This window comes from Lolium rigidum, chromosome 5, assembly GCF_022539505.1.
Source record: "Lolium rigidum isolate FL_2022 chromosome 5, APGP_CSIRO_Lrig_0.1, whole genome shotgun sequence".
NCBI lineage: Eukaryota > Viridiplantae > Streptophyta > Magnoliopsida > Poales > Poaceae > Lolium > Lolium rigidum.
Genome location: NC_061512.1, coordinates 230,907,643 through 230,979,731, shown reverse-complemented (window position 1 = coordinate 230,979,731; position 72,089 = coordinate 230,907,643). Strand labels below are relative to the sequence as shown.

General features: G+C 46.0%; 3 protein-coding genes across 3 annotated transcripts in view; all 3 read right to left on the bottom strand.

Moving 5' to 3' along the window:
* Window positions 1-21,155: 21,155 nt before the first annotated feature.
* LOC124657212 lies at window positions 21,156-21,785 on the bottom strand. The gene has a single exon (XM_047195797.1). It carries the CDS (start codon window positions 21,783-21,785, stop codon window positions 21,156-21,158), a length of 630 nt encoding a protein of 209 aa, XP_047051753.1.
* A 31,615-nt stretch (window positions 21,786-53,400) lies between these two features.
* On the bottom strand, window positions 53,401-54,148 carry LOC124657211. The gene has a single exon (XM_047195796.1). The coding sequence runs from the start codon at window positions 54,061-54,063 to the stop codon at window positions 53,401-53,403; it is 663 nt and encodes a 220-aa protein (XP_047051752.1). The 5' UTR covers window positions 54,064-54,148.
* Window positions 54,149-71,476: 17,328 nt separating this feature from the next.
* Window positions 71,477-72,089, bottom strand: part of LOC124657209 — a 704-nt gene continuing 91 nt past the window's right edge. Inside the window, exon 1 of the mRNA XM_047195795.1 lies at window positions 71,477-72,089. This exon is cut by the window's right edge and continues 91 nt beyond it. Within this exon, the coding sequence (XP_047051751.1) occupies window positions 71,477-72,089 (613 nt within the window).

Below are 72,089 nucleotides of genomic sequence, written 5' to 3'. Positions count from 1 at the left end.
CGATGCGCCGAGATTGATTTGGTTGGTTGAACGTTGGTTGTTGTTTATTCCATAAACCCTAGATACATATTTATAGTCCGGGGACTTTCTAACGTGGGAATAATCCCCACCGTGCACGATACAAACTCTAACTTTTAATCTAAGATACAATCTACCATAATTAAAGATACACGGGCAATCTAGCCCAAACTCTTCGTGCGAGGCCGCCTCGGAGATCTTCCACGTGTAATCTTCCAAGCCCATCTCCCTTACGGCCCACCTCCTGATTTGGTCAAAATCTGGTGATAACAGACTCACAATTGGTGGCTCAGCAAGTTATGAACCAATGTGACGCAGTCAATGATAGCATGGTGGCCCCAGTGGGTTTGTAATAAGACTTAAATTCTTAAGTAGCTAGGGACGAAACAATTATGCGTGGGCGGAAAACTTATCCTGCTATCCGTTTGAATTATTTGCATGTTTCGTTTGTAAAAAAGCAAGTGCTGGTTTGTTAATTTTCCGGCTTAGTCATTTGACATTCCACGAGCCGGAAAACCTTTGGCCGAGAACGCGTCGCCTAGCGACGAAGCCCAATGGCGTCCGTCAAGCCGCGAAACAAGCTCCCAGCCTAGGTGCCAAAAATCGCTACCCAGGAATCACAGCGAGTTCAGCAACCAAAAAAATTTCCACCAGGAAAACTTAAGCTTACGTCCTAAAGACGATTTTGAAAATCACAACTTTCATACACGCCTAGGCGGAAACATCCAGCTACTGCGGTTTTAGTCGGAAAAAACATACACGATCTAAAATGAACAAGTAAAGGAGGTAAAAGACTCAAAGAGTGAACCATAAGCTTTATTTCATTGATCATGTATAACTATTACAGAAGTTTGTAACTCGGAAAAAATATGCTGAGTGTAGAAAGGACGTAGCACGTGCGATGTTCCAAGGGCGATCTGTCTCGTCGTAGATGTCATCCGAATCCTCACGCTTGCATTTCCGATGCCAGTTAGCAGGTCTATCCTTCAGCTCACGGAAATCAACAAGGTAGTACGACCCGTTATGAAGCACTTTGCTAACGACGAAGGGTCCCTCCCATGGAGATTGCAGCTTATGGTCTTTCACCTGTCGAAGGCGGAGGACCAGGTCTCCTGCCATGAAGGAGCGATTCCGAACTCGACGACTGTGATAGCGTCGGAGCTTCTGCTAGTAGATGGCGGAGCGCTGGTCAGCTAAATTCCGAGCTTCCTCGATCAGGTCCACTGATAGCTCGTCCGGCCTCGTCAGTCTGTTTCTTCATTGTAGGCGGAAACTCGCGGTGAATCGTGGATGATGTCGGAGGGAAGCACGGCTTCGGATCCGTATACCGGGAAAAATGGGGTAAACCCCGTTGATTCGGTAGGGGTAGTTCGTAAACTCCACAGAACAGCCTTCAACTCATCAGCCCAAGCTCCAGCTGCTCGTCGCAGCGGTTCTTCAAGGCGTGGTTTAATTCCTGATAATATTAGGCCGTTAGCCCTTTCAACCTGATCATTGGATTGTGGGTGAGCCACAGAAGCAAGGTCCAGTCTAATCCCTACTGTCTCACAGTAATCCTTCAATTCCCCTTGAGCGAAGTTTGTGCCATTATCTGTGATTATGCTGTGTGGGATGCCGAATCTCATCACGAGGCTGCAGACAAATTTTAGTGCCGTAGCACCATCGGCTTTTCTCACTGGCTTAGCCTCGATCCATTTGCTGAACTTGTCCAACGGCGACTAGGAGGTATTCAAAACCGCCGAGGAGATGATCTTTTAACTTACCAACCATATCGAGCCCCCGGACCGCAAGCGGCCGGGTGATAGGTATGGTCTTCAGCTCTTGGGCTGGAGCATTTGGTTGAGTAGCGTGAATGTCGACAACCTCGGCAGGTTTTTACCAACTTGTCGGCATCTTCTTTAGCCGTGAGCCGGTAAAATCCTAGCCGGAAAGCTTTGGCAACGAGGGACCCGGGAGACGGCGTGATGCCCGCAATCCCTGCGTGGATCTCTCCGAGGATTTCAATGTCATCTTGATTGGAGACGCATTTGAGAAATACCCCTGCTGCACTTCGTTTGTAGAGCCGTCCCATCAACAATTGTGTAGGATCTCGCTCGTCGACGATCCGTCGCGCAAGGACCTCGTCCTCCGGCAACTTCGATCGATGAGGTAGTCCGGAGAAAGGTTGTGTCCAAGCCGGAATGATAGCCATCACTTCCCTAGCCGGAGACACCGCCACTTCTGGGTTTTCCGGGTTAGCGCCCTTCACCGAGGGTATCCGGAGATGCTCCAGAAAATGCCCGGCGGAATTTGCTTCTGCCGGATCCGAGCTTGGATAGCATGTCCGCCGTCGTGTTATCATCTCTCCCGACGTACTTGACTTCGTATCCGAGGAAGCACTTGGCGATCTCATCAACTTCGTCTCCGTAGGGCCGCCATGATGGAGTTTCTGGCGTTCCAGGTTCCGGCTACTTGTTGTGCCACCGTGTCGGAATCTCCACAGCATATGATGTGCTTGATCCCAATTTCCTTAGCGATGCGCAGACCGTGTAGTAGAGCCTCGTATTCCGCCATGTTGTTTGTAGCTTCGAAGTGGATCCGCGAACGTGCCGCAGCTTCTTCTCCGGTAGGGGACTTCAGGGTGACTCCGGCTCCTGAGCCTTGATGTTGCTTGGATCCATCGAAGTGCATGACCCATGTTTCTGGTTCCGGCTCCAGACTTGCGTCCGGAGCTTCTGTCCAATCTGCGACGAAATCTGCCAAGACTTGGGATTTAACCGCGGTCCTAGGCTTGTAAGCGATGTCGAAGGCGGATAATTCGATGCCCCATTTAGCCGTACGTCCTGTTGCGTCGGCGTTGTTGAGAATTGTTGACGACGGAGCCTTGCTCACAACTCGTTCATCGGGTGCTCTTGGAAGTAGTATCTCAGCTTCCGGCTGCCTAGGAACACTCCATAAGCTAGCTTCTGAAAGTGAGGATATCTTTGCTTTGACTCCGTCAGCACCTCGCTAATGTAGTAGACAGGTCTTTGAACGTCATATTCATGACCTTCTTCCTTTCGCTCCACCACGATGACGAGGCTGATGACTTTGTTGGTAGCTGCCAGATAAAGGAGCATTGGCTCCAACTCTGCTGGAGCTGCCAAGATAGGTGGGGAGGTGAGTATTTCCTTCAACCCCCGAAGAGCTGCATCGGCTACATCGTCCCAGACAAATTTGTCTATTTTCTTCAGCAACTTATACAGAGGTAGCGCCTTCTCGCCAAGACGGCTAACAAACCTACTGATTGCTGCGACGCAACCAGTTAGTCGTTGCACATCTTTGAGACAAGTTGGCCGTTTGATACACAGGATTGCCTTGATCTTTTCCGGGTTAACCTCAATGCCTCCGTGAGAGACTATGAAGCCAAGGAGTTTTCCGGCTGGCACGCCAAAGACGCACTTCAGCGGATTCAACATCATCTTGTACCTGCGAGAGGTTGTCGAAGGTTTCACGTGAGGTCGCTGATCAGGTCGGATCCTTTCCGGGTCATGACCGCGATGTCGTCGACGTAAGCGTGCACGTTCCGGCCAATTTGGTCCTTCAGGCACCGCTGCATCGTACGTTGGTAGGTGGCACCTGCATTTTTTAAACCAAAAGGCATAGTAACATAGCAGTAAGTACCAAACGGGGTAATGAATGAAGTCGCCTTTTGGTCGGATTCCTTCATCCGGATCTGATGATACCCGGAATACGCATCAAGAAAACACAGAAGTTCCGCCCCCGCCGTCGAATCAATGACTTGGTCAATGCGCGGCCGGGGAACGGATCCTTCGGGCAATGCTTGTTCAAGCCGGAGTAATCGATGCACATTCTTAGTATTTCAGTGTTCTTTTTGGGTACAAGGACGGGATTTGCGACCCAATCGGTGTGGATAACTTCTATTACAAAACCTGCTTCTAGTAACTTTGCTAGTTCCATTCCTATGGTGCGGCGCTTCTTATCTCCAAAATGTCGCATAGCTTGCTTCACCGGTTTAGCCCCCGGATTTATGTTGAGGTAGTGCTCGGCGAGTTCCCTAGGTACTCCGGACATGTCAGAAGGTTGCCATGCGAAGATATCCATGTTAGCGCGGAGGAACTCGACGAGCGCGTCTTCCTATTTGGGGTCCATGTTGGCTCCGACTGAAACCTGTTTGGAAGAGTCGCCTTTGATGAGGTCGTGCTTCTTGGTTTCTATCGCGGCCTTGAAGGAGGTCTTTTGCTCGGAGATCTGCTTCTTGGTGGTCTGCATCTCAGTCGGATCCACCGCGGCTCTGTAGCCTTTTAGCTCTTCTCCGGATATCACGAGACTGCTGCGAGGCGGCTTCGCCTAACTCGCACTCATGAGCCTTTTTGTAGTCTCCGGATACGGTAATCATACCCTTAGGACCCGGAATCTTGAGCTTGTTGTAGATGTAGCACGCTCTTGCGTGGAACTTGTGGTAGGTGGGCCTGCCGAAGATGACGTGGTAGGAGCTCTTGAAGGGCACAACTTCAAATGTGATCTTCTCTTCGCGGAAATTATGAACATCGCCAAAAGCCACGGGAAGTGTGATGCTGCCGAGGGAATTTGCCTTCTTACCCGGAACCATGCCATGAAACTCAGTGTTGCTGTGTTTGAGCTGTTCCTTGGCGAGGTTCATCCGCTCTAGAGTCTCCAAGTACATGATGTTCAGGCTGGCTCCGCCATCCATGAGGCACTTGGAGAAGTCATACCCATCTATGCGGGGACTTACAACCAAGGCGTAGCATTCCTTTGGCACAATTGCGGGGTGATCCTTCCTATCAAATGTGCACGGGATTTCCGACCACCTGACGTACTGTGGCACAGCCGGAACTATGGCATTCAGGATCCGGGTAGCTGTAACACCCCGGCCACCCCCCGACCGGGCATGTCACCCCTGGCAGCTCTCTAGGATATCTAGACTAGCCCCACAGACCAACACATGTCTTTCCTGCGTACTTTGTCCTCACTCGTGCGCACCCGGGAACTACTTCCCGGTCGGTCACCCATCCTCAAATTACTCTGGGCCAAGCACGCTTAACCTCGGAGTTCTTTGCTGATGAGCTTCCGGAAAAGAAGTTGCAACTTGTTGGTATGAGTATTCTATCAATCCTATTAAGCCCTGGGCTAGGATATCACAGTAGCTGACTTGGAGGCGCGTACTGTTGGGGTCCCGAGGAAAGTGTGGTAAGCCCCCACGCTCTTTTTATCGAATGGGTTGGATTTACCTGCGGATCCTGCCTTGGGATCCGGCGAGTTATCATCCTCATCCATCGCCTCGGAACTATCTTCCTCTTTGTCTTTGTTCTTGCCCTTGCCTCCCTTGCCGCGTGGGCGGTGCTTCCGGGCTCGCTTGTATCCTCGCTCTCCGGGTCGTTCTTTAGATCATTGACCCACTTGCGGTTGCGGTTGGTGTGAGTGGACTTCCCCGTAACCGGATCCAGGTGGGCCGGGCGGGCATGTCTCGTACTCCTCGTAGGTTTGCGGGCGCGGGATCCGCCAGCTGTGACCTCAGTGGCATGCTGCGGACCCCTGCCGGCTCCGCCTCCACGTCCGCGTCCTCTTCTGCCTCCTGAACCTCCGCGTTGAAACGCCATGGCGACCATCTCGGATCCGCCACTCTTCTGGTCATCAGGGTTCTTGCGCTTATGGCTGCTGCTGCTGCCGTTATCACGGTTCTTCTTTTGTTGATGCAGGGGGATTGCTGTAGCTGCGACATCACCACCTGCGTCATCATCGGCGGCAGTATGATCACTGGCAATGGAGATCATCTCATCCAAAGTCAGTTTGCTTGAGTTAGCCAAACAAGTGAGCGTATGCCTCAGCAATCCTCCCCTCTGCAGTCCACCAATGAAAGCGTACATGGCGGTGGTGTGGTCGATGTTTTCGCACTCGTTCTCGCATGCCAACCATCGTGTGAGGTAGTTTCTTGAGGTTTCTCCCTTCTTACGGATGCGAGGCTTGCGGGTCGCTTGCCGTGGCAGGTCTTTTGTAGGTGCCTCCGAAGTGTTTCTCGAAAGCGGTCTTCGTGTCGAACCAGACAAAGATGGAGTTCTTCTCGAGGTCACCGAGCCGGATCCGGGCTGGACCTACAAGGTACAAGCTGGAGCATGCGGCGAGGCGATGTTAGGGGTTCCTCCCGGCAAAGGTTACTTGCATTATAGTAATCCTCAATCCAGGTATCCGGCCTTTCGGTGCCATCATAATGCTTCAGATTTCCGGGTAGCTTGAGGTTCATCCTTGGCTTTGGTTCCTCTCGAATCATCCTGCCAAAACACTTCGGACCAATGTAGTCAGTTATGTATTCGTTAAGGCGATCCCGCGCATCGCGTGGGCCGAGGCGAGGAGATTGTGAGCGAGAGCGAGATCTCCGGCCGTCGCCTCCGCCTCCACCTCCGCCGCCACCGCTAGGTGGTGGTGAGGGAGACCTGCGAGGTGGTCGGTCCGATTTCTTGCTTCCGCCATCCGATTCTCCTCGGCCTTCCCGGTGCTGGCTCCGGCTCCTGTGGCTGCCTTCGCCATGGCGCTGGCTGCCCTGGTCGTTCCGGCGAGGCTCCGGGTCGCGGCTCCGGCGAGGCTCTGGGCCGCGCTCCTCATTCCGACTCCTCCTGGGCTCGGGCTCACGATCATTATTCTGGTTCCGGCGTGGTTCCGGCGAGCGCTCCCTGTTTCTGTTTCTTGGCAGCACGTTGTCGCGGATAACAATCCCACCATGCCCTGGGGGCCTGGTGTTTCCGGCTGGACTACGGCGGCGAGGGGGTCGCGGGTAACCATTAGGCGGAGGGGAAGGAGTGCGATATTTATCTCGCCCAGAGTACATTGGATCCTTTCCCTTTCTTGGATCTGACGAAGGCGTCTTTGACGGAACAGGGATCAGATTTGGGTGTTCCCTGGTTCTTCTTCTGCGCTCCGAGGATCCGTGTGTGATTCATCATCGGGATGCCGATCGGCGCGGGCGTCCTTCTGCGCGGTGGATACACAGTTATCCGGATTGGATTCCAACCTGCGCGAAGTATCCGCCTTGCTTTTGTCGTCGCATTGCTGAAGCGACAAGTTTGCGGACGTAGTTGATGTCAACTTCTTCGTCCTTCTTCTTCAACAGCTCCGCAGCTTTTAGCATGTTTTCCTTTGGGGTTTCCAGCGGCTGCTGATCTGCGGGCGTGGCGAAGTTGATTCTGCGAGGCGGAATTGCTTCTCTAACAATTCGATCGGCCTCCGCCTGCGCATAGGTCATCTTTACTTCCCACTCTTGCGCCATGCTCTTGACCTGCTCGAGTGTGGCAGCAATTTCGCGATCCTGTCTGTCGAATTGGTCCGCCAAACCTGCAGCTTCTTCCCTTTCTTCCCTTAATGCGGCTGCGGCATCGGCGAGCTTCTTGGCTGTGGCCAGCATTTCCTTTCTAGTGGCCTCTAGGGCCTCCGGATCTGCGACATCGCCGGGGGTTATAGGTTTGTTAAGAACTGCTCGTGCAACCATCTCTTCAGCTGACATGAGTTCCTCCGAGGAAGAATCCCTGCGGGGTCGCTCCCGTGACATTGGAGATCCTTGGCGGGATGGCTGAGGGTCGGATTGGCTCGTTGCCTCTTCAGATCCAGTTTGTCCCAGCGCTGCTACCTTTGCGAGAACCTGCTTAGGCTGGGCGGAGTCGACTTCAGGTTGATCACCGAAACCGTACTCCCCTAGCTTGCGGTTAAACTCGTCGGTATCCATGGAGGGAGTATCTCCGGAGATTGGGCTCAGATTGCCTAAAATCGACTCTTCAACCGGAGTTTCGTTTTTTCCGACAGGCTCAGCCTGATCCGGATCTGCGCCGTTATCCGGTGCCTCTACCTGCTTAGGACCAGATCCTTCTTCTTGAGGGGCGGTTCCGGCGGTGTGGGCCAAGAAGTGTACGAAGTGGCACCTCTGCTTTTCTAACACCTGGGAGACCCAGGCGGATCTACATTGGTCTTCCACCGTTGTTTCCTGCTCAGGGGCGGATTGGGTGGGCTTTGAAATTTCCAGATCCGAGGCGGAATTTTCCTTGGGAAGCTCCTGCATCTCAGATCGGATCTTCGCGACAGGGTCCAGCTCTGCGGCGGTCGCGTCTGCGTTACTTACCAGTGGGTTTTCGTCGGAATCGACGGTTTCCCCGATGAAGATGTGTATGCCGCCAATTGGGACGATGGAGAGCTTGACGGGGTTTGTCCTAGCCGGAATCCAACACTCATCCGGAGGGACGATCGGCAGATTTCCGGCGTAGAGGACGCGCCCCACAGCGATGGTGTCGTCGTAGCTTCCCACGGCGGAACCCTCCCGGTTCCGGCCTCCAGACGCCACAGGCCCCACGGTGGGCGCCAACTGTCGTTGCCTAATCGACGGTACCTCGGAGGAGGGATCCTCACGAGGGGAGAAGAAGTAGGGGCCATAGGGCGGAGTGCACACGGGACGGTGGTACGCGATTTACCCAGCTTCGGAACACCTGCACGATGACGGGGGCCTACTGCTGCTTGTCTGGAATTATCTGGGCGCTTTCGCGTTGTTACAATGAGTTGTTGTTCTGCCTCTAGGGCTCCCAGGATCCGGCTTATAAAGGCGCACGGATCTAGGGTTTACATGGAGAGTCCTAGCCGGATTACAGATAGCCTAACTACGGTACAATATCTTGCCGTGCATGTCACGGATCCGCCTTCCATATACGTCGTACTGGATCCGGGTTCCTCACGGTCCTCCGCGGATCCGAGTTCCTCCTAATGTCGGTACGGATCCGGCTTACTGATCCTGGGCCGGACTTCTTCCTTCATGATCAACGACGAATCGGGCCGCCCGATGGGCCACATGCCTCATCACCATCTGTGGGCCACCCGGGCTTGCCGGATCTAGGCACTGTCGATGGTACACCCATGAAGTATACCCACAACAACTAACATGTGAAACTCGAACATACTAGATGTAGTGATCAACATGAACAGTAGCAGAGCAAACAGTACAACATCCATCGGTAAACAGATCGAGATACGTCGCACGTACCGATCTGGTGAAGGTGGCGGTGAAGGTGTAGCAGACGATGTTGCAGCAGTAACGTTGTTGATGACAACGTTGTTGATGACGGGGATGACGGGTCGGAGTAGACGGCGTTGAAGACGACGGTAGGCAGCACCGCCCGACTTGAACGGAAGGCGACCCGTGATGAAGAGCTTGAGCAGTCGCACAGAGCGCTTCCCAAAAACCTAATTCACCCTCTCCCGTACAGGATCGCAAGGACGACCGGTTCCGGAGACCTGCTCTCCCGTTCGCCGATGCACGTCGGCGCGCGGGATGGAGTAGGCTAAGATGGCGGCCAAGCAGAGAGAGGTGGAAACCCTAACTCGTGTATTTGATATATTTCTGCGGTAGCCGGGCAGGAGATTATATAGGCTCGGTAAACCCTAGGCAACGTGGGCCACACCCACGTCGCACGAACGTTCCGACTAACTGCGACGTGTCCGTCTAGGACTCTGTTCGTTTTCCTGAGCTGCAAAAAGTAAGAAAAGTCTCGGCTCGAGGCTCAATCCACTCACCACGAGCGCGGCGCGCGCGTCGTGTCGAGTCGAGTCGAGTCGAGACGAGCGAGGAGGAGGAGGAGCGCGCGCATGTAGCACTTCTATTCTCACTCACTTACTAGTAGTGGAACAGCCCACCTTATAAGGTGGTCTAACTTCCTCCCAACTTTCCATGTGGGACTAAACTTCCCACCTCTTGCCACTCCCTAGTGAGCTGCCACCAACTTGGGCTCAAACTCACAAGGTCGCCACTATGTGGGCTTTGAGATTTATAGGGAAATCTGAAATCTAGTATGGGCCACTTAAAGTGGGCCCAATATTTCAACAATCCCCCACCAGATCTCAAATCCCATTTAGAGATTTTTCAATACTCACTGCTTGTTTATATACCAGTGTTTCAGCGGAGACTGTTAAGTTGAACTTCCGCCTAGAACCTTAAGCTACATCCATTCATACTTGAACAATGGACTAAGCCTTGAATTGCAAGTTTTGCGTGAACAGGGTTTCACTCAAAGTCATGACCGGTACATGGCTGCCAGTAGCCTACCCGGCGGGTGAAGCATATGCGTCATACTTCGTGGTCTCTTCATGAGTTTACTAGAGATCACCCAAATCTCATAGATTGCGACGTTTAACAATCGGACTCATATAGGTGTGTTATTTCAAGAATGCTCTATAGGACATCATCTTTGCTATAATAGCCAACATAAACACATTAAGGCATGTTGCCAACTCTGCCTTACTGACAATTGAGAGTTGTGCATCTTCACATAGAGAGGGTTACATAATACTCTCCTCAATTAAACCACTAGTTTGTTCTTCCCAGGTCCTAATTCACGGGATCTCCGATCACAAAGGTTGGGTTACCACTATGGTGTAACATCAACGGGTCTCAAACCCATCTCCCTCGATGCACTTTCTATCACATTACGTGATAGTCCCTTTGTAAAGGCATCTGCCAGGTTTTTGTTTGTTTGAATATATGTAACAGTTATTACTCCGGAGTTTCGCAATTTCCTGACAGACTTCAAACGTCTCTTGACGTGTCTTGATGACTTCGCGTTGTCCTTAGAATTGTTCACTTTGACAATTACAGTTTGATTGTCACAATTCAAAAGGATTGCCGGAACAGGTTTTTCAACCACAGGCAAGTCCATCAAGAGCTCACGCAACCATTCTGATTCAACAGTGGTTGTGTCTAAAACCGTAAGTTCTGCTTCCATAGTTGACCTCGTCAATATGGTTTGCTTGCAAGATCTCCATGATACTGCGCCACCTCCAAAGGTAAATACATACCCACTTGTGGCGTACAGATCAGCTACATCTGAGATCCAATTCGAATCACTATATCCTTCAAGCACGACTGGGTGCCACTGAATAGTGAATCCCATAACTCATTGTACCACATAGGTAGCGCATGACCCTATCAAGTGCATGCCAATGATCGAGCACTCGGGTTTGACATGAACCTACTCAACTTGCTAACAGCAAAAGAGATGTCGGGTCTAGTCGCGCTCGCTAAGTACATGAGTGAGCCAACGATCTGAGAATAATACAATTGATCTATGGCAATCCTCCGGTTCTTGCGTAGTGTCACACTGGGATCATAAGGTGTTGGAGAAGACTTGCTATCAATATAGCCGAACCGGCTCAAGATCTTCTCAACATAATGAGATTGCGTTAGAGTAATCCCACTCTCATTCTTAATCAGCTTGATGTTCAGAATCACATCAGCTTCTCCCAGATCTTTCATATCAAAGCTCTTTGACAAGAAAGACTTGACCTCGTTTATTACTCTCATGTTTGTACCAAAGATCAAAATATCATCCACATACAAACATAGTATAAAACCTTCGCCCCCACCATAGCGATAGTAAACACACTTGTCAGCCTCATTGACAACAAAGCCTACAGAACTTGAAGTTCTGTCAAACTTCTCATGCCATTGCTTAGGTGCTTGTTTCAGGCCATATAAAGATTTCAGCAACTTGCACACCTTTCTTTCTTCACCTTTTACTACAAACCCATCAGGCTGATCCATATAGATTTCCTCTTCCAACTCTCCATTAAGGAAAGCTGTCTTTACATCCATTTGATGAACGATAAGACCATAGGAGGCAGCCATGGATAGTAGTACTCGAATGGTGGTAAGTCTAGCGACAGGTGAATAGGTGTCGAAGTAATCTTCGCCTTCTCTCTGTGTGTAGCCTTTCACTATAAGCCGCGCCTTGTACTTTTCAATAGTACCATCAGGTCTTAGCTTCTTCTTGAACACCCATTTGCAGCCCACTGGCTTGCATCCATGGGGTCGTTCTGATAGCTCCCAAGTTCCATTAGAAAGAATCGAGTCCATCTCGTTATGGACAGCTTCTTTCCGGTCATCCGCATCCGGAGATGCATATGCCTCTGCAATGGACGTGGGAGTATCATCCACAAGGTACACAATGAAATCATCACCAAAGGATTTTTCAATCCTTCGTCTCTTGCTCCGTTTAGGAGCTTCATTGTCATCCTTCTCAGTAACATTCTCATGTGATTGTTCAAAATACTCATCAGATGTACTGGACTCAGGAATTATCTCAGTAGAAATTCTAGCAATGCTATGCATATCTTTCATAGGAAACATATTCTCAAAAAATGTTGCATCATGAGATTCCATAATAGTATCAACATGCATATCAGGTACCTCGGATTGAACTACTAAAAATCTATATCCTACACTCCGAGGAGCATAACCTAGAAAGATACAATCCATTGTCTTTGGTCCAAGTTTGCGCTTCTTAGTAATTGGAATATTGACTTTCGCCAAACATCCCCATGTGCGCAAATACGAAAGTGATGGTTTTCTCCCAGCCCACTCCTCGTAAGGGGTTTTATCTTTATTCTTGTTAGGAACTCTATTCAGGACATGACATGAAGTCAACAAAGCCTCCCCCACCATGCCTTTGATAAACCAGCGGTGGCTAACATGGAATTCACCAAGTCGGTCGGCGTGCGGTTTTTCCTCTCGGCAACCCCGTTTGATTGGGGTGAATAGGGAGCGTCCTCTCATGAATAATACCATGTTCCTCACAGAATTCATCAAAGATTTTAGGAAAATATTCGCCACCACGATCCGACTCGAGACGCTTGATCTTTCTCTCTAGTTGATTTTCAACTTCGGCCTTATAAATTTTAAAGTAGTCTAAAGCTTCATCTTTAGTTCGCAACAAATAAACATAGCAAAATCTAGTCGCATCATCAATCAATGTCATGAGATATCTCTTTCCACCTTTTGTCAACACACCATTCATCTCGCATAGATCAGAATGTATGAGTTCTAGAGGTGCCAAGTTTCTCTCCTCGGCCGCCTTGTGAGGCTTCCGAGGTTGCTTCGATTGCACACAACTATGGCACTTAGAACCTTTGGCAATCGTGAAATTCGGAATTAAACTTAAACTGGATAGCCGAGACATTAAACCAAAATTAATGTGACATAAAAGAGAATGCCAAACACTGGTATCATCACTAACATTGCCACAGATATGGTTCACAGACTTATTATTGAAATCAGAAAGCGAAAAGCGGAACAAGCCTCCGCACTCATAGCCATTACCAATAAATTGTCCAAACTTGGAAACAACTACTTTATTCGACTCTAAAACAACCTTAAACCCATCTCTGCATAGAAGGGAGCCGCTAACGAGATTCTTGTTCATAGTAGGGACATGCTGCACGTTCCTCAGCTGCACGATCTTTCCCGAAGTGAACTTCAGATCTACCGTGCCAACACCATGAACAGAAGCATGTGACCCATTCCCCATCAAGACGGAAGAATCCCGAGCGACCTGGTAAGAAGTGAACATGGATATGTCAGCACACACATGAACATTAGCACCTGTATCAATCCACCAACATGGAGATTGAAATACCGAAAGAACAGTAGAGAGATTACCGTACCCATCGAGCATTGCTAGCGGTCACCGTGTTGACTTGCCTCGCCTTTTTCTTGCGGTCCGCCCTCTCGGACAATCCTTAGAAAAGTGGCCAGTCTCTCCACATGTAAAGCAGCTCGGATCCGCTTTGTTTATCATCTTCTTCTTCTTGAAGGTTGTAATCTTCATAGGCTTATTGAAGGAGGGCTTGTTATTCCCTTTGTTCTTGTTGTAGGGTTTCTTCTGCACCATGTTGGCGCTAGACTGACCCTCACCTTTCTCAGTATTATCCTTAGCCCGAGCTTTCTCCTCAACATCAAGAGATGCTATCAGATTTTCAAGCGATATCTTCGTCTCTTGTGTTTGAGAGTTGTGGCAAAGTTCCTCCATGAAGGGGGCAACTTAGCGATGATGCATCCAGCCACAAACTTGTCGGGTAAGGCACACTTAAAGAGTTCAAGCTCTTTCGCAATGCACTTGTATCTCATGAGCTTGTTCGACTACAGAACGGTTGTTAACCATCCTGATGTCATGGAAGCTCTCCATGATGTACAGTTCACTGCCTGCATCGGTTGCACCGAACTTAGCATTCAGTGCATCCCAGAGCTCTTTACCATCTGTTATGTGCATGTACACATCACACAGACGATCAGCAAGAATACTTAGAACGCATCCGACGAAGAGAGTATTGTTTTCCTTGAACTTGTTCCGATCTTGGTCGAGATATAGTTCCTTCGGGTAAACCATCGGTAACTCGAACACTTTCGGATGAGTAAGCCGGAGCATGGCCTTAACATCGCCACCTCTTAAAGTGCACACCGGTAAACTTATCCGGCCTCAGTGCATCAGAAAAACCAGCCATTGTTAACTCAGGAAATTGCCTACATTTAGGTTTTTGGATTGTTGGATAATTAGGCACAATTTCCATGATTAATTTCAGAATATTAAGCATGACGACAGTAACTACTAACATGTGAAACTCGAACATACTAGATGCAGTGATCAACATGAACAGTACCAGAGCAAACCGTACAACATCCATCGGTAAACAGATCGAGATATGTCGCACGTACCGATCTGGTGAAGGTGGCGGTGAAGGTGTAGCAGACGATGTTGCAGCAGTAACGTTGTTGATGACAACGTTGTTGATGACGGGGACAACGGGTCGGAGTAGACGGCGTTGAAGACGACGGTAGGCAGCACCGCCCGACTTGGACGGAAGGCGACCCGTGATGAAGAGCTTGAGCGATCGCGCGGCGCTTCCCAAAAACCTAATTCGCCCTCTCCCGTACAGGATCGCAAGGACGACCGGTTCCGGAGACCTGCTCTCCCGTTCGCCGATGCACGTCGGCGCGCGGGATGGAGTAGGCTACGATGGCGGCGCAAGCAGAGAGAGATGGAAACCCTAACTCGTGTATTTTATATATTTCTGCGGTAGCCGGGCAGGAGATTATATAGGCTCGGGAAACCCTAGGCAACGTGGGCCACACCCACGTCGCACGAACGTTTCGAGTCGGTTACAGATAGCCCACGATCCGGAAGCGACCCGAACCGACTAACTGCGACGCGTCCGTCTAGGACTCTGTTCGTTTTCCTGAGCTGCAAAAAGTAAGAAAAGTCCCGGCTCGAGGCTCAATCCACTCACCACGGGCGCGGCGCGGCGCGGCGCGTCGTGACGTGTCGAGACGAGCGAGCGAGGAGGAGGAGGAGCGCGCGCGTGTAGCACTCCTATTCTCACTCACTTACTAGTGGTGGAACAACCCACCTTATAAGGTGGTCTAACTTCCTCCCAACTTTCCATGTGGGACTAAACTTCCCACCTCTTGACACTCCCTAGTGAGCTGCCACCAACTTGGGCTCAAACTCACAAGGCTGCCACTATGTGGGCTTTGAGATTTATAGGGAAATCTGAAATCTAGTATGGGCCACTTAAAGTGGGCCCAATATTTCAACAGTACGTGCCCCTCGAGTGGGATAAAAAGTTGTACTGTTCGCTTCTAGAAACGGACAGTTGTATGCAAGTGGTAACACAGATCTAAGCTATAGCCTTAATTAATTGGTTTTGCCTAGCATTATCCTTGTTAAAATCATTATTTTGAGAATGAGAACTATTTTTGGAGTGAAAATCTAAAATATTTTGATCGGGCGACAACGACATTTGTGCACTATTCCTTTGAAGGCGTTGCTTTTAAAAACAGATCTTGTCTTGATGGTGGATGTATTGATGATGTTAGAGCAGAACACCGTAGCAGGACTTTTTGTTCTTGGTTTTCTTTTTTATTTTTTTGTTTTATGTATCCGTACTGCCATTAGAATATTACGGTTACATAGGCTAGATGTAATTAATATTCTTCTAATATTAATATACTCACTTTATCAACAAAAAAAAAAAAAACAGCCCGGGTGTGCGTACTAGTGGGACAAGAAGTACCGGCATGTTCGGAACAAAATACTGGCAGTGACAGCGGCATGTTACTGTCATGGCTAAGGCACGGGCCCCATCCCGTCGTCCAATCTTACATCAGCTGATTACCACATTTAATTTGGTCCCAGCAACTTAGGTAAAGTAAATAGTTTTGCTAGTTCCCAGTTTACTTGAATTTACTTAATTTTCATTCGACTTTTGTACTGCTTATTGCAGCCTACACACGATTCCCAATATGAGTTGTAGCTTATAATTTTATTTTATTTGTACATGGGGTTGTAATTGGAAAAATTAGATGATTTCCCGCGCGTTGCAGCAGGACCATTAGAAACAAACAATCGGACACTTGAGATGTTAAAAGTACTCAATTACTTCACCCTAAAAGATGTAGCATAACTTGAAAGGTAATACAAATATTGCACAACTTGGATAGTATGGTAAAATAACACTGTGAGATAAATGGAAATAAGAGCTGGACATAAATCAGTATAACCTGATAGATTTAGAGCAATATATTTGATTATTACATTGTCCTGAAAATGCTAAAAATCATTAGAAGCAACATGAGAACATATATTTCGTGTACCAAATCTGCTTCGCTGAATTATTTTTCTACGCGAAGTCATGTGTTCTTATTTACACTGCCTATAATCCATCAGACGACCTTGTAGTTCCTTTGAGCAGTAGCTGGAGAATGAACCATTGGATGGTACGTGTGCTTATATCAGATCACCGCATGCTTCATGCATAAACCAATAAGAGAATAAGAGAATGAACTAATGGCAGATTGCTTGGATTCCATAAAGAATGATACAGCCGCAATGGATCGAGTTGAGATCTTATCCAAGAGACCCTGTAAAATGTAAACACAAGCTTAGAAAATAACTCAAGTCCGCATCAGATCTGTAACCATTTACAGCACAAAAGATGAGGTAAATCCAGAGTTGCATACACCAGCATCAAGAGATGTGCTAGCGAGAAGAGATTCCGCGCTGTGCTGGGCGGACAACAATAGTGACCTCCCACCGGCGCCGCCGACCCAAACTGATGACGACCATCTCCTCCATGCGATCTCACCACCGAGAGCAGCAGGCAACGACTGCCACCAAGTGGAGGAGAACGCCATCTCTTGATGATGGCGGCCTCGTCTTTGCTCTTGCTTTGCTTTGAGAGGTGAGGAAGTTGGAAGCATAAAACCACACATATGTTGCCCATGTCAGGCTGCCACGATGACCGGGCACCATGCGGCGGGGCTGTTGCTGGTTTCCCGATCGATGATGGTGGGGTTGACACAGCATGTATTACTGGATGACGCCATGGTGGTGTAGCTTGGAGAGCTCGATGGAATGGAAGCAAGGGATTGCTTGGGCAAACAACTGGACATGGTTCGGGGTGGTGGTTTATAGAGTGTTGGGAGGATAGTGGAGAAGACGGCAAGCTGAGAACCGAGAGGGCAACCGATGGTTTTAAGGCGACTGTTGGACTGCATAAAAATTGCAGTTTCTTTCCGGGAAGTTCATAGAGATTGGATGGTCGGTAAATGGATGCATTTAAAAGCTGGACAGGAGGAGTTTGCTTGGTTTTTTTTTTTACGATAATTCTTGGAAGTTGAGCAGATGAGAATTGGATACATCCAACCTAATTTTGGTCTGCAGTTTTCTTTTTTGGGCTGACGTGGCAGTTATGATTATGTGGCACGGTAGGATTGCTCAAGGACGCTCGATGAGGTGGATGTCTTGCATGTTGAGAGAAATCACTTAGTGGGTTGCTCCTATTTAGTTATTATAGATGTGCCGGATCATCCAATTGCTTCATGATCCCTTCTAGTCTTGAGTTGCAATATGTGTTGCAACCGAGAAAATTACCCTAGGATTCTGTTACAATATTTTTTAACGTAGACCATTACATTACTTTATAGTTTGTGCTATTCATGAATTGCAACTAAAATATAATAAAATCACTTGCTAATATTAAAGTCAATTGCACATCCTGAAGCCTAAATTCTTGGACTCAGGTGGTGGAAAAAGCTACATTATTGAGTTGACAATTAGATGACAACCCGAAAATTTAAAGATGGATACTCAAAATACGCTTTGTGTTGCGCACATCCTAAAATTATTGTGGGTTTAGAAAACGCCTCCTCATGTGCACCTCGCCGTGAGAGCATGCACGGTCCTTTGTCGGAAGTTTTTGCCAGCTGTGACCAACACTCAGCAGTGTGGCACAATTTTTGGGTGAGTGGATGGCACAAGGACGATAATACACTATACCATTTGTGTTATATTGTGATCCAAATTCATTCTAAAGGAGTCTAACTTCTGATGAGCAAAGCGAGGCCCGTTGCTGGTAGGTTTGGGCAGAAGCGTATATACCTCTAGGTACGGATCGATGTCATCGTCTATATTATATACCTCTTGTAAGCCGCCGGCTAGGATTTATCAGATTATATGATAACCCACGGTGTTTGTAAACACTTCCAATATAGTGAGTTTTGCTGGCTAGCGCTCGTAGTTTTTACCTCTCTGTGTTGGAGAGGGTTTTCCACGTTAAAATCTTTTGTCCCCTAAGTGTGTTCATTTATCGTTCTTCGTTATTTGCTTGTCGCTTTGATAACAATTTGGAAGATTTGGCTTCCTTGAAATGCCATCCATGTGTTATAATCCTAGACAATATAGCTTAAACAAGAATGGCAATTTTACCTGTAGATACCGGTCCCACATAGACATGATATAAACACACTTTTAAACTTACGGGTAGTATCCAAACTCTACAAGTTATTTATAGGTATGCTCGTGTACCCATGAGTTTACTCATACCCTACCTGTTTATGTTGACATGTGGTTCTATGCAGCAGAGCAACCCTGTAGCGCAAGGGATGTATGTTATTTGTTAATTGTCGGATGTTATTTTGTGAAGTGTGGTGCGAGATTGTGAAGCTATCTTATGGTGTCATCAATTGTGATTTCTTTATGTGGCTCGTCAACTGTTGTTGAGTTATGAGCATTAGACTGTGATTTCTAAATTTCGAGAATTGTTATATACTCAACCGGTTGTTATTAAGTTGAGGATGTTCTTTTTTTTGTAAAATATGATATCAATGAATGTAAAACTGTAAATAGCTTGTGCACCATTTATTCTACCTATTAGGTACCAAATGGGTACCGGTACCATCGGGTATGGGTACAATTAAAATTTACACCCGCTCATACGGATGTGCATAGAGATTTGTAGCCAGTAGCTATACGTATATAAATATAGTTAAAGTTTACACCTGTTGGTATGGATATGGATCGAAATTTTTACCCACCAACTATACAGGTATGGGTATAGTATTACTCTACTTTATCCATACTCTAGCCATTGCTCTCATTAAGTTTGAAACAAAATAATTATTATATATATAAAAGATGATGGCTTTTCCTCTTCCTTCGTTGATCCGAGCACTATTCAGGTGTATGAACAACGCATGTAAATAGTGCCATCATTTTTTGTTTATTTGTCTTCCGAAAAAATCGATAGCAATTTTTTGCAACAATTTATCGGTATTCTACAGTAATTTAATTACCCGCCGATAATATTTCACTCGAGCATAATTCTTTAGCGGTAATTCTATTTGTCGTGTTAAATATTTCACGATATTTATTCACGATGTGGTAACTACCCGTATTTTCCCAAAAACAATTTATCGGTTAAATCTTGAACGTTTCCAATGTCAACTACAATACATGTCGTTAACTACCTAATATTAATTCTTTATGGTTGCATATTTCCACAATGGTAATTTCTCAATGGAGCACAAGTGTGATAATTTAACACACATTTTCAACCTCAACTGTAATTCTGGACAATAATTACCCGTCAGCAATTCTTCCCCGGTGCATAATTCTTGATCATTAATTTCGAAATAAATCCAACACTCACTACCTCTTTTAACCGGAAAAATGTTCTATTCTTCTACGTTACAATCGAAATATATACTTACTCCACTATCCGTCGTATCTTTCACCCGGGAATAATACTATTACTCCTTTGATCTATATTACTTGCCACTAAAATGGATATATCTACAATTAAAATATGTTTAGATACATCTATATTAGGGTTAAATAATATGAATTGGAGGGAGTACATTCTTCTATGGTATCTTTAGAAAGATATACTATTACCTGTTGCCTCTTTCTGCCAGAGAAAATACAATCGTTTTCTTCACTTGAAATTCCTAAAACAAATATAATCCACCATCTGCTGCCTCTTTTAGTTAACAAAAATACTACTGCCATCTTTCTGGTATCTGTGAAAGATCTTGCTCCATCGTATGCCACATCTTTTAACCGCTCCGCATTATCGTTCATCCGGGCACTGCAGCTACTGTGTAATGCTACTAGAAATGGTACTGGCATACTACCCTCCTCCCTCCCCTTTTCATCGCCTACGATCGTCCGGTGTTTTTCTTTTCCATACTACCCAGTTTTTCCATGGCATTAAGATTAGCGCTTTCAGGTTTTCTTTTTGCTTCCTTTTGAGAACCTAAAATACAACTTTTAATAGCAAAGGTATTTTAAGATGTTTCAGATAAGTGATTTTGCACTTTTATCATTTCTGCCTTTCCCATAGGGGAGTTTGACCTTCCACTTATACTTCTTCTTCTCGAAGTTGAGATCCATATTGAAGAAGAATACCTCCCTCGTGCTTTCTATGCAAGAAATCATTCCTTTTCAGCGATACCAATAGGCGCTGAAAAAAAAAATCTAAACCATGGTGTTATAATACTACCACTTTTACTCTTTTGGTCAGTACTATTTTTTTGACCTGGTTTGGTCATATCACACCAACACTTAATAAACAGTCTAACAAGCAAGGATGCGGCGGCAAACTTCCTAGTGTGAATTAAAGCCACTAGCTATAGGGTTATGTGTATAGTAAAATTTACATCGGCTGGTACAGATATGGATGACAATTTATACTCAGGTGTGTATGGGTATAGTATTTACTTATACCCTACCCATTTGCCCTCCTTAAGGTCGAAACAAAATAATCTAAACTTAACGACGCATTAACCCATCCCATTGCACTTTCATTTTCCTTGATTAAACATTCGATGTACGAGCATCAAAGAATCAAAATATGCTGTACATGGTACTATACACGGATCTCCTCCTCTGAAGGTGGATCCAACGATCAACTGAATAAACTATCTAAACTAACTAACTAATAGCACTGATCGAGTCGTTGAAACTGATTTCGGTCTCGGTTTGCTCAAAAGTCATCGTCTTCTAGAATGGCGCCAACCTCTGCACGTCACCTGCCGCACGACGACGATGGCGAGCGCCACGACTTCTGTAGCCCGATCTCTCCCTCGTCTTCCCCGCTGTCTCAGCACTGCCGCCGCGCACTGTCTTCCGAGCGCCACCATATTTTCCGTACGCGTGCTCACTCCATTCACGGTCTGCTAGTTCGGCGTGCTCGCCGGGGGAGACGAGTGGCGCCACTCGAGCCATTTTTCGTTGCCTGCCCTTGGTTCCTGCCACGTTCTTGCGGCGCGGAGGGGACGCGACGCCGCTGACGATGGCGAGCGCCGAGCTGGCCCTGAGGGCGAGGGCCGCCATCTCGTGGCCGGAGAGCGCCAGGCGGAGCATGGATACGGGGAGCACGAAGTAGAGCCATCCTGGTTGCAGCTCCTCCTCGTCCGCCAGAGCACGCGGGGGCGCGTCGAAGCGGAGCTCGTCGGAGCTGCACAGGAATACCGACTCGTTTCTGTTGCGCTCGTCGTTCCCCAGAGCTTCGCGCGCCGTGACAGGCGCCGTGTACTGCGCCATGGAGCCGTCCAGGCCGACCACCTTTGCCGTGGCCGGTCTCTGGCCCGATGAGCCCGACGCCGGGGAGCGCGAGATGCAGGCGCCCATTTCTTCCCTAGGGACGACGTGTTTGTGCGTGTGATGTGCGCCGCCGTGAGTCTGTCGGAGCAAAGTGGATTGGTTGGTTGATCTGCTGATCCGTTGGTACCTCGGGCAGACGGCGTGCGACTGCGTTGGCTTTTTATACAGGGAACATGGAAAGCAGCTTCCAAGTAGCGCATGTTTATGCGATGACGCAGGCCAGTTCGTCATCCGACGATTGGGCTCGTGGTGCTGCCAGTGTTAACGGAGATGACTACTTGCATTGCAAGCTGATCGCGTGATTGTCAAGTTGTGGGAGGTTTCGCAGATTAGGCTGAGAAAGTTCTGCTCAAAATACGTATTCGCTTCTAGAGACTGACAAGCCGGCCGTGCGTACGAGTGGGACAAAATACGGGAAGTGACGGCGACCTGTCAGCAATTTTAAAGCCGTTCGCGTGGTCAGGGCAACAATTTTTTGTACATCAATAGTTCATCGTCACGGCTCGCGACAGCTGACTGTGATGGTTTTCTTTAGTGTGGATATAACCAACTTGTTCATGCACGTACACCCAAGAATCAAAGTTCAGAGGGGATAATTAGGACAGGAATGTAATTTAATTCACGTGCCTAATTAACTTACTTGACAGTAGTGACACAATCTGCAACATCGTAGCATAGGCCAGGCTTGCCAATCGTAAATGAAATGATTGCAAGGAATGTAGTTTTGGGAGCCTTACGAGTATCCATTATCTAGTGTAAATTTCAGTTTTTTTCCATCCAGTTATGTATTTGTGAGTTGTGACACATACAATCCCATTTAGTAGTACTTCTACCTGACAACAAAGCTTCTTTCATTTCACATCCATCCATCGAGTTCATTCACCTCTGCTCTCTCGGGCTTGCTGCTACTGCTGCTGGTGGTGGCTCGTCCTGAAATCAAATGTTACATGCACCGCTGCACCTGAAACCTTACCTTGTAGCATCTCCAGCCGCGTCCCTCAAAATGTCCCCCAAAACGAAGACTTGGAACACGGTTTCATCGTAGTTTTGTATTTCTTTTTGTTAGACTAAACCGCATGTTACTTTAACGTGGTGTATATGTTCAAAAATTGTTCAGTTTATCTTTATAATATTACTCCTCCAACCAGGGCCGGTCCTAAGATTTTCAGGGCCCGGGGCGAAACTATAACCTAGGGCCCAAAAAACCTCAAATAGTAATTTATATATATGTACATACAAAATATTACCGATAAATATTTAAATTATTTTTTACGCTAAAAACAGTGGGAAAAGACCCCATTACGCCATCTTCATTTTTTTTATAAAAGACATGTGCAAAGAGTTCATGAATCACACAAAATCAATATTGATGCCAAATAATGTTTATAGTCTTTAAGTTTTGACATTCCAAGATGAAAAGTTGTTGGCGAGGGATTGTCAATATCTATCTTACCGAAACGCATCCACTCTCACAAGAACCACGTTGTCCGATGGTGGTCGGTAGTTGAATCTCCTATCTATGAATATGTATATAGGCTAACGGATGGTAGAAAATACGAAAGCACTCTCGCGGATTACATAGCAAGTATGTCGACCTACATTGACTCTCGCTTTTCAAGACTAAATTAGAAATCTGCACTTTTCAATTTGATTTTTTTACCTTGAACAATATGGAAGGGTAATACTGATTTTTAAATATTCTAAACAAATTAGTGTCACATATTAACACAAAGCCACGAGGGGAACTAGGGGTTGAGCGAGGGTCGATGGATGTTTTGGTCACGTGGAGTGTGAAGTGTGGACCAATAAACTAAAACCAGCCTTAGTATTGTCTGAATTGATATTTTACTGAGCTTGACTTTTTTTAGGTTGTGAGTGCACATAATCCTCTATACCGACTAGAGTACTGAGAAGTGAGAATTATAATTACCGGACCTGTCCTATCCACTTAATCCCCTCATAGCTAGTTAAAGGGAAAAGGGCCCAAGCTGACCAAGAAGTAAAGCCCAGTACGTATAACCAAAGAAAAAGAGCCTTTCCAGCCCAGTAGGCAAAATAACGCTTCGCTGTTCATCTTCTTCGGAGCTGCACGATCTAAAAACTCGGGTATGCTCCAATGGCGCCGTCACATGACTCTGCTGCTCCTACATATACCTTGACTATACGGGAATTTGGGCCCCCCTGGTTTCGCGGGCCCGGGGCGGTAGCCCCGCCCGCCCCCCTAGGGCCGGCCCTGCCTCCAACGAATACGGCACATATGTTTGGAAATTGGTTAAATGGGATAGAGAAGGAAAAAAAACCTGCAGATAGCACGTGGGTGTGTGCGCTTTAGTTTGAGGCATATGAAATTGTCGAAACAGCATGGTCTTTAACAAGGTTTAAAATGCTCATTTCTAAAAGTTATTCATATGGCTACATATTGTTAGACATTGTATTTCTGGTTTATATACATGTATAGTTACCGATATAGAGTAGTACTCCACCCAGGCTATACCCCACTTGTATACGCTCGTGGGGGTTGTTCCCACATCGATATAACACGAACCCTGAGCCCCCCGATAGGGTATCTGTTCCCGTCCTCTCTTCTCGACATGGTACGAGAGCCCCTTCCTCTCGACGTCTAGATCCGATCCTAAAACAACAATCCTGACGGCGGTGGTGATCGATGAGCAAAAGAACCACAAAAATTGATCCAGATTGGTTCTACGACAAGTCTAGCAACTGCCCTAGGCGCCCCCCGACGGAGAAGCTATCCCTTGATAACCACTTGTTCTGGAAGACTCAAATCCTTCCGGCACTTCGTTGCGCGTAGGTCATGGGGCTGCTAGATGGCTCCGACCACGCCTCGCCAAAAACCCTAAAGGCCGAAGATGAAGAAAAGAAGAAAGGTATGGTGTCTAATCATTCATATGGAATCCGGCTCCCCCGAGACCAGACTATGATGATCTATTTAGTCAAGTCAACCCGACCTCCTTGCTCAGGTTGTCGGCCTTGAGCATGCCCATGAAGTCTGGTCCATGGTGGAGGCGTTGTTCTCCTCGCAGTCTCGCTTCCATGTGAACATGTTTTGTGACCCTCTTTCAAACAGCAAGAAACTAGAGATGACGGCAACTCAGTTTATCATCAAGATGAAGGCTTCGTGTCGTAGCTCGCTGCTGCCGGGGAAGCATGTTGATGATGATGATGAGCTGAAGGGATACATTATTAAGACTTTTTTTTCCAACTAGGACCTGCTCCCCTTTCCATTACTTATCATAACAGAAATACAATATTCAGACGACCTTCAAGAGGAAAGAGGCGAAAGAACCAGTTCTAACTTTTTTTTTTAACAAGAACCAGGTCTAACTGAACGTGGCAGGAAACCCGCTGATTGGGCTCGTGGTGCTGTCGGTGTCAACGGAAGGTACCTGCATTGCAAGCTAGCGTTAGTGCTGAGGAAGTCCACTGTGCACGCAATTGCTTCTAGAGACCGACAAGCCCGGCCGTGCGTACGAGTGGGACAAGAGTATCAGCGAGTTTCTGAACAGAATAGGGGACAGTGACAGCGACCTGTCAGCAATTCTAAAGCCGTTTCCGTTGTAACGGCGGCTTTTTCATCAATCGTCCGTTTTCACGGCTCGCGACAGCTGACTGTGATGTTTTCTTGGATATAGATAACTTGTTCATGCCCGCAAGAATCAAAGTTTAGAGGGGGGTAATTAGGACTGGCACGTTATTTTATTCCTGTGCCTAACTTACTTGATAGTAGCGACCCACGCAACGAGTATCTTTGACACATGGGCACCAGTGCTCTCCTCCCTCTTCAAATTTTTGAAAGTTTTGAAATCTCACGTTTCTAAGTTTGAAAAATTACGACAATAAATATATAGATAGATATATACGGGTGGGATGTATGCAAAAAAATCCCGTTAAAAATACTTTATATTTTAAACAATATAAAAAAGATAAATTTGTGCACGTAAATGGTAGTAAAATAGTGTATCTCTTTGTCAGAAATTTATCTTTTTTGTATTTCCCAAAATTTAAAGTATTTTTTACCTGGACTTTTTTGCATACGCTTTTGATGAACATATCTATCTACATATTTAATGCCATAATTTTTAAAAACATAAAAGTGTGAGGTTTTAATTCTTTTCAAAAAGCTGAAAGTGAAGGGAGCACTGGTGCCCATGTGCACCAAATTCATGTCCCGACGCACGTTGCAAGTTCCTTTATCTATAACCTTGCTAAACTTAAATAGGATGATTGCAAAAAATGTGCCTTATGTGACGTTGAGGAGCCTATCTATTATCTATTTAATGCAAGTTTGTTTGCTCCTATTATTTGGAGAATTGTTTAGTTTACCTTTTTATATTATTATTACTCCTCTAAGCAATATTAAGCATATGTTCCGAAATTAATTACACGTGGGTTATAAAAGAAAAACACCAGGTTGGAAATGCACATTTCTTACCGGCTATTCGTATGGCTACGCATTGAATATATACGTTAACCAGTAGAGGTGTCAGGCATGGAGACCCTATTTCTTCAATCTTTTTAATTTTATGGCTGATGTGTTTACTAAGATGGTGGTTAAAGCTGCTGCTAATAGACAGTTAGCTGGTCTTATGCAAGAGACGGGTAATGGGGGTGTTATTAGTATTCAATAAGCTGATGACACTCTATTATTCCTAGAAAATAATATTTGTTCTGCTGTATATTTGAAGTGGGTCTTATCCTGCTTTGAATAGATGTCTGGGATGAGAATCAATTTCCATAAATGTGATTTAGTTCCCGTTAACATCGGGAGATGCATAACTCTTTGCTCAAGCTTTGAGTTATAAACTGGGGGAATTATGTAGGGGTTCCCCTGCATCACAGTAAGCTAAGAAACAGGATATGCAACCTATTGTTGATAAGATTATGAAAAAAGCAGAAGGATGGAGGGGAAAGCTTTTTAATCATGCTGCCAAGTTAGAACTAGTTAGAAGTGTGTTAGCTAGCATTACTTTGTATCTGGTTAGTGTGATTAAGTTTCCCAAATGGGCTATTTCCCCAATTAATTATCAAATGGCTTAATGTCTTTGGGATAACTATGAGGGTCATCATAAATACCACTTAGCTAACTAGCGGTTGGTTACTCCGAGAAAGGAGTTTGGGGGGCTTTGGATCCCTAACTTATCTGAGATGAACATTTGTTTACTAGCTTCCTGGGTTAAGAGATATAATTTAAATAAAAACATGCTTTGGAAGCAAATCATTGATCATAAGTATAATGTGAATAATCCCAACCATTTTTCTTGTCCTTCTACTGGTGCCTCTCCGTTCTGAAAAGGTGTGCTCTGGGCAACTAAGGCTGCTAAAATGGGCTACCAGTGGAAAGTTGGTGATGGAAAGAAAATAAAGTTTAGGAAAGATCATTGGTTTGGTACTTATAGTTTGGCTATTCAATATTGGGAAGTTTATTCTTGGTGAATGAGCAAAATAAAACAACTGTTGAGCTTTGGGATAGGGAATCTTTAAAAGTAACTTGGTGTTTTGACCACAATCTGATGTTACAATGGTTTGAGATCCTTCAAACTGCTCAGTCCATTCAGCTTACCACTAATAGTGATGCTCTTATTTGGATGTGGGAAGCTCGTGGGGTTTATACTGTGAAATCTATGTATGGTGTGGTGAACTTTAGAGGGATAAGGACCATTGATATACATTGTGTCCGGGAGCTGAAAATTCCTCCTAAGATACAATTTTTTCTCTCGTTATTGACTCATAACAAACTTCTCAGTAGAGACAACTCAATTAAAAGAAAATCGATAGATGACCTGACCTGTGTTTTCTGTGATGAATTTGAATCATGCAACATTTATTTTGTGATTGTGTTGTTGTTTTCAATATTTGGGTTGCGATGAAAAAGGCTTTGGGCATTAACTTCCCTTCTAAAACAATAATTGATATCTCTATCTTATGGAAAGACAAAAAGAAGCATATTCTGCTTAATATGATTAATGTTGCTATATTCTTCTTAGCAGAAACATGGTGTTCAGTCGAACACAATGGTTTGGGATGCAGGTGCTTTAGAAAAAAGTGGCTTACACCCTTGCTCAATGGGGCATTCTGCTGAAAGAGGAAGAAATAGTAAAGCTGATGATGATGGTATACAAGATGAAGTTCCTGGCTCGAATGCCACCTCTGCTATTGTGGCCGGAACCTAGTTGACTCCAGAGAAGAGGGCGATGACTGCACTGGAAGTATGCAATGTGAACCGCGAGAAGGAGTTGGGGTCTTTGCTGATCATAGTTGGTGTTATGGCTTGGACCCTGGGAGCAAATGCATTGATGTTGGTGAGAGACGATGAAGGTTTTAGGGTCCTGCATAGGCCTTAGTCCCTCTTCCCATGTCCCCTTTCTCGATAGTGATCTCCCCATGTCGTGGGCTTTATATGAGCGTGATGTGACTTCTCCCAATAGATTTCGTTTGATGTGTAAGTTTGGGTTAACGATGTGACTTCTGCTTTCAACAATGGAACTGGGGCTATACCTTGTTTTTCTAAAAATTGAATCTATTGTGATCCTGCCTAGTCTTGGAGGAGCACCGGGTGTCTAGAGCTTTTATATGTAGTCGTTTGGGTTCGGAGACGGCAGCATGGGTTATCTATAAGTAGTGTGCGGCTGGTTAGCATAGTAGAAGACTAAATGATGCATAGTAGGTTTTCGTTCATCATATTTTGCTGGTTGATTTACATATGCAATTGTGTGATCAATGAGAAGCAACGTTGAATTTAAACTTTGCAATAAAATGGTTGCGTACAACCACTGATGCAGGGACAGAGTTTTGTCCGCTTTTTGAAAGGAAAACTTCACCGCATCCTAAGAATGTGCTTAACTTATATTTGCAAGAATAAAAAGAACATCTGATTAAATACTTGGTGGATGAGCCTAAATAAATTTGAGATGAGTACTCCCCTGTTTGATATTAGTTGTCGCCGATCTAGATGTATCTAGACATATTTAATGTGTAGCTATATTCTAATATACGACAACTAATGTAGAACCGTGGTAGCAATAACCCAGTTATAGAAAGTGTAATTTTGCAACCGGAACTTTATCCATCAAGTTGCAATTTTTTGAATACACCAGTCGTGGGCATCTCGACGTCGGGCATGGGATATCGTTTATTTGAAGTTTGTTCCTAGTGGCCAATACTCAGTAGTGTCAGCACTGGTGGAAAAAGGTCCATTAGTCGCGGTTTGCAACCTCCATTAATACCGGTTGTGCAAACGGTATTAAACATGCGGGACTAAAGCCCCCCCTTTAGTCGTGGTTGCTTACGAACCGCGACTAAAGGCCCGTCCACGTGGGCGCCTGGCGACCGTCGGGGCGGAGGACCTTTAGTCGCGGTTCTTCTGGCCAACCGCGACTAAAGGCCGCCGCAGGTTTAGGGTTTTAGCCCCCCTCCCTAAACCTGGTTTCTTTTTAATTTGTATTGTTTTATTTCTTTTGTGTTTTATTTTAGTTTTGAAGGAGTTTCACATATTCTACGGTACTACATACATGCATATGAATGTAAAATTTCAAACAAATTTGAAATTAGAACCAAAAAGAATTCAATAGGAATATACAATATATATTCAATATCATCGGATGACCATATACAATTTTGAACAAGTTTCCATACATAATTTATTGCATATGAAGTTCTACGTCCTCTACATAGTGTTCTCCTTTAGGATCGATGACTTCCCTCGTGAACCATCCAGCTAGTTCCTCTTGAAGTGGTCGGAAGCGAGCTTCTGGACTAAGCATCTTCCGGAGGTTATTCCTCTTCTCATTGTTATCACACGGAACCCGCTCAGAGGTGTATCTCCGGATCATCTCACAAACATAGTATCCACATAGATTGGTCCCCGGTGGATGAATATCCCCAGTCGCAGCCACTGACCGCATGAATTGTAGCTCTTTTTTGAATTCACCGACCCTTTCATCTGAGAACCGTCTCCAAACCCTACGAGGTAAAGAAAATTAAATGAACAAGAGAGTTATTAGTTACTTGATATTAGGAAATGAACGAAATAGGCCGATCGATATAGAGCGCAAATGAATGAAAATAATTACTTCTGCAGCATTCTTCTCATGTCGCCCCAAAGCTTTGCATCCAGAGTCAGAGAGTCGTGGACGAGACATGTGGAGGTGTCAAATTTAATTACTAGCAGAATCCAGATGAATCTGCGGACACGATACATGCACAGTCATGCATAACTCATCGATTAGCCGGCCACATACCATGCATGGAGTAAACAAAAGAGAGTGTGCTCAAGACAGAAACACTCACCCAAAATGGTAAGGAAATAGAATATCACTTTTGAGTTCCTGCTTTGTAAGAAACCGCCACAGGTCTTCCTCCACGTCGGCGGGGTGTTTTTCTAACACATATCCATTAACGATGTGTGGGTCAATGAACCCAACATCATGGATGTTCCTTACTTCGCATTCCTTAATCTTCATTCTGCATATATAATAGCGTACACAACAATATAGTTAGGACATATATATAGTGCAGGCAATATGAACGAGATGGGGTAGAAATAAATCACTTACAGAACGTAGCAACTGATGATAGATTTGTCGAGCTCGCGCAGATTGAAAAGCTGGAACAATTCACTCGGATGAATTTGTACATAGTAATGTTTGAAGTGATGCTCATATCTAACTTCCGCATAAATATATTCTTTGGCGTTTTTATTTTTTATGTAACCCTTGTACCATTTCAGCAGACTTTTCATTTGTGGAGGTAGATCCTCTTCCTGCGCAGGCTCGACGAGAGGCCCATTCGGCACATATGTAATTACTACCTCCTTCACTGGCGCCTCATCAAGGCCTAACAATTCACGAAGAGTCATACCGATCAGGGCCGCTTGTTCTCTGGCACCCGTTACGGTCATTCCCTGTTCTGCTGCAGCTGCTATGATTCTGGGGTCCATTAGTTCAGCATCCGGACCGGCGGCTTTCACTATGAGCGGGGCGATTGATTGTTTACTTTGTTCCCAGAGCTGGGCAACTCGTTTCCCGCTTTTTTTACTTGCTAATTCTTTCTCGGCCTCCTCCAAGGCTTTCTTCTCCTGCTTCTCTGCCAGCTCTTTCTTCTCCTTCAACATGAGTGCCTGCCTACGAAGTTCACGTTCATAGTCGTTAGGCAGATTCTTCGCGGCTTGGGATGGTGTGCTCAAAAATGACTTAGCCCACTTCTTTTCCTTGTCAGAATATACTGGCTTGGGCTCGGGCTCTCTTCTCGCCTAGCATTCCGCCCTCCATTTCTCATGGTGAGCAGCCGCGGCCGCGTCGACTTCCTCGGCACTACGTTCCCAAGGCCTCGTGGGGAGAGGCTTCAGTGATGGCTCCGGTACCTTTGTGGTCTTAGGTACATAAGGGTCCGGGTTAATAGTCCAGGACCGCTATCGCTTCTTCGCCGGAGGTGGATTGGGGGGCGGCGTCTGCTTACCCGCCCGGGGCGGACTGGGGGGCGGCGGCTGCTTACCCGCGCGGAGGTGAATTGGGGGGCGGCGTCGGCTGACGTGAAGGAGGTGTAGGTGAAGCACCACCACCACCACCACCACCGCCACCGCCACCACCACCGTAGGGGGGTGGACTTGTTGGCCTTGGCGCCTCGCCTGGAAACTTGATAAACTTCTTTTGCCATAGAATGAAATGGCGCTTGACATCTCCAAGTCTTCTCTCCCCTTTAGGAGTAGCAATGTCAATCTCCAGGTCCTCAAACCCTTGTACTATGTCCTCCACCGTGACACGAGCATAGCCATCTTGAATGGGCTTGTTGTGGTGGAGTGCTCCAGGTTCACATGGTAAAGCACTGCCGATGGCTACCTTCATTGACATGTTCCCGATTGGATAATACAGATGACATTCTTTCATCTCCTTTACATCGTCCACGGGGTAGCGAGGAAGCTCCGGTGCAGTAATTTCGATCGCCGGAGGCTCCGGTGCAGTAATTTCGATCGTCGGTGCATGTACACCAGCCGGTGGGGCCTCCGTGGAAGCCACGCTGCTTCTCCGCTCGTCGGCTTCCGACATCCGGTGGATGATCTTCATGCTCGTGTCCGAGCTGCATCTCTTTCTTGTACTAGTACATCCACGGTTTTCTTCATCTCATTGAATTCCGATGCCAACCGCGCCAGCTCATCTTTTTGCCGATCCGCCTTTCTCTTACGGCTTCACGCAATCGTAGGGGTCATCTTCCTGGGAAAACCCTTCTTCCCACGAAATGATGCCTTTGCCTCGTAGACGTCCTCCGTGTTCAGGATTCCCGAGGGCTCTTGTCAGCTGGTCATTCTCTCTGTTGAACTTGATCGTCCCCTCTTGAGCATCCCTCATTGCGTCAATAAGGGCTTGGGTGGGTTTAAACTTTGTGTCTCGGTGCGTACACTCCCCTGTCACCAGGTCTAGCGTTCCCCCATGCCCGTACCACCAGCTTTTGGCCCTAGGGTCCCATCCCTCGGTACCTAGAGGGATTCCTCGCGCCCTCAGGTAATCCTCCATCTTCTGCCACTTAGGCTCAGAAAGGCGGTATCCTCCTGGCCCCATAATATGCTTGTACTGCTTCTTAGCCGCATTTGCCTTATTTTTATCCGATATGGCCTTGAATTCCTCTGATTTCTTTTGCCTCACAAATTTGGGCCAATCATCTTTCAGCTTCTCATACTGTCCGGTGAAATCCGGAGTCTTCCCCTTCTCGACATATTGAGCCGCTAAATTTTTCTTGTATGTGCGGAATGTTGTGGCCATCTTCTGAAGAGGGAACTCTTTGACCAGCCTCCTCCTCTTACGTCCCTCCGGATCGTCGTTACCGAATTCATCTTTTTGCGGTATTCCGGAGGTAGAACGAAATGCTCCATAAGCGTTCTCCAGCATTCCTTTTTCTTTCTCTTGCTGACAAAACTGGAACCAACACGTGCCTTCACTGGCTCATGCCATTCCTGGACGGTGATCGGGACGCTGTCTCTAACAACGACTCCGCATTGGTTGATGAATTTGGTGTACGCCTCTTCAGGCTCCAGCGGCTTGCCTTTTGGACTGATAACATCAATGGTATATATCACTCCTTGTTTCAGCGTCTTGGTTTTGCCACGCTTTGTCTTCACCGATTTTTTCGACGATCCGCTGGCCGAGGGCTAAAATAAGAAAGAGAGTCGAGTTAATACACATATTTATTGAAATCGGTAAATTTGTATCACCAGAGGCTCAATGTATATATATACCTCGCCGGAGGTGGTGATTGCTAATTGCTTATCACACTAGTAGGAAAAGCCTCATCAGTGGCGCACCAAAAATGGATTCTATGGCGCATGGGAGGTGCGCCACAGAAACGTCGCCACAAAAATAAGCTTTCTGTGGCGCACCAGCCCATGCGCCACAGAGTTAACGTATCTGTGGCGCACGTGCTCTTAGGTGCGCCACAGAAAAGACTGCGCCACAGAATTGGTTTGCAGTGCGCCACAGAATTTGCTTGTATTATACACAATTTTGTGCTGCCTCCTGTACACATGCAGTTTATAGACAGCAATATACAGATATACAGGTTATATACAGCAACATTCAGATATAATATAAATATCATGTACATTGCACAGCTATAACATAGACATCATCATCACATTACTTAGATCCCGATCGAGATACATATATAGTGGCAAGTGTCAAATGTTTTGCATACAACTCTTAATTCATACAAAATTCACAATTTCGAGATACAAAGTAGTCTTCATCCTACAAAGTAGTCTTCATCCGGTTCCTCCTTTGCTCCCTCATCTCTACCCACCAGGCTCGCTTGCATCGGGGTCCTTCATCCAGTTCCTACTATGATGAAAATGGAAGAAAGTGAGACCAACAAGTCCGATGCACAAGAGAAATGGAATAAATGCCTCATACATTGTTGGTCAACACAAATATTAACATTCGGGGACGGTGTAAGTGAGACCAGTCCGATGCACAAGAGATTGATATTTGTGCTATCTTACCAGAGCTCACTTACGCCGCTCCCGAGTGTACGGTGACCAAGCATTTTAATCATCGGCATTTTGAAAATCTCAAAGCAAATGGAATGACAAAATGGAATAAGTGCCTCATACATTGTTGGTCAACACAAATATTAACATTCGAGGATGGCGTAAGTGAGACCAAGTCCGATGCACAAGAGATTGATATTTGTGCTATCTTACCAGAGCTCACTTACGCCACCCCCAAGTGTACGGCGACCAAACATTTTAATCATCGGCATTTTGAAAATCTCAAAGCAAATGGAATGACAAAATGGAATAAGTGCCTCATACATTGTTGGTCAACACAAATATTAACATTCAGGGATGGTGTAAGCGAGGCCAGGTAGGATGCACAAGAGATTGATATTTGTGCTATCTTACCAGGCTCACTTACGCCACCCCGAGTGTACGGTGACCAAACATTTTAATCATCGGCATTTTAAAAATCTCAAAGCAAATGGAATGACAAAATAGAATATGTGCCTCATACATTGTTGGTCAACACAAATACTATGGTCGAAACCATAGTTGCAGTATACACCGCCGTATACTTTGCAGAAGGGCCCCCTTTCCCCGGTCGGCGTTCCGTCAACGGGTGCTTGACGACACAACAACGCCGATCTGCATCTCCGGCGCAGAATCACGCCAGTCCCTCGCTGTCCAGTGAACGAGTCCTTGATGCAAAGACTGTGCCGGCCTGCCCAGCATTATGCCGGGCCGTGTTGCCGCGCTTCAAGTCGTGTGTCCCGCGCCCTGCACTGTTCGCCTTCTTGCCCGGTGAACCAATAGGCTGATCGTTGGAATAAGGAAACCGATGACAGCCGGTCGCAAGATTAAATTGCGATCGGCCGTCATCGGCTTCCTTATTCCAACGATTAGTCTATTCGTTCACCGGGCAAAAAGGCGAAGAGTGCAGGGCGCGTGATCGACACGGCCCGAAGCGCGACAACGAGGGTCGGCATGATGCTAGGGAGGCTGGCACCGTCTTGGCATTAAGGACTCGTTCACGTACTGGACGGCGAGAGAAGAAAAGTGGTGCTGCGCCGGAGAGGCATGTCGGCGTTGTTGTCTCGTCAAGGACTCGTTCACGGAACGGCGGCCAGGGAAAGGGGGGCTCATCTACAAAGTATATTGCGGCGTATAGGTGACCAAACATTCTAATCATCGACACTAAAATGGAAGAAAGAGCCAAGTGGTATCTCAACTAGATATCATATGCCTCATACTTTGTTGGTCGAAACAAATATTAACATCCAGGGATGGAGTAAGTGAGGCCAGGTAGGATGCACAAGTTGATATTTGTGCCATCACACCAAGCCTCACTTGCTCTACCCCGAGTGTACGAGTGATCGACCAACCATCTAATCATCGGCAAGTACAAAAACACCAACAAACCAGCAACCATGGTGACATAAGTCAAGATGCTCAAACACACATAGCATGCATGGAGCGAGATGCTCCAAAGGGATTATTCATCACTTGGTATATAGACCAAGTGATGCCGGCAAAAGAGAGGCCAATCAAGAACCGATAAATCCGAGTAAGTGATAGATATGCCTAAACAAGCAACAACACATAGCATATCCCAGCTAACCGGATGAGACAAGTCTTGGTAGCCAACTCGAATCACCTAGCACCACCTAGCCTTTTAAAACCATCGAAACAGTCCTTTTTCTTCAAAGGATACCACGAGTGGCATTCATTTACATGATCCCCTACCGTGGATATCTCTATTTTCATCAAAGCCAACAAGAAATAGAAATTTATCATTACTCAGTTGAGTTCAAAACAAAGCTGGGGTACCATAAGGGATTATTCATCACTTGGTAGTAACCAAGTGATGCTGGCAAGAGAGAGGCCAAGCCCGAGCTAGTCAATCCGAGTAGAGATGGATATGCATAAGTAAGCAAGAACACATAGCCTATCCAAGTTAACCGGATAAAACCAACCTTGACGAGCCAACTTAATAACCTAGCATCACCTAGTCTTTTAAACCATCGGAAACTTCCCATTTTCTTCAAAGGATACCACAGTGGCATTCATTTACATGATCCCCTCATTGTGGATATCTCTATTTTAGTATACATTCATTTACGAGTTTTTGCCTCGGCCTTTGCATCATTGGGCTGAGCCAAGACATCAAGCATCCGGCCAGGGAGCATTCTTAGGCCAACCAAGAGCAACTACAAATATGTATGTATACAAGCCCACCATTAGCATAGTAGCATACCATAAGCTCACAAGAATCCATCAAGTAAATATGTACAGAGACATAGCAACAGCCATGTCAAACACAAGCACATAGGGTGGAATAACAATGTTTGGTCATCATTTAATCATAGACCAAGTGAAGCCTAGTACAAATGGCAAGGACCAGGAATTTGACCAACTCAAGTCACCATGGTTATGCCAACCAATTGAATAGTAGCATCTTCCAAATGGAACTAGGAAGGAAACCATCCCGAGATGATTTACCAAGCCGGCAGTTCATGACCGCAAAGGCCAATTCAACCACCAAACCATCCAAACCACCAAGCCTACACACTTATCATTACCCAACAGGATTCAAAATGAAGCTAGGGTCCCCAACAATAGTTGGCATCCATCTAGCTTAAGTAAATACAGATAATAGAATCATTACTACAAAGTAGTTCATCTCAATTATCTACATTAACAAGATAAAGTTTCACGAGATAAATGAATTAGTCAAGCTCGCTAGGCAACAGGGATGCTTGGCAAGCATCATGCATCCATTCATATGCTTTTCAAAGCATAAGCAACCACCAGTACATGGTGAGAAGCTATACAAATCAAGCAACAACACAAGTATATCAAGCAACATGCATAGATAGAGAAAGCGAGTAAGTAATTATCAACCAATTGGTGATCAAATGATCACCGGAGCTTGCAAACACAAGCCATAGGGGCAGCGGAGGAGGAATTAAGAGGGAGAGGAAGGGAGGGAGAGAGAGCACCGATGACAGGGGTGGAGGACGAGCTTGAAGATGACGGCAGGGGTGGAGGAGGAGGAGGAGGCGGCGGCTCCTCCACCTTGCCGCGACGGCGGCCCCTCCTCGCGGCGGCCCCTCCTCGCCGTAGGGGCAGCTTGTGCTGCAGGTGGCGGGGATGGGAGGACCGCGGCGGCATGCGCCCCTCGCGAGAGGAAGGCGGCGGCGACGGCGGCGGCGACGACCATGGAGGATCCAGGCGACCACGGAGGAAGGCGGCGGCGGCGGATCCGAGGCGACCACGGAGGAGAGGGGAGAGGGGAGAGGGGAGGAATCCTCCGAGCGACCACGGAGGAAGGCGGGGGCGGCGGATCCAGGCGACCACGGAGGAGAGGGGAGAGGGGAGAGGGGAGGGGCTCGGGAGGGGAGAGGTGAACGGGCGGGGGAGGGCACGGGCGAGATGATATAAGTCCCTTAATTCTGTGGCGCACCGGAGAAGGTGCGCCACAGAATCAACTACTTCTGTGGCGCACCGAAGCCAGTGCGCCACAGAAAGAGTTATTTCTGTGGCGCAGCACGACATGTGCGCCACGTAAATACCTACGATAATAAATGGTGGTGGCAGGATGTGGGCCCCACATAGTTTACGTGGCGCACTACCCAAGCGTGCGCCACAAAATTAAGCTATTTCTGTGGCGCACCCAGAATGGTGCGCCACAAAATAATATTCTGTGGCGCATTTTTAGTGGTGCGCCACAGAAATAAGCTCCGCCTATAAGGGTTTTCCTACTAGTGTCAACATCGCCGGAGGTGTTTGTCGACGGTTCACCTCCATCAACAGTGCCCGTTCCTTCGTCATCACCTCGCTGACGACCTTCATCTTTGATGGGGTTCGTAGCATAGAAAACAAAAATTTGCCTACCGCAAGACGAATAAATCCAAGATCTAATCTATGGAACACCCAAGATCTAATCTACAAGATCGAAGCAACGAGATAGATATGAGACTAACCCTTGAAGATTTCCAAAGCCTACGAGATTAGATCTCGTTGTTGGTGTAGACGATCGTCCTCGGTGCTGCAATCCGGCAGCACTTCCGTACTCGGTCGTGCGTACGGTGTCGATGAAGCCCATCCTCTCCCCGTTCCAGCGGGCAGCGGAGGTGTGGTAGATCCCCTCGGAATCCCAGCAGCACGACGGCATGGTGGTGGAGGTGGAGGAGAAATTCTTGCAGGGCTTCGCCAAGCCTGCGCAGGAAGAAGGAGGAGGGAGAGAGGGGCGGCTAGGGCTTGGGGGGATGATGTGCTGCGCCCCAGCCCTCCCCTCCCTCTTATATAGGCGTGGGGGGGCTGCCTTGGCCCCTCCTCCAAGCCTTTGGGTCGGCCAAAACAAGGGGGGACTTCCCCCAAGTTAAGTCCCTATTTTCAAGGGATTTGATCTTATCCACTTGGTACAGCCACATGGGCCTTGGGGGCTGGTGTGCATGGCCCATGTGGGCCTATGCGACCCCTCTGGTCCATGTTGGTCGTCCGGGATAGGTGGGCCCCACTATGGTACCCTCCGGAACCTTCTAGAACCTCCAGTACAATACCGAAAAATCCTGAACTTTTCCGGTAACCCTGAAAATGACTTCCCATATATGAATCTTATTCTCCGGACCATTCCGGACCTCCTCGTGATGCCCCGGATCCCATCCGAGACTCCGAACAAACTTCGGTCTCCATCTCATATTTTGAGTCTACTTATGCGACATCGAACCTTAAGCGCGTCACCCTACGGTTCGCGAACTATGCAGACATGGTCGAGACTCCTCTCCGAGCCAATAACCAATAGCGGGATCTGGAGATCCATAATGGCTCCCACATATTCAACGATGACTTAGTGATCGATTGAACCATTTACATACGATGCCGATTCCCTTTGTCACGCGATATTTTACTTGTCCGAGGTTCGATCATCGGTATCTCCATACCTTGTTCAACCTCGTTACCGACAAGTACTCTTTGCTCGTACCGTGGTATGTCATCTCTTATGATCCAATCATATGCTTGCAAGCTAATCAGACGACATTCCACCGAGAGGGCCCAGAGTATATCTATCCGTCATCAGGATGGACAAATCCCACTATTGATCCATATGCCTCAACTCATACTTTCCGAATACTTAATCCCATCTTTATAACCACCCATTTACGCAATGGCGTTTGATGTAATCAAAGTACCCTTCCGGTGTAAGTGATTTACATGATCTCATGGTCGAAGGACTAGGTAACTATGTATCGAAAGCTTATAGCAAGTTGAACTTAATGACTTGATCACATGCTACGCTTATTTGGGTGTATGTCCATTATATCATTCACCCAATAACATAACCTTGTTATTAACAACATCCAATGTTCATGATCACGAAACCATGATCATCCATTAATCAACAAGCTAGTTATACAAGAGGCTTACTAGGGACTCCTTGTTGTTTACATAACACACATGTATCAATGTTTCGGTTAATACAATTATAGCATGGTATGCAAACATTATCATAAACACAAAGATATATTATAATAACCATTTTATTATTGCCTCTTGGGCATATCTTCAACAGTCTCCCACTTGCACTAGAGTCAATAATCTAGTTTACATTTGTAAAGATATAACACCTTGGCCTTCTGGTGCTTTATCATGTTTTGCTCACGGGAGAGGTTTTAGTCAACGGTTCTGACACACTCAGAAACGTATGTATTTTGCAATTCATTTGCGTCTCAACGCATCACTCATTTTCCAAATGAGTCGGCATTAATTGTATATGCTTAGTCCTCTGGTGGAACCTTAATTCCGCGGTCTGAAATAAGTCACTAATATTGTCATACACAATATAGCTTCAAAGTTCTGACACTATCGGAACTACACCAAGTTCTCAAAGAACTTCTCGACTTAACATCCTTAGTCATTGTCAAAACAATGACATACTCTGCCTTCATTTGTAGAATCCGTCACAATATTTAGAACTCATCTAAATCTAGCATAGACAACTTCTAGCTCATTGTGCTACCTCAACACTTATCCTAATTGAGATTGAAATTTTATTTTCATATGTGACCAAACTAATATCGGTGTAACACCTTACAGCGATTTGTTTGTCATTACCCCATACAAAACTATATATATCCTTGGTTCCTCTAAAGTACTCAAGGATATTCTTACTGTTGTCCAATAATCATCACATGAATCATTCTGGGATATGCTCGTAACACTATAGAGCACAGGACATCTGACTTTGTACATATTGTTCGTGATCGAAAGTCACTCATGTGTTTTTACTCATTGAGTGTCAAATACACTCAAGTCTTGTTAAACCTTCACATGAAAAGAACACCTTCTTAATATTTCTATATTGAACTACTTCAATATTCATTCTATGTACTTTGACTTAAACTTATTATGTGTTTCAATCTATCTTCATAGATCTTGACACTAAATATGTTTCAGTCCATATCCTTTCATTGAAGTTAATTCTCAATGAAACCTTTTTAATCAATTATGTAATTACATTATTTATAATCAACGATATGTCATCCACATAAAGTATTACAAATATGTCTCAGCGCTCCCACTTAATTTCTTGCAAATGCAAGCATCTTCATCGTTTCTGATGAAATCAAAAACTCTTTGACTATTTCATCCGGTGAAGATTCCAACTCCGTGATACTCACTTCAGCCAATTGAAGTTTGTATACCTATCTAGTATTCCATGGACCAGCAAAACTCTTGGTTGTATCTAGTATACATCCTTCATACACACTTCTGGTAAGGAATGTATTCCTGCCATCCTACTATCATATCTCATAAAAGAAATATGTAGCGATTACTAGAATAATCCACATAGACTATAAGCATTGCCACGGAAGATCTAATCTTATCGTAGTCAACTCTTTGAACTTTGTCGCAAACAACTTTTCGATAAGTCAAGTTTCTTTAAGGATATTCCATCCAAGTCCATCTATTTTATAGATCCATTTACTTTCAAAAAGTATTCATCTATCTTGGATTTCATGGCGCATAGCCATTTTAACGAAGTCGAGGCCCATCATAACTTCTTTGTTTGCGAGTTGGTTTATCATTGTTCAAAATCAATCCTTTATCCACAAATCATTTATTTGATCACAAAGTAAACCATACCTACAAGGTTCAATAAGTACTTCGATCTCCATGACTATAACTCTTTGTAGACATGGGAGCTATGATCTTCGTGGCCGCTTCCGGAACCATTTTCGATGCTGCGCTACTCTGATCATCATGCTCAGGTTCATAAACCTTATCAAGTTCCATTGTCCTCCCACTCAAATACTTCGCTAGAAAACAATTTCTTGGAAATAAGCAAGTAACATTAACAAACACTTTTGTCTTTTTACTTCATAGTGGGAAGAATTCCCAATCCATTCTCTTGGGATAACCAACAAAGACATTCATCCGGTTTTGGTTGTAAACTTATTTACTTATACCAAAATTTTAAGAAAGGACTATTAGGGTTTATACCCATGCCATAACTTGTATGGTGTCATTTCAACGGATCATGATGATGCTCTATTCAGTGTAAAAGCGGAAGTCTCTAAAGCATAATCCATAAAAATATAATGGCATCAATATTTTATCTCATCCTTGATCCAACAAGGTTTGGATACGTATCTCGGATACTTCATCATCACTATGATACTCCAAGAAACGTGAGTTGTAGAACAACTTCATAACTCTCTTAGATGTTTGCTAAAACTCGTAATTCAAATATTTTCACTATGATCCAATCATAGATATTTGACTTTTCTATTATGATGATTTCCACTTCATGCTGAAATTTATTTGAATCCATTCAAAATGTTTCAAACTTCTTCCTTATCGAACATATCCACATATATATACTCAAGTCATTGTTGGAAGTTTTCATAAAGTAGAAGAATCTCCCGCACACAACTATTCCCAGTGAACCACATATATCATCATGTATGTTTCCACTAAGTTAGTTGCCCGTTCAACTCTTGGCCTATGAACGATATTTAATTCATTTCCTTTTAGAAGAGATTTGCAAGCGCCAAATGATTCAAAAATCATATGACTCCAAAAATCCATTTGCATGGAGTTCCTTCATGCGTTCCTCTCTAACATGACCTAAACGGCGGTTTCACAAATAAGTGGAATTCAAATCATTTGCCTTATGGCATTTTAGCGTCAGTGTTATGTATGTGTGTTTCACCATTAAGATTTATAATAACTTATCCATCGTACATGGAGCAATGTCATAATTTGAACAACTCATTGTTTTCATTCGACCAGAGCAAAATAACAATTTATTAAGTTCTTTATTATAAATTCTAAGGGCTAGGTAGAATGCCAACGACAAACATAATAACACTTTATTATGTTCCAGACGTGCATTATTACCATATTCCTTATCAGTCACTCAGGCCATCATATTCTTGTATTGCGTTGTATTGTATGACATCTCATACCAACCAATTTGGTAAAAATACCCAAGAATTTCATTATGTGACCAAACAAGGAGTACATCCATAACATGTATATCATCTATATACACCTGAGCTAGACTTTCTAGTCTTTTCTTTCTTTCTGCCAAAATATCTTTTGTAGTTTCTCTTTTAGCTTTCCTCTTTCTCAGAAAACACCTCACCTTCAATAACTTCTAGGTTTGTTGGTCAAACACCAATAACCTTGAGGATCTTACCTTGAAGTTGATCATCACATGACAAGTGTTCCAGATTTCACTATTAGTAACTTTTAATGTGATGAACAATTTCACTCACAATTTTAACCATCAAATCATGACGACTTTCCGAGACCATGTCACGTACATGCTAGGCTCGTGAAGTTTAACCTCAGTATTCGCATGTGCAAATCTGGCTTGCACCCGTTGTATGCACACGTAGAATCTATAACACCCGATCATCATGTGATGCTTCGAAACGACGAGTCTTAGCAACGGTGCATACTAAGGACGGTCATTTCATGGATATACGAATATCGTTAGTGCCCAACTAGTTGGAGGATCAGGACGCCTAGCGTCGTCAACCTTCGTACATTCCCATAAAACTTATGAGTTTATGTAGTCTCACTAGATTATATTCTATCATCTTGTAATAAGGTCTTAGATATCACATATATCTCATACCTTGCTTATTTCTGAAAACAAAATTTCCAGCTCCTTACTTTTCAAACGGATTTGAACTTCAAGTTTCACGGAGACAAGATGATTTGGTACTAATTGAAACCATTGCTCTTTGAATCATCAATGTGAGGTTTACTAAAAGTTTGCATTAGGACTTAATCATATCTTGATTCTTTAACAATACGGTACCAGATCCGTAAAGTTACTTGTCAGACTTAACAATATTTCTATCTCAATTACAAGACTAGCGCATGGTAGATAACGGATGCCAATTCTACAAATTTAATTCAAAATACTATTCAGACTATGTTCATGATAATTAGTTCATGTTTTAATCTAATTAGTAATGAACTCCCACTTAATACAACATCCCTCATGGTTGTTAAGTGGTACACGATCCAAATCCACTACACCAAAACCGATCATCACGTGAGATGATGTAGCTTCGATGGTGAACATCAACATGTTGATCATATCATCCATATGACTCGTGTTCAACCTTTCGGTTTCTCGTGTCCCGAGGCCATGTCTGTACATGCTAGGCTCGCCAAGCAAACCCAAGTATTCCGCGTGTGCAAACATGGCTTACACCCGTTGTATGTGAACGTAGAGTCTATCACATTCGATCATCACGAGATGCTTCAAAACGACGAACTGTAGCAACGGTGCATACAAAGGGAGAACACTTTATTATCTTGATATTAATGTGAGGGATCATCTTATAATGCTACCGTCGCGATCTAAGCAAGATAAGATGCATAAAGGATTAACATCACATGCAATTCATAATATGTGATATGATATGGCCTTTCTTCTTGTGCTTTTGATCTCCATGTCCAAATCACACGAACATGATCTCCATCATCACCAGCATTGCACCAAGGTCCATGGCGCCGCTTCATAGTTGTCCATCACTTATAGCTACTATAACAACTACTTGAAATAAAGCTATTACATGATGAATAGACACGCAGGTCTTAACAAATTTAAAGACAACCATTAGGCTCTTGCCGGTTGCCATAATACAATAATGAACATCTCATACATCAAAAATAATCATCATCACATCATGGCCATACCATATCACCAAACCCTGCAAAAACAAGTTAGACGCCTCTAATTTGGTTTGCATATTTTACGTGGTTTAGGGTTTTCGAGTAAGATCCAATCTACCTACGAACATGAACCACAACGGTGATACTAGTGTTGTCAATAGAAAGAGTAAATTGGATCTTCACTATGGTGGGAGAGACAGACACCCGCAAAGCCACTTATGCAATACAAGTTGCATGTCAAGCGTGGAGCAAGTCTCATGAGACGCGGTCATGTAAAGTTAGCCCGGCCGCTTCATCCCACCATCCCGCAAGATGCAAAGTACACAAACTAAAGCAACAAAAGCATCAACGCCCACAAAACCATTGTGTTCTACTCGTGCAACAGATCTATGCATAGACATGGCTCTGATACCACTGATGGGGTTCGTAGCATAGAAAACAAAAATTTTCCTACCGCAAGACGAATAAATCCAAGATCTAATCTATAGAACACCCAAGATCTAATCTACAAGATTGAAGCAACGAGATTGGTATGAGACTAACCCTCGAAGATTTCCAAAGCCTACGAGATTAGATCTCGTTGTTGGTGTAGACGATCATCCTCGGTGCTGCAATCCGGCAGCACTTCCGTACTCGGTCGCGCGTACGGTGTCGATGAAGCCCATCCTCTCCCCGTTCCAGCGGACAGCGGAGGTGTGGTAGATCCCCTCGGAATCCCAGCAGCACGACGGCATGGTGGTGGAGGTGGAGGAGAAATTCCTGCAGGGCTTCGCCAAGCCTGCGCTGGAAGGAGGAGGGAGAGAGGGGCGGCTAGGGCTTGGGGGCATGATGTGCTGCGCCCCAGCCCTCCCCTCCCTCTTATATAGGCATGGGGGGGCTGCCTTGGCCCCTCCTCCAAGCCTTTGGGTCGGCCAAAACAAGGGGGGGGGGGGGAACTTCCCCCCAAGTTAAGTCCCTATTTTCATGGGATTTGATCTTATCCACTTGGTACAGTCACATGGGCCTTGGGGGGCTGGTGTGCATGGCCCATGTGGGCCTATGCGACCCATCCGGTCCATGTTGGTCGTCCGGGATAGATGGGCCCCACTATGGTACCCTCCGGAACCTTCTAGAACCTCCGGTACAATACCGAAAAATCCTGAACTTTTCCGGTAACCCTGAAAATGACTTCCCATATATGAATCTTATTCTCCGGACCATTCCGGACCTCCTCGTGATGCCCCGGATCCCATCCGAGACTCCGAACAAACTTCGGTCTCCATCTCATATTCCGAGTCTACTTATACGACATCGAACCTTAAGCGCGTCACCCTAGGTTCGCGAACTATGCAGACATGGTCGAGACTCCTCTCCGAGCCAATAACCAATTGCGGGATCTGGAGATCCATAATGGCTCCCACATATTCAACGATGACTTAGTGATCGATTGAACCATTTACATACGATGCCGATTCCCTTTGTCACGCGATATTTTACTTGTCCGAGGTTCGATCATCGGTATCTCCATACCTTGTTCAACCTCGTTACCGACAAGTACTCTTTACTCGTACCGTGGTATGTCATCTCTTATGTTACAATCATATGCTTGCAAGCTAATCAGACGACATTCCACCGAGAGGGCCTAGAGTATATCTATCTGTCATCAGGATGGACAAATCCCACTATTGATCCATATGCCTCAACTCATACTTTCTGAATACTTAATCCCATCTTTATAACCACCCATTTATGCAATGGCGTTTGATGTAATCAAAGTACCCTTCCGGTGTAAGTGATTTACATGATCTCATGGTCGAAGGACTAGGTAACTATGTATCGAAAGCTTATAGCAAGTTGAACTTAATGACTTGATCACATGCTACGCTTATTTGGGTGTATGTCCATTATATCATTCACCCAATGACATAACCTTGTTATTAACAACATCCAATGTTCATGATCACGAAACCATGATCATCCATTAATCAACAAGCTAGTTATACAAGAGGCTTACTAGGGACTCCTTATTGTTTACATAACACACATGTATCAATGTTTCGGTTAATACAATTATAGCATGGTATGCAAACATTATCATAAACACAAAGTTATATTATAATAACCATTTTATTATTGCCTCTTGGGCATATCTCCAACAATCTTCACCGCCAAGGTTCAGATAAGAAGAGATATCGTCTTCTTCATCTTCTTGGGGCGGCGGCACATAAAGAATGTCGCCGTTTATGATGCCGAAAATATGTGCCTCGGCTTCCGGATTATAGTTATCCCTAATCGGGTCGGCTCTATCGTCCGCCATATGTGTCACTCCTGAAAACATGTAGTAAAAACTAATTAATTGTGTATATGCCAGCATTATTGACATCTCTTCTACATATAAAGAGAGAGGGCGACGAGGGAGGCGAGAGGGGGGACGCGTATTAGATGTGTATATGCGGACGATCGACCTCGCCTCGCAGTGACCGCGTGACCGAGAGACCGGTGGCGGTGGCGAAAGGGCGGTGGCGGTGGCGGTGCCGATCCTCTCTCTCGTAAAAAAACAAAAAAAAACCGCGCGTATATGGAGGGGGAGGCGAGGGCCTCGCCGCCCCCTCCGTATACACGCGGGGTCGGTGGTGAAAGGGCGGTGGCGAAAGGGCGGCGGTGGCGAAAGGGCAGTGGCGGTGCCGAGGACAACACACATAACCCTCGCCGCCCCTCTCGATCCCAAAAAACAACACCACGCGTATACGGAGGGGGCGACGAGGGGCTCGCTGCCCCCTCCGTATACGCGCGGTGGTTAAGTCAAATTTGAGTTTTTTTAAGTCAAATTGTAGTTCTTTTTTGAGACATAATTTTTAAGTCAATTTTTAGTTTTTTAAAGTCAAATTTTAGTTTTTTTTACACAATCTTTTTTAAGTCAAATTTTAGATTTTTTTACACAATCTTTTTAAAGTCAATTATTAGTTTTTTTAAGTCAAATTTTAGTTTTTTTACATAATCTTTTTTAAGTCAAATTTTAGTTTACAATTTTCATTAACAAATTTGTGAGTTAATTAATAAAAACAAAAAAAAACAAAAAAAGGGGGGCGCCGGCCACGGCCCCTGCTTTGTCTCTCTCCCTCCATCTCTCCTCGATCTCTGTACAAAATAACATCCCAAATTTTGTTAAATTTATAGAGTTAATGTCAAAACTACATATATAGTACATAATTCAAATTTTGTTAAATTTATAGAGTTAATGTTGTTATAAGATAGAGATTTAATTTTAATTTTAGTTAAATCAAATTTATAATTAAAATTTTATTAAGTTAAAAAAAGGGGCGCCACACACAGTACACGCGGGCGCGGCGCCCCTCGATCTCCAGGCCGTGCCCCTGTGACGATCGAGCGAGCGGCACCGGCGGTGGCCGGCCGAAAGGTGTGCACGGCCGGCGGCGGCGGCGCGTGTGGTGCGCGCCTCGGCGGCCGCCGCCAGCGCGCGGCGTTTTGTGCAGTATTGCGCGGCGGCGGAGAGGAGCGGGCGGCGCGCGCGGCCGGCAGAGACGTATGGCGGCGGCGCGGAGTCGACGAGGAGGTGGCGGCGCGGAGTCGACGAGGAGGCGGCGCGGAGTCGACGAGGAGGCAGCGGCGCGGAGTCGACGGCGGCGCAGACGAGGAGGCGGCGGCGCAGGAGTTCTCGGCAGCCTGTCGGCGTTCACGAGGAAGATGGAACTGAACCGCGGGCGCGCGCGCGTTTCTTTTATAGGCGTGGGGCTTTAGTCGCGGCTGGGGTCACCAACCGCGACTAAAGGGTAGCCTTTAGTCGCGGTTGGTGACCCCAACCGCGACTAAAGGCTTTTTTTCGCCCCTTTTGCGGTTCCCGCGGAAAATGGCCTTTAGTCGCGGTTGGCCAAAATTCTTCCCGCCATTTCTTCACGCCTCTATCTTCCCGCGTATCGATGCTTCTTCTTTGTCTTGTTCCTCCGACAGGGCGTCGTGCGCTACCCACGCGTTCTTATCCTGCCGACAGCTTTAGTCACGGTTGCACCCTCCAGCCGGGACTAAAGCTTACCCAAACGTCCATATCCCACCGACAGTTTTGTTAGATGATACAAAAACCACATTTAGTCCCGGTTGCACCCACCAGCCCGGGACTAAAGGTTAGATGACCAGGTCCGGATTCCTCCTCTTCTTCCCGCCATTTCTTCCCTCTGTCTTCCCGCCACTTTCTTCCCGCCTCCTGTCTTCCCGCTCCCATTTTCCCGCCATTTCTCACTACATATATGTAGCCCGGCTTGGCCAGCATTATCACATCTCTACAATCTCTCATCACTCTCTCATGGCTTCCACCGCACCCACTCTAACCTACCAGCAGGTGGAGGAGCTTTGCGCCTCGAACTACCCTTGCCCACCGGGCTACCACGTCCCCGCCGGCTGGAGCCTAAGCGCCGGAGGCGTGCCGGTCCCTCCCGTCCCTCGTGGTACCGCGCGCCGGGCGGCCATCACGAACCACTACTACCTCGATCTCACGCCGGAGCAGCGGATGAATCCCCGCCGGCATCCCGATAACCAAGCATACTTGGGACGCCTTCTTCATCAATCGGCGTGATAGGGCGCTCGCCGTGTATGAGGAGGACGGTCGGCCTCCTGGGAACTTCCACGAGGCCGGCCGTCGGCTATGGTGGTACGGCCGAACTCTACAGAGCGTCATGGACTACATCACGGCCGGCGATATCCCCCGCCTGCGCTACCCTCAGTTCGAGCCACGAGCGCCGCCCGACGACAGCGACGACGACAGCAGCGACGACAACGGCGGCAACTTAGAAGGCGACGACTACCAGTACAACGGCGGCGACTATGAAGACTACGAGTATGCATATTATACGCCTAGGCAGGAGTATGACTAAGTCACTCCAAATTTCATATGTATCATCAGTGGTATTTATGGCATGGCCAATCAATTTCGGCAATGCTAGATCCACCAAATCCCATGCAATTACGGCTCCTCTAGTCCTTTTCCCATTATACGCCTAGGCTGGAGTATGACTTAGTCACTCCAAATTTCATGTATCATCGTTGGTATCTCGAATCAATCGAATCATTCGAAAATGGACACCAAACACATCACCAGATAATATAATTCACATGATCCATTCAACAAAGTTTGGTACAATAAATTATTACACATCATTTCTTCCCTTGTGTCCCTGCTTGCTTACGATTGAGCCGTATCCATGGAGCATCCTCATCATTTAACTTAATGCTTGGGTCGGTGTTCACTTTGAAGGGCGGAATTTCACCAAACATATTATAATCTTCTGACATGTCCTGTCTTGCCCTCCACTCCCACGATGTTTCTTTTCCCCGAAAGAACAATGTGGCGCTTTGGATCATCGCATGATGTACTCGATCGTTTTCTTATCTTTCCGTTTCCTCGGTTTGCTACTCATGTCCTTCACATAGAAAACCCGAGCGACATCTTTCGCTAGGACGAATGGTTCGTCAAGGTAACCAAGATTGTTGAAATCCACCATTGTCATTCCGTATTGCTGGTCCACCTTTACCCCACCTCCTGTTAGCTTGAACCATTTGCACCGGAACAAAGGGACCTTAAAGGAGGGTCCATAGTCAAGTTCCCATATCTCCTCTATGTAACCATAATATGTGACCTTTTGCCCATTCTCGGTTGCTGCATCAAAGCGGACACCACCGTTTTGGTTGGTGCTCTTTTTATCTTGGGCGATCGTGTAAAATGTATTCCCATTTATCTCGTACCCTTGGAAAGTCGTTATAGTCGAAGATGGTGTCTTGGCCAACATGTACAGCTGATCTACAACATGATCGTCATTCATTAAATGTTTTCTCAACCAACTGCCGAAAGTCTCCATGTGGGCCTTCGTAATCCAGGATTCGAGCTTCCCGGGTTGTCCTCGCGTAAAATATTCTTGTGTTTCTCAAAGTACGGAGCCACCAAGCTGGAATTGGTCGAACCGTGTGGTGTGCTTCGATCATAGAATGGCCGTCCATACATATCGTTGATTTCCTGCCGATCGTGCCTTTTCCACTTAGTCTCCCCTCGTGCCGCGATCGAGGAAGACCAATCGGCTTAAGGTCAGGAACAAAGTCAACACAAAACTCAATTACCTCCTCATTTCCATAGCCCTTGGCAATGCTTCCTTCTGGCCTAGCACGGTTACGAACATATTTCTTTAATACTCCCATGAACCTCTCAAAGGGGAACATATTGTGTAGAAATACCGGACCGAGGATGGAAATCTCTTCGACTAGGTGAACCAGGAGGTGCGTCATAATATTGAAGAAGGATGGCGGGAACACCAACTCGAAACTGACAAGACATTGGACCACATCGTTCTGTAGCCGTGGTAGATCTTCTGGATTGATTACCTTCTGAGAGATTGCATTGAGGAATGCACATAGCTTCACAATGGCTACTCGAACATTTTCCGGTAGGAGCCCCTCAAAGCAATCGGAAGCAATTGCGTCATAATCACGTGGCAGTCGTGAGACTTCAGGTTTTGGAACTTTTTGTCCGCCATGTTTATTATTCCCTTTATATTCGACGAGAATCCAGACGGGACCTTCGTCATCGCTCAGGCATTCAAAAAGATGACCTTCTCTTCTTTGGTCGGAGCGTAGTCGGCACGACCTTGAAACCATTCCGGATGCCGGTCATTAGGGTCTTTCAAACGTTGCTCGGTTCTGCCGTGCTTCCTTTGTATCATTTGTCTTCCCATACACGCCCAAGAAGCTTAGGAGGTTCACGCAAATATTCTTCGTAACATGCATCACGTCGATTGCGGAGCGGACATCTAGGACTTTCCAATATTCTAGCTCCCGGAATATAGATTTCTTCTTCCACATGGGTGCGCGCTCGTCGGCTCCTCGCGGAACCGATTGTCCGCCAGGACCCTTTCCAAAGATGACTTTCAAATCCTTGACCATATCAAATACCTCAAGCACCAGTACGTTCCGCAGTGCTTCGGCCGGTGATCTGCCTTGCCGTTGTAATGCTTGCCTTTCTTTCTTACTGGATGAATTTTCGGAAGAAATCGACGATGCCCAAGGTACACGTTCTTCTTACAATTTGGCAAATATACACTTTTAGTCTCATGTAAGCAGTGCATGCATGCATTGTATCCCTTATTTGACAGTCCGGAAAGGTTACTAAGAGCAGGCCAATCGTTGATGGTTACGAAAAGCAACGCTCGTAGGTCAAATTCCTCTTCTTTGTGCTCATCCCACACACGTACACCAGGTCTGCCCCACAACTGTAAAAGTTCATCAACTAATGGCCTTAGGTACACATCGATGTCGTTGCCGGGTTGCTTTGGACCTTGGATGAGCACTGGCATCATAATGAACTTCCGCTTCATGCACAACCAAGGAGGAAGGTTGTAGATGCATAGAGTCACGGGCCAGGTGCTATGGCTGGAGCTCTGCTCGCCAAAAGGATTCATGCCATCTGTACTTAGACCAAATCTTATGTTCCTTGCGTCAGCTGCAAAATCTTTGAACTCTCTCGTCGATCTTTCTCCATTGCGTTCCATCTGCGGGGTGTCTCAACTGCCCGTCCGACTTACGGTCCTCTTTGTGCCATCGCAACAACTTGGCATGCTTTTTGTTCCTGAACAGACGTTTCAACCGTGGTATTATAGGAGCATACCACATCACCTTGGTGGGAACCCTCTTCCTAGGTTTCTAGCCCTCAATATCGTCACCAGGGTCATCGTCTCTGATCTTATAACGCAATGCAGTGCATACCGGGCATTCATTCAAATTCTCATATTCACCGCGGTAGAGGATGCAGTCGTTGATGCATGCATGTATCTTCAGAACCTCTAAACCTAGAGGGCAGTACAACCTTCTTTGCTTCGTACGTATCGGCGGACAACTCGTTATTCTTTGGAAACATATTCTTCAACATTTTCAAGCAAGTTTTCAAATCCCGAGTCGGCTACACCTTCCCGTGCCTTCCATTTCAGCAAATCCAGTGTGCAGCCCAGCTTTTTCAGACCATTATCGCATCCGGGGTACATCGACTTTTTGTGATCCTCTAACGTGCGATCCAAATTCTCCCTCTCCTTTTCAGTTTCGCAGCTTCTTCGTGCATTAGCAATGGTCCGACCAAGATCATCAACGGGCTCATCACGTGCCTCTTCTTCACCTTCCCCTTCACCTTCCCCACCTTCAGCATCCTCCATGAAAGTATCACCGAAATGATCAAGATAGTTGTCATCGATGAAATCATCCCCTTCTTCATCTTCTTCCATTATAACCCCTCTTTCTCCATGCTTGGTCCAACAATTATAGCTTGGCATGAAACCCTCGCCGAAGCAGGTGCATGTGAACATCTCTTGAGGAAGAGTAACCCTTCTGATTCTTACAGGCAACACATGGACAAGATAACAAAACCCACCCGCTTGTTCGCATTAGCCACTACGAGGAAATCTTTCAAACCCGTAGTGAACTCGCCGGAGAGTCGGTTACCGTACATCCATTGCCGATTCATCTGCATTATTATAATATAAAATATATAATTAACCATCATGCATTTGTTAAACTAATTAACTAACTACAAATAATAGAAATTAAATAATGAACTACACACATATGCATATTTTATCAATGACACATGAAAGGTTTAAGTTGCTAACCGCGATCGAGGAGGAAAAAATAAATGAGGAAGCTCAAGTGTGGCCCCGACACTTCATATCATGTTTGTTTCATACTCTTGGGGCATTTCATCAAACACCTTGTGTGCATAAGATGAACCAAAAGCCAACCTAACACCCACTTATGAAGTTTGTGAAGAGAATGGCTCCAAATGGCTAAGTGCTAGCCGTCTGGATGGGTATATATAGGGGAGGGGGCTTTGAGTCGCGGTTGCGCGTCCGGCCAACCGCGACTAAAGCCCCTCACGTGCACCAGCTGGCCAGCGAGCGCCTTGGGCCCAGGCATTTGGTCGCGGTTCGCCTCCCGAACCGCGACTAAAGGTCCCATTAGTCACGGTTCCAAATATTTGGGGACTAATGGAGCTGGATGGAAGGCCCTTTTTTCACGAGTGCAGGCACATTTCTAGGGTGAGGGGGGCACGGCAATGCCCTTTATTCCCGTAGTGAATGATGAGAATATGAAGATTTGGCTCTCTCGAAATGTTAGTTTTCTCAAGTGCAACTATCCTGGAAAACAGAGATCGAAACAGAAATGAGGAATGTGAACAAGACTGTGCATTAGCCCGTCGCATTGCATTTTGATTTTGCCATGATCCGACATTCGATGAACACAGATCAAAGAATCAAAGCATCCTGTACATGGTAGATGGTAGTATGACCGAGAGACATACACGGATCTCCTACTCTGAACTCTGAAGGGGGTTCAAGGGGTGACTGAAACAACTATCTAAACTAGCTAACTACTCTCTCGATGATCGAGTCGTTGAAACTGACTTCGATCGGGGCTTGCTCAAAAGTCGTCGTCTTCCAGAATGGCGCTTAACCTCGGCACGTCTGCTTCACGACGGCGATGACGAGCGCCGCGGCTTCTGTAACCTGCTCTCTTCCTCGTCTTCCCCCCTGTCGCATCGCCGCCGCCGCGCACCGCTTTGTGCGAGGCAGCGTATTTGCCGTATGCGTGCACGCTCGATCCACTGTCTGCTAGTTTGGCGTCCTCGTCGTTGCTGGGGGCAACAACGAGCGGCGCCACTCGCGCCATCTTTCGTCCTTTGCTGTTGGCGCCGGGCACGATCTTGCGGCGCGGAGGGGACGCAACGCCGCTGACGATGGCCAGCGCCGAGCTGGCCCTGACGGCGAGGGCGGCCATCTCGTGCCCGGAGAGCGCGAGGCGGAGCATGGAGACAGGGAGCACGAAGTAGAGCCACCCGGGCTGCAGCGCCTCGTCGTCCGCCAGCGCGCGCGGGGGCGCGTCGAAGCGGAGCTCGTCGGAGCTGCACAGGAAGACCGACGCGCCTTTGCGGCTGTTATCGTCGCCCAGGGCCTCGCCCGCCGTGACTGGCGCCGCGTACTGCGTCATGGAGCCGTCCAGGCCAACCACCTTCGCCGTGGCCACCGCCCGCTCAGACCCCGTCGCCGATGCCGACGCCGGCGATCGCGAGACGCAGGAGCCCATGTCTTCCCTCGCGACGACGTGTTTGTGTTCTGCTGTGAGTCCGTGTGAGCAAGTGGGGAGTGGATTGGTTGGTTGATCAGCTGATCCGTTGTTACCGCGCTCGCAGACAGAGCCTGCGTCTGATGCAGCCTTTTTATAGGGGAAACGGCGAGTGGAAATAGCGCTTGTTCGTGCGATGACGCAGGCCAGTTCGTCATCCACGCACTCGTGCTGTCAGTGTCAAAGGAGAGTGCATACTTGCATTGCAAGCTGGTCTCACTTGAGGCCCGTTGGCGAGTGCTGAGAAAGTCCAGGTTGTACGTATTCGCGAGTTTCTGAACAGAATAGGGGACAGTGACAGCGACCAGTGAGCAGAGCACTTGTAAAGCCGTTTCCGTGGTAACGGCACGCGGCTTTTTCATCAATTGTCCGTCGTCACGGCTCGCGACAGCTGACTGTGATGGTTTCTTGGATATAAATAACTTGTTCATGCAAGCATGCCCGCAAGAATCAAAGTTCAGAAGGGGGTAATTACGACAGCACGTTATTTTATTCTGGTGCCTAACTTACTTGATACTCCCTCTGTGCAAGAACCAAACTTCAGAGGGGGTTTTCGCATGCCCGCATGTAGTAGCGACGCACGTTTCAGGTTCCTTGGTGTATAACCTCGACATCACGAGGTGTACAGGAGTCCACGCACCTCGTGATGTCGAGGTGTTTCTTCAGCTGCTTCCTCTTCTTCGGCACAAGCTACTGCAGGCTTTGCTGCTGGCTCCGGCCAGTTGGTCTGGCCTGACTGCCGGCGAGATGCGGGGCGTGTCCCCCGCCGATCTACGGTCAACCTTCTTCAGATCCCGGCGTCCGCGTCGGGTGGAAACTGCGGCGACTTCAACGAGGTTTATTCCTCTTCAGCATCTTTCCGGCAACACAGCTGCGGCCGGCGACGCCTCTTCTTCCGCCTCCGGCGAGGTCGACGCGTTGGCTCAGTGCGGTGGCAGATCTTGGATGTTCCGTAAGATCCCAAGGGCCTTTTTGTATTTTCAGTTTGTCTAGGGTTCTTTCTGAAGTTTGGGGACAGCTGTCTTTTATCTGGACAGTTCTTGTATTATCTTGTTTTCCTTTCGTAATATATTCCAGATATTAGTATCAAAAAAAAAAAAAAAAAAAAAACCTTGCTGAACTTAAATAGGATGATTGCAAAAAAAAAAAGTGCCTTGTGTGATGCTGAGGAGCCTATCTATTATCTATTTAATGTATGTTTGTTTGCTCATATTATTTGGAGAATTTTTTAGTTTACCTCTTATATTATTATTACTGCTCTAAGCAATATTACGCATATGTTGGGAAATTAATTACATGGGCTATAAAAAATATATAAATACATACACGTGTGGGTGTGTGCCCTTTAGGGTGTGTTTGGTAGCCTGGCTCCCCTCAGAAATTCTCACCTCAACCTAGCTCAACCCACCTTTTCTTGTTTGTTAGCCTGGCTCGTATCAACTCTGCAGTGCTCACCTCATACTAAAAACACCTCTCAACCAGGCTGGGATGAGAAGCTCAGATCGAGCTTCACAACCCGCCCAGGCTGAACTCATACCCGCAATCCACTGTAGCAGAGCCCCGCGACCCCCGCGACCCCCGACCCCCACCTCTTTTCTCTCCTCATTTTCCCCATTCCCCCTCATCTTCTCCCATCCTGCTCCCACCCTCCTCCTCTCCCGCCGGCCGAGCTCGAGCAAGGGAAGTCAGGAGTTCGCGCCGGCGCTCTCCGGCCCGCCGCCGTCAACGAGAAGGCTCTCAGGATGAATTTGCTCCCGCTCCGGCCCGCCTCCGGCCCTCCACATCTCCCGCATAACCGAGCAGTACGTACAGATGCGAGGCTTGCACCGACGCCCTCCTGCCCGTCAACCGCCGACGAGAAGACTACCAGCGCGCCGCCGCGTCGCTCAACGGCCGCCGCGTTGCTCAACGGCCGCCGCCGCCCCACGGACGAGCGCCTCCATGGAGGCCTGCGCAAGACCAGTCCCGAGCTCCACCGCCACGGGCGAGCGCATCCACGCAGCCTGAGCCGCCGCCTCATCGACGCCGGCCTGCGCCGCCGCGCCATGCCCCGAGCTTGCCACCGCAGTAGATCGAACCTTGGTCGGAATCGGGCCGAGCTTCGTCTCAATCGGGATCTGAGGACCCGATTGCTTTTTTCGTTTTGTAGTTTAAGGGCCTTCCTGTAAAACTTGGATCTCCTGGTAATTTAATATTTCTAGACATAACCCTCACCATGTATGAGCATATACCAACCCACCAAACAACTTCTCAATTCAGCATGTATCAACAAACCTGGACTACCAAACATGTATCAAAATCTCAGTCCAACCTAGCTAAGATCAACATGTATGACAAGAGATAGAGAATCTGAGGTGAACCGGGCTACCAAACACACCCTTAGTTGTCGAAACGAGATTGTCTTCAACAAGGTTGGAAATGCTCATTTCTTTCGTATGACTACGTATTGGATCAACACGTGATCCTACTTAGTTTTGGAGAAGCAGCGGGTGTCTGTGGTTTTGGATGGAGTTGTCTGGATCCATTGACGGTTGCATGGGTTATCTAACGTAACTAGCGTGTGGCTGGTTTGCATACCTAAATAAATGCCTAATGACGCGTAGGAGGTTTCTGTTCCTCATCTTTTGCTGGCTGATTTACATGCGCAACTAGTGTAGTCCATGAGAAGTAATGGTGAATTTAAACTTTGTAATAAAATGGTTGCCTACAACGATTGATGAAGGGGCAGGGTTTTGTCCGCTTTTTGAATGGAAAACTTCACCGTAGTCTGAGAATTGGCTTAACTTATATTTTTGCAAGAATTAACAAAAAAAGATTGAATACTTGGTGGATGAGCCTACAAAGAATTAAGAAGAGTACTCCCCCGTTTCATATTAGTTTTTGCTAATTTAAATGTATCTAGACACATTGTATGTGTAGATAAATTTAAATTGTGACTACTAATATGGAACATAGATGGTAATATTAACCCAATTATAGAAAGTGCAAATTTTCAACCAGAACTTTTCCATCATGTCGCAATTTTTCGAAGTAAAATACACTACTCTTAGGCATCTCGACGTCGGTGCATGTCATCTTTTTGACAAAAAAACATATATTTATATCGCGAAGATACTAACTCTACATCCAGCCTCTGTAACAACTTATTATACTAGTGGTATTACGGATGCACACAACCTGAAAGAGAAGAACAAATACGCTAAATGCTAACTCGACTTGCAACTTTCCTTTCCGCAAGAAGTGCCAGTATCGAAGCAAAGGAGCCGAGACTGTGTAGTGTTCGGGCGGCTAGAGAATCTCGCAATAAAAAAGAAGTCCCGCTAGAGTGATCTATTCCTTGTAGTAGCGGTACTAACATCACAAAGATAACACCATAAGTCCAGTTTCTCCAAAAGCGACGTTTAGTAAAAGGAAACAGTGCACATGAGTTGTCGTCGCTCGATCATGGATTTTATGTTTTCATCCTGGAGAAAGTCCTCGCTGCCAAAACAATGCATTCAATAAGGCCATTGCCAGACACAACCAAGGCCAGACCTTGAATTTTCATCCTGAAAGATAAGACTTTGAACTTCTCATGTATTGTCTGCCCCATTTACGACGATGTCTTGCTACAAGTCACTAACCACCAAGCCAATTCCTCATCACCACAAGGAATCAACCATCATTGCTAGATCACGGATCTCGGCTTTCATGGCATCTCCGCCAGCTGACTTCACAATAGAGCGAGAAAACGTGCCCCATGATGGCAACAACCGGCATATACTCGCAACACTCCCTCTGAAATCAAATGATCAGAAAAACACAGGTGCGCTCGACTGAATTGAAGAGATTTGGTGCCCAAGAGGCAATAATAAAGAAATATTTATTATCACCAATCCGGCCATGTTCATGATAATGTTTATATACCATGCTTATTGTATTATCCGGAAACATAATACATGTGTGGGGAATATGAACACAATGTGTCCCTAGTATGCATCTATACTAGTTCGTGAAATAAGTGTTGGTTATTGATTTCCATAGTCATGAACATACTCTCGTGTGGGTGTGCGCCCTTTAGTTGTAGAAACGAGATTGTCTTCAACAAGGTTGGAAATACTCATTTCTTTTGTATGGCTACCTATTGGATCAACACGTGATCCTACCTAGTTTTAGAGAAGCAGCGAGTGTCTATGGTTTTGGATGGAGTTGTCTGGATCCATTGACGGTTGCATGGGTTATCCATAACATAACTACCGTGTGGCTGGTTTGCATACCTGAATAAATGCCTAATGACGCGTAGGAGGTTTCTGTCCCTCATCTTTTGCTGGTTTATTTACATGTGCAACTAGTGTAGTCCATGAGAAGTAATGTTGAATTTAAACTTTGTAATAAAATGGTTGCGTGGGTTTTGTCCGCTTTTTGAATGGAAAACTTCACCTGAGAATTGGCTTAACTTATATTTTTGCAAGAATTAACAAAAAAAAATATTGAATACTTGGTGGATGAGCCTACAAATAATTAAGAAGAGTACTCCCCCGTTTCATATTAGTTTTTGCTAATTTAAATGTATCTAGACACATTCTATGTGTAGATAAATTTAAATTTTGACTACTGATATGGAACATAGATGGTAATATTAACCCAATTATAGAAAGTGCAAATTTTCAACCAAAACTTTTCCATTATGTCGCAATTTTTCGAAGTAAAATACACTACTCTTAGGCATCTCGACGTCGGTGCATGTCATCTTTTTGACAAAAAAATATATATTTATATCGCGAATATACTAACTCTACATCCAGCCACTGTAATAACTTATTATACTAGTGACATTACGGATGCACACAACTTGAAAGAGAAGAACAATTACAATAAAAAAGAAGTCCCGCTAGAGTGATCTATTCCTTGTAGTAGCGGTACTAACATCACAAAGATAACACCATAAGTCCAGCTTCTCCAAAAGCGACATTTCGTAAAAGGAAACAGTGCACATGAGTTGCCGCCGCTCGATCATGGGTCTTATGTTTTCATCCTGGAGAAAATCCTTGCTTCCCAAACAATGCATTCAATAAGGCCATTGCCACACACAACCAAGACTAGACCATGAATTTTCATCCTAAAAGATAAGACTTTGTATTTATCCTGTATTGTCTGCCCCATTTACGATGCCCTGCTACAAGTCACTAATCACCAAGCTAATTTCTCATCACCACAAGGAATCAAACCACCGTAGCTAGATCACGGATCTCGGCTTTCATGGCATCTCATGTGCATCTCATGACTTCACCATAGAGCGAGAAAACGTGCCCCATGATGGCAACAACCGGCATATACTCGCAACACTCCCTCTGAAATCAAATCATCAGAAAAACACAGGTGCACTCGACCGAATTGAAGAGATTTGGTGGCCAAGAGGCAATAATAAAGAAATATTTATTATCACCAATCCATGTTCACGATAATGTTTATATGCCATGCTTATTGTATTATCCGGAAACATAATACATGTGTGTGGAATATGAACATAATGTGTCTCTTGTATGCCTCTATACTAGTTCGTGAAATAAGTGTTGGTTATTGGCTTCCATAGCCATAAACATAGTACGTGTTACTTATTAGCGAGTTGATACGTCTCCAATGTATCTATAATTTCTGATGTTCCATGCTAGTTTTATGACAATACCTACATGTTTTGCTCACACTTTATAATGATTTTATGCATTTTCCGGAACTAACCTATTAACAAGATGCCGAGGTACGAAACAAAAGCCAAACATCTTATTTTACCGGGACGGACCAGAACACTGAAGGAGAGACGGAGAGGAGGCCCAGGGCCTCTAGACCACAGGGCGGCGCGGCCTAGGAGAGGGGCACGCCCAGGTGTGGTGTGGGCCCCCAGGCACCCCCTTGCGCCGCCTCTTCGCCTATAAAATCCCTCGCGACGTAAAAACCCTACAACAATCGACGAAATTCCAGAAAGACTCCAGGGACGCCGCCGCCATCGCGAAACTCCGCTTCGGGGGACAGAAGTCTCTGTTCCGGCACGCCGCCGGGACGGGGAATTGCCCCCGGAATCCATCTCCATCGACTCCATCGCCATCTTCATTGCCGTTGCTGTCTCCCATGATGAGGAGGGAGTAGTTCTCCCCCGAGGCTGAGGGCTCTACCGGTAGCTATGTGGTTCATCTCTCTCTCTCATGGTGTGATCTTTATGTGATCATGAGCTTTGTATCACTATTAATCTATGTGCTACTCTAGTGATGTTATTAAAGTAGTCTATTCCTCCTCCATGATGTAATGTTGACAGTGTTTGCATCATGTAGTACTTGGCGTAGGTTATGATTGTAATCTCTTGTAGATTATGAAGTTAACTATTACTATGATAGTATTGATGTGATCTATTCCCCTTTCATAGCTATTGGTGACAGTGTGTATGCTATGTTAGTACTCGGTCTAAATTGCAACGGTCTATTATGCACTCTAGAGGTTACTTTAATATAAACTCCGAAAGTTGTGGAGCTTGTTTACTCCGGCTTGAGGTGTGCTTTTGTAGCCCTACACAATGAATGGTGTTTGTTATCCTACAAGAGGGTGTTTAAGAGTAGCACGAGTGAAAAGAAGTTATTTATTTATGTGATCATTGTTGAGAGTTTCCACTAGTGAAAGTATGATCCCTAGGCCTTGTTTCTAAGTATTGAAACACTGTTTCCAACAAGTTCTGCTACATGTTCGCTTGCTGCCATTTTTATTTCAGATTGCAATTACTACTTACAATCATCCATATTACTTGTATTTCACTATCTCTTCGCCGAACTAGTGCACCTATATATCTGACAAGTGTATTAGGTGTGTTGGGGACACAAGAGACTTCTTGTATCTAGGGGTGGAATCGAGCCGAGCCGAGCCGGCTCGTGGCTCGGCTCGGTCAGGCTCGTCGAAGTTCGAGCCGAGCCTGGCTCGGCTTGCAGCACAAACGAATCTGAAAAAGAGGCTCGAGGCTCGGCTCGGTAAGCTCATGGCTCGGCTCGAAGGCTCATCGAGCCGGACGGAAATGTGCCTAAAAAAGTTACCTCGCGCGTGAGTCAAACGACCCCTTCCTCGCTCGCATCTCGCTGGGCGTCGCTGCCACTGACGACTGCTCCTCGCTGCTACCGCCACCGGCACTGCTACCGCCCTCTGCCCGCCCGCCGCCCGCCCTTCTCCCAGCGACCTTCCGTTCGTCGTCGCCTCGCCGACTCTTCTCCTGCCGGCCTACCGTTCAGGATGCAGCAGCAGGAAGCTCTCCGCCTCTGTCCGCCACAGCCCACGGGTCTGGTAGTTTTCGTTTCGTCTTGGCAGTTCTTCCTCGTGTCTTCATTAGATTAATTCTATGAAGTATCCGTAGCTATGATTATCACCAAAGGCAGCATCCTTCGATCTCTCCTTTTACTGTTCCTTCCTAACGTGATGACTTTTTTACACGGAAGTTGATTTATGCAGCAGAGCGCCAGAGCTAGTTGATTAGTGTTGAGTAATTTAGCAAAGCTATGTTCGGCTATATTGTATTTTACGGATTAACTCAGTTTCTAAGCTGGTGGACTGAAGATGACATATGACATGAACGTTGCAGAAAGCTCTCAGAAAGCAACTAAAATAATGTCGTCGTCCCTATTTTGCAGTTTGTGTGTAAAAAGCTCTCAGCAAGCATGCTAAGGTGCTAGACTGAAGATGACATATGACATGTACTGGTGGTCAATTGTTGGTTATAGTTGCGAAATGTTACATTTTTAGTAAATGTTATATTGATTTTTTTTATTACATCGAGCCTTCGAGCCGGCTTGCAAGCTTTATCGAGCGGGCTTGTCGAGCCTCAAGCCCTGTCTGGAAGATTTAGGCTTGGCTTGTCCGACCTTCGAGCCGAGTCGAGCCTGAGCCAAGCCTTATCGAGCCCGAGCCGAGCCTCGAGCCTTGAGCTTTGTGTCCACCCCTACTTGTATCTTAATTGCAGGGTTGCTTGAGAGGGATATCTTTGACCTCTACCTCCCTGAGTTCGATAAACCTTGGGTGATTCACTTAAGGGAAATTTGCTGCTGTTCTACAAACCTCTGCTCTTGGAGGCCCAACACTGTCTACAGGAATAGAAGCGTGCGTAGACATCAAGCTATTTTCTGGCGCCGTTGCCGGGGAGGTAAGGTAAAAGGTATTCACATCCTCCGACTACTAAGCTATTTCCTAGCACTGTTGCCGGTGTGTGAGTGCTCGAAGTTATTTCCTTTAGATCCTGCAATTATATCTTTTTGTTTCTTGTTTCTACTTTCACTAGTTAGGCTTAATGGAAAACAACAAAAAAATTAGAGATCTTTATGAACTTTATATTGAATTAGGACATGATGTGTTTGAAGAGAGAATTAAAAAACCCATGGAACTTTGTTTGCAAAATAGTTGTAGCAATGTTACTAGCATGAACTCTTTGAACACTATTATTGCTAAGGTAAATATGGTGTTGCCACCCGGTGGCAATGCCCCCCACCTGCCTGCCGTCGGATCCATCGTGTAGATTCGGTTTGGATGCAAATGAGATATAACCTATCAAGCTCTAATCAGGTATACACTACCTGCAAACCGTCTGTCCAAACTGCAGCCTATGGCACTGTTAACGCCCGCTGCAAGCGGAAAAGGGGTCAGAGAGCGGCAGTCTATCCTGAGGTGGACCGTTTAGTCAAAATCTATCTGACTATTTTTGTGCCAGTGAACAACCATAGACTGTGTAAAGCTTGCATCATGCATGGGTCCTGGAGCGAGAGAATTAAGTGAGAGAAAATGAGGCATGCATACGCAGGTAAGAAATTAAATGTGCATGCGCTGCTCTTTGAGCCTATCACGTGCTCTTCTGGGGGCCAAATATTTTTCTCTCACTTCTAATTCTAATTCGCATGTGCATGCAACTGAGTTCTCCACGGCAACTAATTGGTTTTGGGAACTGAAGAATGCCTGGACTGGGTCAGGGCATGGCGAGTCGGAGCTCCGAGAGTTGTACTTGGTCTGACGCGTGGCCGCGCGCGACGTTTCCCACCCCGTAGTGGCTATATAAAGTTGACGTTGGCGAGCGAAAACGACACACTTTAATCCATTTCCGAGCGCAACCGCATATGGGGAGGCGTTCACGGAGGAGCAGACCACCACGTATGGCCTCCTAGCCGAGCAGCTGGAGGCGGAGGCAGCGACGAAGGTGGCGGAGGTTGCGGAGGCGGCGGCGACGATGGAGGTAGAAAAGGCCAGGGCGGAGGCGACGACGACCATGGCCGACATCCAGGCGAAGCTCGTGGAGTCCAGGACGAAACTTGCGGCGGCGGGGGCGGTGATGGCGGCGGCCTCGACCGCCGACAACATCATCCACGCTGGCTCCTTAGGTCGACTGCGAGTAACCAGATCATAGTAGGCCGCGAGATGCTCTGTGGTTTTTCTTTGAAAATACGTGTATGTATTCCAAATAAAATAAGCAAAATGCAATGCACGGCAGCAAATGTGTAGTGATTTGGAAAAACCGTGAATGAGTTAAATTTTCAGTTCTATACATCCCTGGGCCATGGCACACGTCGACTTCATCGCAGCCTCCGAGCCAAACTGGCACCACACCATGTAAGTTTTGGCGAAATGAACGATGTAACGTGACATGTATGCAGTCTGACATGCATGCAGTACTAGGCAGCTTAGCGTAGCCAGCGATGAATGCAAGTCGCCTGTACAGCGCGCCATGCGTGTTTTCTCTTAAACGCGTGCATGTGCAAGAGCTGACATGAGGGGGTCAGCTAGCCGAAACATTCGCCGCACATCTCTATTGGTTGTCTGGCATATCAACGTACAATTAGGCCTTAATTCAGTTTATATTAGGATTCGTCCGGTCCTTACTGCAACGCGACAAACATCAGAACAAATCTCTAGGAAGTAATCGGACGGCAGCCAGTAGGGGGGCATTGCCACCCGGTGGCAACAAATCCACACTCTTATTGCTAATGCTATGGAAGAATTTAAGTTTGGGGAAGCTGGTTGTGATATTTTTAGTCCCCCAAGCATGGAGGAGAAAATTTACTTTGATGATACTTTGCCTCCCATTTATGATGATTATAATGATAGTGCTATTTTGGTGCCACCTACTATGGAGGATAAAGTTTATTATGATTATACTATGCCTCCTATATTTGATGATTATGGTGATGAGAATAATAATGATAGCTACTTAGTTGAATTTGCTCCCACTACAATTAATAGTAATGACTATGCTTATGTCGAGAGTAATAATTTTATGCATGTAGCTCATGATAAGAATGTTTCATGTGATAGTTATATTGTTGAGTTTGTTCATGATGCTACTGAAAATCTTTATGAGAGAGGAAAATATGGTTGTAAAAATTTTCATGGTACTAAAACACCTCTCTACATGCTGAAATTTTTTAAGTTACTCGTGTTTTATCTTCCTATGCTTGTCACTTTGATCTTCATGAATTTATTTGTGTACAAGATTCCTATGCATAGGAAGCGGGTTAGTCTTAAATTTGTTTCATACTTGTTTTTTGATGCTCTCTTTGCTTCAACTCTCATCCTTATGTGAGCATCATTAAAATTACTGAGCCCATCTTAATGGCTATAAAGAAAGCACTTCTTGAGAGATAACCCATGTTTTTATTTTTCTACTGTTTTGTTGTGTCTTGGAAGTTGTTACTACTGTAGCAACCTCTCCTTATCTTTATTTTATTGCATTGTTGTGCCAAGTAAAGTCTTTGATAGTAAGGTTGATACTAGATTTGGATTTCTGCGCAGAAACAAATTTCTAGCTGTCACGAATTTAAGTAGATCTCTCTGTAGGAAATTCAGAAAAATCTGCGAAAATTCATGGGTGATCCTCAGATATGTACGCAACTTTCATTCAATTTGAGCTTCTTCATCTGAGCATGTTAAGTGCCTCGAAAAAATTCGTCTTTACTGACTGTCCTGTTTTGATCGATTCTGCCTTTTATTTTACATTGCCTCTTTTACTGTGTTGAGTGGATTTCTTTGCTCCATTGAATTTCAGTAGCCTTGGGTAATGTCCGGAAGTGTTGGGAATGATTGTGTCCTCTCTGAACATGTGAATTTTTTATTATGCACTAACCCTCTAATGAGATTGCTTTGAGTTTGGTGTGGAGGAAGTTTTCAAGGGTCAAGAGAGGAGGATGATATAATATGATCAAGAAGAGTGAAAAGTCTAAGCTTGGGGATGCTCCCGTGGTTCATCCCTGCATATTTCAATAAGACTCAAGCATCTAAGCTTGGGGATGCCCAAGGCATCCCCTTCTTCATCAACAACTTATCAGGTCACCTCTAGTGAAACTATATTTTTATTCCGTCACATCTTATGTGCTTACTTGGAGCGTCTGTGTTTTTTATTTTCGTTTTTTTATTTTCATTCTATGAATAAATTCGGATCCTAGCAGTCCATGTGTGGGAGAGAGACACGCTCCGCTTGTTCATATGAACACTGGTGTTCTTAGCTTTACTTTTAATGTTCATGGCGAAGGTTGAAAACCGCTTCGTTTATTGCTATTTGGTTGGAAACAGAAAATGCTTCATGTGGTAATTGGTATATTATCTTGAATAATTTGATACTTGGCAATTGTTTTGAGCTCTCAAATAGATCATGTTTAAGCTCTTGCATCATGTACTATGAACCTATTAGTGGAGAATTACTGTAGAGCTTGTTGAAATTTGGTTTGCATGATTGGTCTCTCTAAAGTCTAGATATTTTCTGGTAAAAGTGTTTGAACAACAAGGAAGACAGTGTAGAGTCTTATAATGTTTGCAATATGTTCTTATGTAAGTTTTGCTGTACCGGTTCATACTTATGTTTGCTTCAAACAACCTTACTAGCCAAAGCCTTGTACTGAGAGGGAATGCTTCTCGTGCATCCAAAACCTTGAGCCAAAACCTATGCCATTTGTGTCCACCATACCTACCTACTATGTGGTATTTCTCTGCCATTCCAAAGTAAATTGCTTGCGTGCTACCTTGAAAATTTCATTCCTTGTCTTTGCAATATATAGCTCACGGGAAAGTAACTTAAAAACTATTGTGGTAAAGAATATGTCGCTTATGTATCTTATTTCTTATAAGTTGCTTGTTGAGCGGTAACCATGCTTCTGGGGACGCCATCAACTATCACACTTTTGTTGAATATCATGTGAGTTGCTATGCGTGTTCATCTTGTCTGAAGTATGGGTGATTTGTCATGATTAAATGGTTTGAGTATGCATATTGTTAGAGAAGAATGTTGGGCCGCTAACTAAAGCCATGTATCATGGTGGAAGTTTCAGTTTGGACATTAATCCTCAATCTCTTATGAGAATATTATCTGTTGTAGAATGCTTAAGCATTAAAGAGGAGTCCATTATCTGTTTTCTATGTTGTCCCGGTATGGATGTCCTCGAGTTGAGATCTATCAAAATCGAGAAATCAAATGCGATCTATCTCCTTGGACCTTTGTACAGGCGGCATAGAGGTACCCCTTTGTGACACTTGGTTGAAACATATGTAATGCAACGATAATCCATGGAAATCTGAGCTAATTAGGACAAGGTGCGAGCACTATTGGTATTCGATGCATGAGGCTTGCAACTTATAGGATATTTTATGCATAACACATATGAATTATTACTACCGTTGACAAAATTGTTTCCATGTTTTAAAAATAAAAAACTCTAGCACATAAGTAATCCCTGCTTCCCTCTGCGAAGGGCCTTTCTTTTACTTTATGTTGAGTCAGTTTACCTACTTCTTTCTATCTTAGAAGCAAACACTTGTGTCAACTTTATGCATTGATTCCTACGTACTTGCTTATTTGCATTCATCATATTACTTTGTGTTGACAATTATCCATGAGATATACATGTTGAAGTTGAAAGCAACTGCTGAAACTTTTATCTTCCTTTATGTTGCTTCGAAACTTTCTATTAAGAATTTATTGCTTTATGAGTTAACTCTTATGCAAGTCTTATTGATGCTTGTCTTGAAAGTACTATTCATGAAAAGTCTTTGCTATATGATTCAGTTGTTTAGTCATTATCTTTACCATTGCTTTGAATCACTTCATTCATATCATATGCTTTACAATAGTATGATCAAGATTATGTAAGTAGCATGTCACTTTAGAAATTATTCTTTTTATCGTTTACCTACTCGTGGGCGAGTAGGAACTAAACTTGGGGATGCTTGATACGTCTCCAACGTATCTATAATTTCTGATGATCCATGCTAGTTTTATGACAATACCTACATGTTTTGCTCACACTTTATAATGATTTTATGCATTTTCCGGAACTAACCTATTAACAAGATGTCGAGGTGCCAGTTCCTGTTTTCTGCTGTTTTTGGTTCCAGAAAGGCTGTTCGGGCAATATTCTCGGAATTCGACGAAACAAAAGCCAAACATCTTATTTTACAGGGACGGACCAGAACACCGAAGGAGAGACGGAGAGGAGGCCCAGGGCCTCCAGACCACAGGGCGGCACGGCCTAGGAGGGGGCGCGCCCAGGTGTGGTGTGGGCCCCCCAGGCACCCCCTTGCGCCGCCTCTTCGCCTATAAAATCCCTCGCGACGTAAAAACCCTACAACAATCGACAAAACTCCAGAAAGACTCCAGGGGCGCCGCCGCCATCGCGAAACTCCGTTTCGGGGGACAGAAGTCTCTGTTCCGGCACGCCGCCGGGACGGGAATTGCCCCCAGAATTGATCTCCATCGACTCCATCGCCATCTTCATCGCCGTTGCTGTCTCCCATGATGAGGAGGGAGTAGTTCTCCCCCGAGGCTGAGGGCTCTACCGGTATCTATGTGGTTCATCGCTCTCTCCCTTGGTGTGATCTTTATGTGATCATGAGCTTTGTATCACTATTAATCTATGTGCTACTCTAGTGATGTTATTAAAGTAGTCTATTCCTCCTCCATGATGTAATGTTCACAGTGTGTGCATCATGTAGTACTTGGCGTAGGTTATGATTGTAATCTCTTGTAGATTATGAAGTTAACTATTACTATGATAGTATTGATGTGATCTATTTCCCCTTTCATAGCTATTGGTGACAGTGTGTATGCTATGTTAGTACTCGGTCTAAATTGCAACGGTCTATTATGCACTCTAGAGGTTACTTTAATATGAACTCCAGAAGTTGTGGAGCTTGTTACTCTGGCTTGAGGTGTGCTTTTGTAGCCCTACACAATGAATGGTGTTTGTTATTCAACAAGAGGGTGTTTAGGAGTATCACAAGTGAAGAGAAGTTAATTATTTATGTGATCATTGTTGAGAGTTTCCACTAGTGAAAGTATGATCCCTAGGCCTTGTTTCTAAGTATTGAAACACCGTTTCCAACAAGTTCTGCTAAATGTTCGCTTGCTGCCATTTTTATTTCAGATTGCAATTACTACTTACAATCATCCATATTACTTGTATTTCACTATCTCTTCGCCGAACTAGTGCACCTATACATCTGACAAGTGTATTAGGTGTGTTGGGGACACAAGAGACTTCTTGTATCTTAATTGCAGGGTTGCTTGAGTGGGATATCTTTGACCTCTACCTCCGTGAGTTCGATAAACTTTGGGTGATTCACTTAAGGGAAACTTGCTGCTGTTCTATAAACATCTGCTCTTGCAGACCCAACACTGCCTACAGGAATAGAAGCGTGCGTAGACATCACGAGGTCATATTATTAAGGAGAATAAGATGATGGACTTGACCTAATCAAAGCGTAGTAATTGATCGCGTTACATAGTTCTAATTGTGAAGCGTTCCTATTTTATCTATACTATTTCTTTGACCATGAGATTATACAACTTCCGAGTATTGGAAGAATGCATAGCTTGTTGTAAACGTCACTTTGTTATTGGGTGATCATAAAGCTATCTCCCATGTATTCTATAAGATACTTGTTGGGTTATATGTTATCAAGACTGGAATTTTTCCATCCAAGTAACGGAAAGATATTCTCGGGGCCCTCTCGGTAATATGCACTCAATCGCTTGCAAGCCCGTGACTAGATCACATCAGGGTGCGTTATTACGATGAGAAAAGAATACTTACCGGTAACGAGATAAGAACAAAAGGTATAAATGTACCAGCGATCAAATCTCGGGTAACTAAGATATCACAGAACATGTGAATTATATATGAATGAAATAAGTAGTTCACTCAATAAGATCATCGTTGAATATGTGGGGGTTAATATGGATCTCTAGATCCCTCTATTAACCATTGGCTATGGACATAGTCATGTTCGCATAATATCGAATCCATAGGGTCACACATTTAAGGTTCGACGCCGCTATGGATAGAGATATATCAAGTGCAGTGTTTTTGGTGTCCCGAATGGGTTTGGGGATATCACGGATGGATTCGGAAAGGCGACATACATATAGGAACATATATGGGAATTATTGAAATTGTTCTGGAAAGTTCCGGAAGGGGGGAACCCACCTATCCTAGGGTTGGGTGGGCCCCACATGCGCGCCAAGTGAGCTGGCCGGCCAGATGGCCATCGTGGACGATTGGGAGAGGGAGAGCTCTCCCTCTACTCGGTTTGGGGTGGGAAGGAGGAGCTCTCTTCCTCCTATTCCGATTCATTTAGGGACTTCCTTATTTGCTTCCAATATGAGTTTGACAAGGTTTGACCGAGAGTTCAATTAGGATTCAGACATCCTACGACCTCTCAGGTCTGAGCCTTCATATACGGGAGCCCCTGGGCTGGCCACAACATCACAAGTTCACAAGAGCTACTCAGCCCCAAGGTCCCCACGCCCATTGCCGCTGCCAAGCCACCGTCGGCCACCCGCCTTGCTGCCGCCACCCGCTGCTCATCGTCGGCCTCCTCGCTGTCGTCGGTCGTCGCCAGTCCTCGTCGGGGTTCTCCTCCGTCCTCCACCGTTTACCTCCGTTGGTCCTCGGACCTCCGCCGGTGATCGTCGGAACCCTAATTTCGGTGAACTCCGAAAATATAGTCCGAGCGCTGACCTGCCAGATTTGCACCAAGTTCATCGTCACGCTATCGTGATGCCGGAGCGATCTCTCTACCTCGACACCAACTTGCTGGAATATGAAGGAGTCGATGTTGTTAAGCCGTACATGTGCATCACCTCGGAGCTGCCGCATAAGCGACGGAGTTGATCAAGTTGGATCGCCAAGATTGAACGGATCGTGATCATCTATATATATCGACACCAACCGTTAAGCTTCTGCACCCGATTTGCAACGGTACTCAAATCAAGTTATCATATTGTTACATGCTACCGCATTGTTAAATGCATGTACTAGATTAGATCTTGGTGGTTTATTCGTCCTTGCGCGGGAATTTTTTTGTTTTCTATGCTACGAATTCCCTACATGAATCCTAGCCGATCATGTAATCTCGAGGCATGAATTACCGAGTGGAGTTAGTCAGCGGAGCTTTTCGGGACATGACACTCGAGCTAAATCGATGGGGACATGCATCTGATAGATCATCATCTTGGCGCTAGTTAGGAACTCTAGGACCACCACATCAAGGTGAGCTAGTAGCCCCACGCCACCCGATGGCACCCTGTTGGATCTGCCGCTCGGAACCCCATCAACAGAAGCCGACATCGAGGAAGAAAATAGGGGCGATCTTCCGCCGGAACCGACCAAACCACGCATCGAGGAGGGATGTGGAGAAGGTCGACAGCCATAACGATATTAGGAAATCAACCAATCCCGCCCCATGCCTCCACCGCCGATTTGAACCGCCAAGGACGATCTAACCACCACCGCGGCCAGGTGCGCCGCCCTGGTCGCAGCTCGAAGATCCGACGACCTTCACTGCCCCAGCAACTCCGGCGTTGACCTCCAGGCCACCAGCTCCGAGGCCCCCATTTATTGGTTAGGCCCGCCGCCGCCGCAGCGATGGTTGGCGGCAGCGGCGGCGTGAGAGAGGGGGCTGGCGGAGGATCCCCTAGCGGCGCCCTGGTGAGGGTCGCGAGGAGTTGGAAGTTTTGCCTAGTGACAGATGCTCGGCAGTGTGAGGCGCATTTCTCGGGTGAGGGGATGGCACGAAGATGAGAATACATACTACCGTTTGGAAGATTTGGCTGTCTCAAGATGTCAGTTTCTCAAGTCCAACTATCCTGGAAAACAGAGTTCGAAACAGAAATGAGGAATGTGAACATAACGGTGCATTAGCACGTCGCATTGCACTTTCATTTTGCCATGATCCGACGTTCGACGTACACATATCAAAGAATCAACATCCTGTATAAGGTAGCACTACAGTATGATCGAGTGATATATAGACGGATCTCCTACTCTGAAGAGGGATTCAACGGTCGACTGAATAAACTATCTAAACTAGCTAACTAGTCGCAATGATCGGGGGCTGCTCAGAAGTCATCGTCTTCCAGAATGGCGCTTAACCTCGGCACGTCTTCTGCATGACGACGATGACGAGCGCTGCGGCTTCTGTAGCCTGCTCGCTTCCTCGTCTTTCCGGCCGTCATATCGTCGCCGCCGCGCACCGTCTTTTGCGCTGCACCGTATTTGCCGTATGAGTGCACGCTCGATCCACTGTCTGCTAGTTCGGCGTCCTCGTCGTTGTTGGGGGCAAGAATGAGCGGCGCCACTCGAGCCGTTTTTCGTTGCATTCCGTTGGTGCCTGTCATATTCTTGCGCCTCGGAGGAGACGCAACGCCGCTGACGATGGCGAGCGCGGAGCTGGCCCTGACGGCGAGGGCGGCCATCTCGTGCCCGGAGAGCGCGAGGCGGAGCATGGAGACGGGGAGCACGAAGTAGAGCCACCCGGGCTGCAGCGCCTCCTCGTCCGCCAGCGCGCGCGGGGGTGTGTCGAAGCTGAGCTCGTCGGAGCTGCATAGGAAGACCAAGGCGCCTTGGCCGCTCTTGTCATCCCCCAGTGCGTCGCGCGCCGTGACTGGCGCCGCGTACTGCGTCATGGAGCCGTCCAGGCCAACCACCTTCGCCGTGGTCACCGCCCGCCCG

Excerpts from the sequence above, each read along its gene's own strand:
- LOC124657212 (XM_047195797.1), bottom strand. The coding sequence starts at position 21,785 with ATGGGCGCCTGCATCTCGCGCTCCCCGGCGTCGGGCTCATCGGGCCAG.
- LOC124657211 (XM_047195796.1), bottom strand. The coding sequence starts at position 54,063 with ATGGGCTCCTGCGTCTCGCGATCGCCGGCGTCGGCATCGGCGACGGGG.